The sequence below is a fragment of the Plecotus auritus genome, assembly GCF_963455305.1.
Source record: "Plecotus auritus genome assembly, chromosome: 12".
NCBI classification, from domain to species: Eukaryota; Metazoa; Chordata; class Mammalia; order Chiroptera; family Vespertilionidae; genus Plecotus; species Plecotus auritus.
In genome coordinates, this window is record NC_137778.1 from 1,462,435 (window position 1) to 1,532,723 (window position 70,289).

General features: G+C 54.3%; 1 protein-coding gene across 1 annotated transcript; it reads right to left on the bottom strand.

Annotated features, from left to right (window-relative positions):
• Nucleotides 1-14,618: 14,618 nt before the first annotated feature.
• RGS5 (regulator of G protein signaling 5) lies at nt 14,619-45,303 on the bottom strand. The gene is made up of 5 exons (XM_080649343.1): nt 45,150-45,303; nt 27,796-27,906; nt 22,089-22,150; nt 17,203-17,369; nt 14,619-15,479 (listed from the first exon to the last, which is right to left on the bottom strand). The coding sequence occupies exons 1-5, from the start codon at nt 45,191-45,193 to the stop codon at nt 15,318-15,320; spliced, it is 546 nt and encodes a 181-aa protein (XP_080505469.1). The 5' UTR covers nt 45,194-45,303; the 3' UTR covers nt 14,619-15,317.
• Between the last annotated feature and the right edge of the window lie 24,986 nt (nt 45,304-70,289).

Genomic DNA, 70,289 nt, shown 5'->3' on the forward strand with positions numbered 1-70,289 from the left:
GGCATACACTGATGCCAGCTGCTGCTTGTTTGAGAGATTTTAGAAAGGTCTAAAGTCTGATGTAGGACAGGTCATTCATATGGAAAAGCCACTGCAAACAGCTTGGGTGGGGCTGAAATTGGATGGGGCAGGATCTCAGGGAATCACCAGGGAAGAGTGAACAATGTGGGCCACGCTGATAGAGGCTCAGATACGGCTGCCAGTCAGCTCTGTGATGGGGGAGAGGTCCCAGCACAGGAACAATGACCCCTGCAAGCAGCCCCATCTGGAAGAACCCCTAAGTTCTTGCCCCAAAGCCAGATAACCCTGTTTCTCCCCATATGTCCCTGGGTCCCCCAAAGCTGCCACCCAGTGTTGGAGCCCAGAGGGAGCAAGTCCAAGTAAGTTCATGTCCCGGCCCTTTAAGAGGAATTGCCTGGGCTCCAGCAACCTCCATGTCACTCAACTACAATCTCTGCTGTTTTTTATAGCCCAAAGTTATGGAAACTTCTCTTCTCATCTCTGGAACCCTGAGCTGGGGCCTGGTGTGGGGTTGGGGTCCCTTGCTTCTCATGGGAGGCCTCCTCAGCCATGATATCCCTCCTGATTGAAAAAACCCATCACACACAGGTATTGGACCAGTCTGTTCCATGCCTCCACCTGTCCTACCAGTCTCTGTGTGCTTTCTTCTTTACTTCTCTAGTTGTAGGACTTCCATTCAGCCAGATTTCAGGCAGTTCTGGATGATGGTTGTTCTGAATTTTAGTTGTAATTTTGATGTGGTTGTGGGAGGCGGTGAGTACCAGTGTTCATCTACACCACCATCTTCCACTTGGCCATTCTTCACTTGAATGAACTTCTCCTGAAAATGGGACCATTCCAAATAATTTTCAGGCACATTGGGAAGTTACATCAATTTTTTTTCAGGTGACAGGTTTTCCCTTTATCAGCTCCTTTTCTCCCTCAAGTCTGCTGACTCTAAAGTGGGGGAAACTCACCCAGGAACATCGTCCTCATCAGCAAAAAAATGGCTGGTTTTTCAACCTCCCGTCAGCAGGTGACAATGATGACGCCAGTATCTCACCACAAAGACCTAGGTGTACAGATCGCCCGGATGGCTCTATTTAAGACTTTGAGGCTTTAAAATGTGCCTTCTTCCCACCATCAGCATCAAGATGTATTGAGAGAGAAACAGAATGGGAGTATGGGGAGAGAAAGGAGCTCATTTCCCTTACAAGCTGCAATTGGAACTATGCTCCAATATGTCTCTTTTATTGCTTACAGTTCATCAGTTCTGAGTCAGACTGGGGTGGGGCCCGAGATGGAATGAATATAAGCAGACCTTGTTTAATCACCAATGAGCTGTGTTTAGGAAAAATGCCTGCAACTGGTCACTTAGCCATGAGCAAATTATCATCATTCAGTTCCTTAAATAGGGACAGAAAGTTCTGGACATTTATATCCACAAAATTATAATTAAAGTGGAGACAATGTTCTAGAGGCCCCAGATGGAATGTTGATATCCTCATTCCAAAATAGAAAGAGCCCCTTGCCTGCAGCTTATAAAAAAAAGAAAAAATAATAGATAACAGGAGTCATATTTTTCAGAGACTGGTCACAATTAATTAAGAAAAATATACAGAAATGGGCAGGGAATAGAGTTTTAAAGAATTTTTCAACAATGGCTCTTCATACTGGAATGGAAGAAAGCAGTGAGCAGGGAGGAGGGATCAGTGGGGGGAAGGGGAATCTGTAATACTTTCAACAATAAGATAAATAAGAAAAAAAAGCAAGAACTGAGAGGGCACCCTGAGAATTAAGGTGTCTTTGGCTGTGAAACCCTAGAAGAGCATTGGTGACATACTTATGTAAGGGGCTATTGATGGGCCTGTAAGTGGTGGGTGCAGTGCTGGTGACTCAAGTAAAGACACTCTGGAGTCTAAGTACAAACCCAGGGGTGTTACTCCTAGAGTGGAGGCTAAAAGCATTCAGTTCCCAATAAACTTATGATGCCACAGGCCATCTTTCACTGCGATGAAGAAATAATTCCTAAAAGAAAACCAGGCACCTCCTGATGGATGCGATTTTGATGCAAGTTGAAACACAATGTCACGTTTTACTACTGAGATCCTTGGTAACCTGCCAATGGAAAATATAGAGAATCCTATATAATAAAAGCCTAATATGTGAAGTGTCCAGTCAACCAGTTGGCCATTCAACTAATCAAAGCATAATATGCTAATGATATGCTAAGGCATTCAACCACTCGCCATGATGTGCACAGACCACCAGGGGGCAGATGCTCCCACCGGTACGTTAGCTTGCACACTGGGACTGAGCGAGATGGGCTGGACATGCCCTGGAGCCCTCTGGTGGTCCCTCCCTGGCTGGCCAACTTCCCACGTTTCTCCCCGGCCCCTCTCGTGCACTGGTGGGGTCCCTCAGCCTGGACTGCATCCTCTCGCAATTTGGGACCCCTTGGGGGATACCGGAGAGCCAGTTTTGGCCTGATCCTGCAGGCCAGGCAGAGGGACACCACTGGTGCACGAATTTGTGCACTGGGCCTCTAGTAAGAGAATAAGAACTTATCCAGGCCTTTTGGGTGTGAGCAGACTGTCCATGATCCATTATCCTACCTTCATGTCATGTATTCCTGGTGGGACTGTCAGTCACAACAGTGTGGCCCTTCCCCCCTCCAAGCTATTTGACACAAGAAACAAGCAGTGCCAACCAGACTCTGGTCACCTGAATCCTGAGCCCAAAATGTTCATGAGCTTCTGCTGCTGAGCCCTCTGAATCGTCCACTGTCTGAGGTTGATTATCTAGCTCTCATTTCAATTCTAAAAGTGGAATTTTTGAAACATTCTCTTTGAGTCTCATTGGCTTTGCCAGCATTGATTTCTATCATTTAAAACTGGAGGCCACGACTGGAAGTCACATTGTCACTAGCAGGTGGAAATATCAGATCACTTTTTCAAACACTCTTTTTTTTTTTTAAATATATTTTATTGATTTTTTACAGAGAGGAAGGAAGAGGGATAGAGAGTTAGAAACATCGATGAGAGAGAAACATTGATCAGTTGCCTCTTGCACACCTCCTACTGGGGATGTGCCCGCAACCAAGTTACGTGCCCTTGACCGGAATCGAACCTGGGACCTTTCAGTCCGCAGGCTGATGCTCTATCCACTGAGCCAAACCGGTTTTGGCTTTCAAACACTCTTTATTTAAATTTCACGAATGTACTTCAGGCAGCCTTTTGAGAAGGAAGAGGGAGGGGAGGCCAGAGGGAATGTTGTTTATGTCCCTTGCTGTATGCCTTGCAAACATTTTTTTTTGAAAGACAGAAAGATAAAACTTTTAAGAAAAAATAAAACTGCTTAGAAAACTGTAAACGCAAGTGGGCATTTGGGTGCTGGCAACAAGCAGGATTCTTGTTGGAAACAGAAACTTCTGGATTGGAATCCCATTTCCTGGGAGAAGTCCTTGATTCTGGACAGTTCCCACATCCCCAGGCCCCGCTGCGGACGGAAAGGAGCGCGATGCCTGCTCTCTCTATGACAAGCAGAAGTCTTTACCGATCCTCCTTCAAATGAAACATTGATCTGCTTTTCCTGCTGAGATATCAGGTCCTGGTTCATCTAACTGTTTCCATCAGATGGAGTAGAAACAAGCTGTTTTGTCTGCTCTGAGCTGCACTTCAAGTAAATGAGCCAAGGGTCCCAGAGCCGGACAGTGCTGATCACAGCCCCGCCCACATTCCATGGCTCTGCCACCGACCTCCGACCTCTGACCTTGGGGCCAGGAATCCAGACCAAGGTCCTGCCAGTGCAGTGGCACCAACAGAGCAGGAGGAGCTTGGGGAGGGCGAGCTGGGGCTCGAAGGGCACCTCTCTTGTGTTTACGGGCTCAGCGAGGGCGATGGGTGCCTTCTCCTGTATTGATGGACTGCTGCGCCACGAGCTAAGTTGTTCAGTGCTTAGTCCTTCTGCTGTGCTCGTGGCCCTTTGCACACGCTGCCCAGCGCTACCTGGGTCTCTGCACCGGGCCCTCCTCTTCTGCTGCCGGGGGCCTCTGCACCGGGCCCTCCTCTTCTGCTGCCGGGGGTCTCTGCACCGGGCCCTCCTCTTCTGCTGCCGGAACCTTTTCGGTGCCTGGAAGCACACCCCGGACATGGTTTAGGTATCAAGAAACGTTAGGGTCTTAGACGACAGCTGGTGACCACACGTTCGATGACAACACTCCCTTCTGGAGGCTGATAGATGGGATAGTGTTATGGCATCTTTTTGTTGTTTAGAGACTCATTTGTCTGACTATGCAGCATAATTCTTCTAGAACAATGCACTTTGGCATTTAGGGGACATCGTCTTACACCTGAAATGTTCACTGGCTTGTATTTGTCAGCTGTATAGGGACCACCCTTCATTGTAAACCTGTGTTACTTTTAGCAACACCTTTGCCTGATTTCTAGGTACAGGGCAGGGCTGCAGCTGGAGGAGGAGCTTGGCTCAGGGTCGGCCTTAAGACAAAAGGTGGGTCAGAGTGAAGGGAAGGGAGGGGTGAGCGACCCACGGCATTGAAGGTAGAAGTGACTCAGGAGAGGAGGGAAGTTCCAACAATAGATGCTAACGATGTGGATGTTTGATGATATAAGACACCAGACATTTCCTAAGAAAGAGTGACTACCTTCCAGAACAGCTGTGGGCAAACTACGGCCCACGGGCCAGATCCGGCCCGTTAGGCTGTTCAATCCGGCCCTCGGAGCCGAAAGAGCGGAGGGTTCTCTTGCTCTCCCCTCGCTCCTTTACTTTGAATTTATATTAGTTCACACAAACACTCCATCCATGCTTTTGTTCCGGCCCTCCGGTCCGGTTTAAGAACCCATTGTGGCCCTCGAGTCAAAAAGTTTGCCCACCCCTGTTCCAGAAGGTTCCCTACAGTGGCTTTTCTCACAGCAAGTCCCAGAGTTTAAGAAGCTGAAACCCTGCAGCATGTTTGGAAACCAAGGCGCTGCTGCTGTGGAACGGGGCTCCCCTCCTCCTGTGCGCTCGGCGGGGTCCTGGCCTCCCCAGAGACGGGCAGTTGGCCAGGGCCCCGGAGCTACCTTGAGAGCCGCGCTCCGCTGGGAACTGGGGGTTATTAGACACCCCCTCCCCCACGTCAGGCCTGCATGGCACCAAGGGAAGTGAGGAGGGAGGGTGGGGGACCCTGGGGGCACAGGTCCCCCACTGGGTGCCAGGCCCGCGGAGTGCAGGGTGGCTCCACTCCGCTCCCCTCCTCAGCAGCAGCTTTCCTCAGAGACGTCCTCCGCGGTGGGGGGCGCGCCCTCCCCTGTGGCCCCTCAGGGTCTGGGAGGCTCGGGTTTGTCATTAAAGCTTGGAGTGACTGCTCCCACTGTGGCTGACCGCTTGTCATCCTGACGCTCTAAGGCACGGCCGTCGGGCTGGGCTGAACTACAGCCTGGCTGCAGAAAACCCGGTTCCTAAACCCCAGGCCAGAGTCTCGCCCGCCCCATGAGCTTTGGGGAAACACAGAACAGGACTGGCAGCCGCCTGGAGTACCCCTGGCCACCACGGGCATAGCGCCTAGTGCTTCAAGAGGCCCTGAGGCCGCGGGCCCTGGACAGTCCATGGGTGAAGACACAGAACGGGGGGAGGAGTCTGAGGGGGTTCTGCATAGATTTGGGACAAAGCGAAAATGGGGGGGCACTCTGCTTGCAGAATTACAGAAAAAATGGGAGAGAAAAAGACGAAGATAAGAAAAGGACAGGGAGGAATGAATCCCCAGAATAACTGACACCATCTCACCCCAAATGGGGCGGCGCACCCCCGAGACAGAGCCACCAGGACTCCCATGGCTGAGAGGCTGAACGCGGGAGCCACTGCAGTCCTCGTGGGAAGGATGAGAGCTTTGCAGGCAGGAGCAGGGGTGAGAAGCTGGTAAACACCAATGCAGATACTAGGGCAGAGTGGAGGTGGGCTGGGGCACCAGGACGTGGAAGCATAACCTCGATGTGAGTCGAGTTCTAGTTCCCAGGGAAACGTGACGGCGGCCCCGCTGGCTGCGCCCTGAGATCACACAGCCTTATCAGCAAAGTTGAATTTACTGGGCTGACACTGGTTAACAAAATTATATATGGTTCAGGTGTTCACATCACCTGTACACTGTGTTGTGTGTTCACCACCCCAAGTCAAGTCTCCTTCCCTCACCATCTATCCCCTTTACCCGCTCCTACCTCCCCCACCCCTCCCTCCGGTAATCACTGCAGTGTTGTCTTGTCTATGAGTTTTTTTGGTTTTTGCTTAATCCCTTCACCCAGCCCACCACCCCTCCCCTCTGACAGCTGTCAGTCAGTCTCTGTGTGGATGAGTCTGCTCCTGTTTTGTCCGGCACCTTTTTAGAGGGAAGAATCAGACGGAGGCTGTGTGAACAGGTCTGACCACAGGCTGGGTACCTCTGCCTGTCCACACCCTGCACCTCCTCTCACTCGCCCAGATAACCTGGAGCCAGCTCATCAGTGTGGGCTCCCGGTGGTGGGGGGGGGATGTTTAACAATAAAAGTTGTATTTTCTTATATACTCCCCCCCCACCACACACACACACATACTGTCATCCACGGATCTTCCATGAGGAGAGATCACCACTTCCTCACCAGCCCAGTGTTAGAGAGTAGAAATTTTTGAGCATGCTTCCTCCCAGTCGACTCAGCCTTGAATCCCAGCTGCACCTCACAAAACAGCCTTGCAAGATAGAACACTGTCAGCTTTCTGAAGAACAGGATGACCCTGTGAATAACATGGTCATCAATAACATGACCCTGACATTACTTAAGAAAAACTGTTTTGTCTTAAATTGCTTGCTCTACAAAAACAGGATGTGGTAAATGTGCTTAAAAGTGGTCCCGCACAAAGGGTTGGGGCTGCTCTCTGGACTCCCTGCGTGGAGAAAGGCAGAGCAGTCACCAGCTGGCTAATAAAGGCTCCCTAAATTTTAATTTGGTCTGGACTCCAGTGGTCGTTCATTCGCGTTCGCTTCACAACACCAGGAAAGAGGCTTTGCTGCTTAGTTTGTTCGCAACACCCTGCAGAGTCCAGTCCATAATCGGAGACAACCCTGGGCTCCTCCTTGACATGCACTGCACCACTCGCCACCTGGGCCTGTGAGCCTCAGGCTGGGTGCACATGAATCTCCTCCTCCTCCTCCCCCCCCCCCCCCCCAGCAGAGGAGAGCGCCAGGAGGGCGATGCAGGGGTGCTGTGGGCAGAGGCAGACAAGCAGCTGCTGGTATTAGCTCATGGAGTTGGAGGTCATTTGGTTTCTGGCTGACCAGTTAGCTGGCAAGGATTCAGTGTCAGTTGGTTAAATTCTGTTCTAGACTCAGGACACAAAGATTCCAAGGAATAAGACATAGTGTTTATCCAGCTCACAGTGAGGAACTGATGGGCGAAGGGGACAGTGGGATGGAAATAAAATAGATTCGTGCTCACTCCCTGGTGACACCTGAGGAAATGCTGACCTCCTCTGACCATACCCCTCTCAGCCAGACACAGCAGCAAGCAAGTGGGCCCGACGGGGCTGTGAGAAGCACGGCCGTATTTTGTAGGTTATGAAGTCCATCCGATCATCATCACTCTGCGTTTCGTAGAAACTCTATGTAGCCCTGCTTTTGCAGGCGGGCAAACAGAGGCCCAGGTGAGCTCAGGTAGGGAGCCAATGCGAGGGCAATGATGGTTGCAAGCAGAAAAGCCATTTCTCGGGCTCCGGAGCCCACTATTACCCACACGTGATTTTCCGAAGTCCGCACTAGCTCCTCAAACAGACAATGATTTGGTTTTTATCACAAAATGCCCTCATGTCTTTGAAGTCTCACGGCTCCTCTTGTCTGTGTGAAGAGCTAAGATCTGAATAACCCTTTCATCTGGATTTCAAAAGCCCTTATCCTCACAGTGCAGGCGCTCCATAGACAGCTGATAAATAAACAGAAGCTCCTTGTGCGAGCTAAAAGCACACACGCCTGCCGCTTCTCCTGCCTGTTCTCAATCATTCCCGAGGGGCAGGATGGGAGATCTGTCAAGATAAGACACCCCCAAATGCCATTAAGCCTTTTTAGAGGATGAAAGTGCAGTTTCAAAGGGGTGATTTGAGCCCCCCCCCCTCGCTCACCTTCTCCAGTGAAATACAGCGGTGTTGTCATGAGAAGTCACAGCAGCAAGGCGTGAAATCATCAGTAGTTCAGTTCTTTTCAGAGGTTAGCAAATTGTCCGGGGTGCGCAGGGATGAAGAGCCTGAGAGACGCCTGACCTACTTACAGGAAAGAGCAAAGGCACAGCCAGGGCTGTGGGGGCAGAGCTGCCTGGGCCGGGGAGCGGGCGTGCCTGGCGGTGACCGAGGCCCACCGGCTGCAGAGAGGGGCTGGGGGTCCTGGGCGCTCGCGAGCATCTGTGCTGCATGCATCCCCGCTCTGTTTCCTCTCGTGCCCCCTCTGCTCGTCGTCAGTCAGTACACCTGTCAGCACAGAAGCCGTGGTTGCGGTTGCTATTTAAAAAGCAGTCAGAAGAAATAAGGGAACACCAATCTAGTCAGCCTTGCTTATTAAAGGCTCCGGGCACCCATTCCTCTTCAAGTGTCTTTGATGTTTTCCTGGAATTCTGCTTGGAAGCCAGGAGGGTTAGGGCCTGCGAGGCAGGTGCCCCATGTCACAGCCAGCAGCCATCAGGCGCCCCGGAGCACCTGGACGGGGCCTGGTTTGGAAACGTGACTCATTAACACGCACAAGCCTGCCCTGCGGCCAGGGAGCCAAGGCTGCCCTTCACCAGCGTGGCTTCCTAATGACGCTCCCGCCCCTGCTTCGTCACGGGAACAGTTCAGTTACTGAGAAGGTAGGACTTGACCAAAAGGTAGAAAAGCCTGGGATGTGGTCCAGGAATCTGCCCGATGGGACTGAGTCAGGTGCAGCACGCACTGGAGGCTGTGGGGAGGTGTTCAGTTAAGGCATTGGAAAGAGACTTGTGGGTGCAGTAATCCCCGAGAGACTGCTCCCTTTGGACATGCAGTGTGGGAGCTCTGAACGGCCAGCTCGCGTGGCGCTGGCCTCGGGCCACGCTGCACTGAGCCCGTTTGACTGGGGTCCAAGCCAAGCATCCCCATCTGCTGCCTGGTGCACGGGGTCCCTTTGGGCTAGGGCAGTGGTCGGCAAACTCATTAGCCAACAGAGCCAAATATCAACAGTACAACGATTGAAATTTCTTTTGAGAGCCAAATTTTTTAAACTTAAACTTCTTCTAATGCTACTTCTTCAAAATAGACTCGCCCAGGCCATGGTATTTTGTGGAAGAGCCACACTCCAGGGGCCAAAGAGCCGCATGTGGCTTGTGAGCCGCAGTTTGCCGACCACTGGGCTAGTGGACTGAGCAGGAGGGTATTGGTTGGACCTCTATGCCTGCTGTGGATTCGCCCAGCGGCCTGAGAGCCTCGCTCCTCTGTGGGCGACACTTCCCGCTGGAAACTCTCAGAAACTCACCCATGATCATAGAAATGAAGAGGAAAAGAAGAATAAAAATGACTCAGGGACCCTACATCATGGCAACGGGATGAGAGACGGTCAGAGCCCAGTCAGACCCTCGGGTCTGTCCAGCCACCCGTGTCCACAGGGTCCTCATGGTCCTTCCCCCATAGATCTGCTCCCGTCCCAGCTTCTTTCTGCGTAAACTTGCTCCCCCCCATATGCTCTCAGCCCATCCCCTAGCCCCGTGGTTGGCAAACTGCAGCTCACGAGCCACATGCGGCTCTTTGGCCCCTTGAGTGTGGCTCTTCCACACAATACCACGGCCTGGGCGAGTCTATTTTGAAGAAGTGGCGTTAGAAGAAGTTTAAGTTTAAAAAATTTGGCTCTCAAAAGAAATTTCAATCGTTGTACTGTTGATATTTGGCTCTGTTGGCTAATGAGTTTGCCGACCACTGGGCTAGTCCATCAGGGCACCAGGCCCAGGGCCACAGAACTGAGCCCCGGCGCAGGAGAGGATGGCTGTGTTCAGTGTCAGCACTGGACCATGTGACCGGGGCTCCGGCCGTCCTGGCTGGGAACAGCAGGGCTCCCAGAATCCAAGGGAAAGCGGCCAACGCGTGGAGAGAATGGGGCACGCGGCACGCGACTGCTCCTGCTCTAGTCTGCCTGCTGGGCCCGGGAGGGTGGCGAGCGGGAGCTGTCCCAGCTGGTGTGGGGCTCGCCTGGCGGTAGAAGCGCAGGACCGGACACGCCATCCACCTGAAGGAATTTCCCATAAAGGATGGTCAGGTCTCAGAAAGAACTCGCACGAGGCTGTGACCTGGGTACATATTTAATTAACATATGTGATTGCAGTTACAAAGTCATGCGGTGCCTTATTTACCAAAAAGCAGGAGTCACATAGTACACAGCGTGTTAGACATAAAATCAGAAGATAAACACCATTCTTCCTAAATGAAATCTGACAAATGGGTGTCCAAAACCTTCATTTCCAGGCCTTGTTCCGCTGCGTCTCCTGATGGCAAGCCGCCAGGTGCAGCATCTTAAACACTTAGTTCCCTGAATCCCGATCCTGTGGCTTAAATGCTCCAAGTTCCTTCTGCCCAGTGACAAACCCCTCAGCGCCCCTAGCCGCACACGGCCCGGGCGGGTTGGCACTTTCAGGGTCCTGTTACCTGTAGCTGTGCTCAGACCCAACTCTGTGACCCATCTCCTCGGGGGGGCGGGGGGGCGGGCAGCCAGGGCAGGGCGGCCGCTCAGGAGAGAAAGCACCAGGCTTATTACACTGATATGATGCTAAGAGTTTGACTTGTAGCTTCTCTCCTGGAAATGTAGGTTAGTATGAAACGGTGAGGTCAGGATAATAGTACCGAGCAGATCTATGGGGGAAGGACCACGAGGACCCTGTGGACACGGGTGGCTGGACAGACCCGAAAATAGAAAAACGATTTTGCCTCATTCTCCACCCTGAGTTTCCATTCAAAGCCACGCTGTGTCCTCAGCCGGGAGAGGCTCCGGGTCCGGATGGACAGCTGCGCGGGGAAGCCTCTCCTGGGTGCCTGTCGCCTGCTCGGCCGCAGGACCCGCTGGGGTGCAGGCGCTGTGACACAAGGGCAGCTCCTAACCTGCCACGCAGGAGCCTTGCCGCAGGCACATGTCCAGCACAACCCGTGTCACGGGGCGTGGAGAGCGACGGCCAGAGACACGCGGACTCACGCCCAGGACCTGCGGGTGGCCTGGGCCTCGGGTGTGGACACCTGGGTGTCAGAGTCCGAGTTCACCCTTTGCTGTCCGGACAGACAAGCCAGACGGGGACAGTGGACTCCAGGTCGCTTTCTCTAAGCAAGACGCCCCAGGATTTCGGATGAGGCTCCTCCCCGGCTGAGCCGTGAGTCTTGCAATGCCTTCCGGCTGACCTGCACCTGCACCTGGACCTCGTGGGGGGAAGGCTGCCTTTCAGTCCCGAGGCCAGCGCTCCTACCTGTCTCCTAGTGATCGCCACCTCCATCGGCCCACACTCACTTCCTCACCACTCCTTCTCTCCGTCCCTCCTCTTCCCGACCCTCTCTCTCCCGAACCTGCTCCACCCCCAGAAACAGGGTCAAGGGCCTGCTGGAGGCAATGATCCCCCTGGAAAACGATTAGCCTGGTTGGTGAGGGCGGACAGCGTGGCGAAGCCCGGCGGGTGCGTGTTAGTGTACCCGACTGGCTGGGGGGCCGTCTTTCTGGAAGCTCCTGGAAGGCTGGTATTCACTCTCTGGGAAACGATTGTTGGTTCCCTGTTGAAAGGCAGCGTGTGTCCACCGCCCGAGCAGCGCAGGCGCCGGCTCTGCAGAGGCTCAGAGTAGGAGCGATGTCCTCGCCGAGCTCTTTCCCTTTGCACTAACACCTGGACCCGCCTTCAGCACACGCCATGCAGAGCGCCGGGCGCCCAGGGCTGCGGGGGACCTGCCTTCAGCACACGCCATACAGAGCGCCGGGCGCCCAGGGCTGCGGGGGACCTGCCTTCAGCACACGCCATACAGAGCGCCGGGCGCCCAGGGCTGCGGGGGACCCGCCTTCAGCACATGCCATACAGAGCGCCGGGCGCCCAGGGCTGCGGGGGACCTGCCTTCAGCACACGCCATGCAGAGCGCCGGGCGCCCAGGGCTGCGGGGAACCTGCCTTCAGCACACGCCATGCAGAGCGCCGGGCGCCCAGGGCTGCGGTGGGGCGGGCTCCTTCCAGACTTCTGAGTGTATTGGCCTGAAGGCAAAGTGATGGCACTGCCTTAGTGAGTTCCGGATTTCTGAAGGGGTCTGTCTGGGAGAAAGAACGTGTATAGCAATGTGATTGTGTGTGTGTAGGCGTGTGCACATACATGTATGGGTGTGTGTGTGCACATGTGCACCCTCACGGGTGCATGTGTGAGTGTATGTGTGCGCATGTGTGTGAGTGTGTGTGTGCTGTGTGAGTGTGTGTGACTGAGTGGCATGTGTGTGCGTGTGAGTGGTGTGTGTGAGTGGCATGTGCGTGTAAGTGGTGTGTGGGTGTGTGTGAGTAGGGTGTTCATATGAACCAGTACTGCTTTAATAGACAAACATGGAACACAGAATCCACAGTCTGAGTCTTGCTTCTGGTCCAATTTAAAGTGACCCCACCCAAGCAAGAAGACTCCGGACGGCATCCCTGGCCTAACTCTGTCCCCCCAAGAAGGAGACACAGATGCCCCCGCTCCCCTGACCACTGTCCGCACCCAGGCCCGCTGGCCGGCCCGCGCCTCCGACCGCTCTCCTTCCCCAGGGGGTGTCCTCGGGGAGGGGTGCGGAGGGCGGAGCCACCGAGAAACAGGTGGTGCAGTGCCTTTCCTGGGAAGGTCACCCCAGTTTTGCTAACTGCCCAGAATTAAAAGAATGTATTTTCTTTGTGTTACCATGGAGACTCCTAGTAACAGTTTTTCTTTTTTCTCTTTTTTCTCAGTTTAAAAATACTTCCAAAAGATTTCAAAGACATTTCCTAGGGCAACTTTGATGTGTTTGCAATTTTTATTGGGCGTGTGATATCTGAATTCCTCATTGTATTCATTCAGTGAAGAGCTTCGTATGTGTGTCTACGCCTTGAAATTTTAAATTGTGTGTACGTGTTTGTACGCATGTCACCGTGTGCCTGGAAGGCGTTCCTTTCTCTGTGGCCTCCACAGCGCCCCCGGTACTCCTCCCACCTCTGCCCCCAGGGTCAGCGTGTGCAAGGTGAACCAGCAAGTCCACACACGGTGAAGGGCAGGGTGTGCGTCCACTGGGGTTCCGCCGGCCCACGTCTGTAACTGGGAGGCTGTGGGCAAGCCCTATCATATCTAGTTAATCCTCGGGGCATTTTCAAACATGTGCATGAAATATCTGAATTCTTAATTACATTTAAAATGTTCTTAAAAATGTCTTGGCGTCCAAGGGAAAATGCCGGGCGTAGCCCCTTGGTTGCTGGCTTCGGCTGCATTAGAAGGTGAAGGGCTGGCAGTTTAACGGGAGGGGTGGACGCGGGGGAGGAGGTGCCCATGTCCCCGAGCAGCAGCCCTGCTGTGCGGTCGCCTTCATGACGGAGGTGTGGCCTGCCCCAATGGTCCAGGGCTGGGGACAGCGTGTCCTTGAAGGGGCTTTCTTGACAAATGTGACTACGAACCCCGCAGGACGGTGCTGGCAGTGGGCCTGCGCCCCGCCCGTGCAGCCAGGCAGCGGACAGAAGGCTCTGGCCGCGAGGCTGCCTTCCAAGTGACAGGAACGAAGGAGCCGCACAGCACCCTCCTGCAGGCGGACGCGGTGACAAAACTGCTTCACTCTCCGGTTCTGAGGGGATACCTGCTACAGGGGCTGCAAACGTGGGAACCAGGAATGTGTGAGCGACTCGGGGAGGACAGGAGGGGGCGCACCAGCACTAAGCAAGGGGCCCTCCGCGGAACCTTCCAGGATTTTATTAACCTTTCTAGCACCTTCTTGTTTAATCCACTCACTAGCCTCGCTTGGCCACCCTCTTACAGGGTTTGCTGTGATTGTCCTTCTCAAGCCATCAGGTAAACAGTGACTTCATCTATCACACCGACTAAAGCGAAGACAGCCCATGCAGGGCTCACAACGGCGAGATACAGAATGAAGCGTGACCTCAGCAAGCGCACAGGCGGGCGGGGCCGTGTAATTTTGCTACTGTTAATGAATCATAATGTAAATATTTGTGTTTCCCGATGGTCTTAGGCGACCCTGCTAGCGGTTCTCAACCCACAGGTTGAGAACCGCTGCTGTAGAGCATAAGACCATCGGAAAACACAGGTATTTATATTACGATCCATTAACAGTAGCAAAATTACAGTTATGAAGTAGCAACGAAAATAATTTCATGGTTGGGGTCACCACCACATGAGGACCTGTGTTAAAGGGCCGCGGCGTTAGGGAGGTTGAGAACCACTGGTCTAGGGGATGGCATTTCCCGATTTGGCACCCAGCCCGCTGGACGTTGAGTGAGAAACAGCAGCTGCTTTAGTTTGCATTCCGGTGTTAACATGTCAGACTTTGGCACGTGCACGGATTAGAAACAATGCGAAATGGAATGTTTGGGCCCACACGCTGGAGACAGAGCTGCAGTTATGACAGAGCCCGTTGCCGATCTCAGGTCATTGATCTCATACAGAATTTGATAACTTTATGGGGGCGTCTGGGCGGCATGAGGAAGAATCGGCATCGCACATAGATGATGTACTAACACAACCTGTTCCTGATTGTCTCTCTTGCAAATAATCACCAGCGACACGAAGATTCTCTAAGAGAAAGATCAACATTTTAAGTAACTTGCTTAAGCAATTGGATAGTGGCTGCCTCGTAAAACTCTTACCACCTTTTACTAACCAAGGTCAGAAATAATTTGGCGAGTGACGCCCCTGGACCAGAATTCAAACAACAAACAGGACCTGTGACTCTCCCTGAAGCCAGCCTCCCACACCTGTGCTTGCCAGACCAAGGCGGGGGCGGCCCCTGACCTTTCAGTGCAGGCGCCGCGCTCAGCGCTGCCCACGCTTGTCCACAGTTCCTTGCCTTGGGCAGAACACCCCCTGGTGCTGACGGGTTTGGCAGCAGCACGCTCTCAGGCATATGATCTGAGCGGAGCTTAGTGAAGAGTGGGGCAGGACGAGGAAACTGGGAAAGAAGCCTTTCAGACAATGATGGCCAGAGCAATGGGAGCCGCGTGAGTCAGCCGCCTGGGGTCCCCGGTGGGTGTCGGGGAGCAGAGCCTGGAGGGAGGAGAGTCGTCTGCTGGGAACGCGGGGGTTCGTGGAGGAGCAACTCACAGGACGACTCTCACGGCCGCTACACGGCTACTTCATGAATTCCTGATAGAACTCGGAGCGCACGAAGCGGGGCAGCGAATCCTTCTCCATCAGGGCGTGGACCCGCTTCTGGGCCACATCAAAGCTGCTCAGCGAGGGCTCCACCAGGTTCTTCATGGTGATGTCCTTGGTGAAGTGGTCAATGTTCACCTGCGGGCAGCAGACAGGCTCATCAGGGCGGGCGGATTTCCCCTAAAGAGTGAGGACGATGGCTTCTACTTTCTAGGTCGTGGCAAAGGCCACTCGGGTTAGGACGCGGCCAGTTAGACATGCACTGGGCGTCAGCCCCGCCGCTGTGCACCTGCCGCACTGAAGCCTCGGGCCCAGCACTCAGCCTTTCCTCTGTCGGGAGGGGAAGGATGTGCGTGTCTGTGTGAAGGTGAAGTGGCTTTTTAAGGTCACAGAGCTAAGGGGTGTGTTTGAATCCAGGTGTGCACCCGTCTCGCCTGGAGGCAGGCCATTTAATGAGCCCTCGGTCCTTAGACGGGGCCCCCTCTGCTTGTGCTGGTAACTTAGCCAGGGTCCTATTCATTCCCGGGCCTCTGTTTCCCTGACAACACCCATGTTTGAATAAGGGACGTGAGAACGTTTTCCTGGGGCTCCAGGCACGCGCTCTGGCCTGGATTCCATGAAGAGGAACGGAGTTGGTGGGAAGGCAGGTTAGAACTGGGGAATCCCGGGACGTAGGGAACTCATGTCTGTGATGACATCATGAAGAGAGACTCATGCTGCAGGGAGAGTGTGGCCAGCGCCCTGGCCTCCTTGTCACAGGGTGGGAGGCTGAGGGGCAGAGGGGGAGGTCTGCAGAGGAGCCTGAGCTAATTTCCACCGCAGCATGGAACCCCGTAATCTCCAGGACTCTTCCTTCTCCCCCTCGAGCCACAGGCCCCTACACACCATGCTCCTCCCTGCAGCTCCTGGAGGGGCTCACCTGTGGGTAGCGAGGTCTATGCTTGGTCCATACATTCAAACATCCACCTCTGAAAAGGATTAGCCATGACTAATTCATAACCAGAGTCTGGAGAATGTATGGAGGAAAGGGATATTGGGGGAGAGCCCCTCACTTCACCGAGAGAAGATGGCTGCCCACCTACAGGGCTCCTCGGACCGTGTGGGGCTGGCTGCCCATCCTGGGAGAGATTTAATCCCTGACTGGATGAAGGGGTGCAATGTGGTACTAGAGAGATCTGACCCAGCACCAAGCACAGCTTTGCTGTGGCGTCCTGAGCCCACAGAGAGCAGATACACGACCCCAAAGCTTCTCTGAAATCAACACACACCTGGTCGCTGGTGGCTGATTGATGGAAGCTGGTCTTCCAACTGTCTCATCTGGCAACAATCTGACCTCCTGGAGCAGGCACCCTGCTGCCCCCCGCCCACCCCGAGCATAAGTGCATAAACTGCCGATGGGGGTGGACAAAAGGGTGGAGGAGGGCAGAGCGGAAAGGAGTTCACATGGGAAGAAAGAGCAGGGAAGGGGAAGAGAGAAATGGTAGAGGTAGGGACACTCGCTAGGTGTTAATAGTTGGGATACTAATGTGTTTTCACATCCATTGTTTAATGCCATCCTTACAGCCCTGCCTGCTGTCTTCCTCATCCCTTTTCATGAAGGAGGACGCTAGGTTCAGGGGGAACCGCTGATTCATTCAAGATCACACTCGGGTGTCATTGCTGCTGAGTGAGATCACGCTGCTCGGTGCGGTCCTGGCTGCTTGGCCACACTGCTCTGCCTCTGTACCCAGCAGGTGCTCAAGAAAGGTGGCCGCTCCCAGTCAGAGTGGCCTTGGGCTGCAAACCGTTTCCTAGGCGTGGCCCTTCCGGGGGAGCTGCTGAGGGAGCCTCACAGACCACGCTCAACCCCCTCAGGACCCACCTCTTTTGGGGCCTCAGTCTGGATGAATTCTTCATAAATTTTCTTTGCCTTCTCAGCCATCTTGGCCGCGGACGTGGTCTTCTTGAAGTCCTCGCAGGCCATCCAGAACTCCAGGTTCTCCTCACTGAACTCGGACTTCAGGAAGCTTTTGAAGCTGGCGAGTCCATCTAGCAAGGAAGAAGGTCGTTGAGGAAACAGATAAATTTATCTATCGTCTACCTGTCATCTGGCTCTCACCCATTGTCATCTACCTGTCCGTCACCGTGTCCCGCGGTGTCGCCTAGGCTACCGATCTCTGTCACTTAAGAAGGAGCCTTACAAATGTGAACCCTGGGGCAGATGTAATTAATATCCTATTTCCCAGGTGAGGCCAGAGCGGCGCAGTAAGTGCCCTTAGTAACCAGCTGGCAGGTGGCGGAACTGGGGTGCCGGCCAGTTCCCGAGAGAGAGGCTGACCAGGACGCTGGGACCTGGTGCACTGGTACTCGCTCACTTAGGATTTCATGAAAATCTGCACTGGAAACTTGGATTGGCAGTGGAAGTGACAGGAACGTTGACTACAATCCCTTTTTCTCTTTCTACAGATGACGTTTGCGCAGGTCAGGCGCTACGATGAGTCAATGGGTAAGTAAACAGGCAGTTCTGCCAAAGGGAGTGGGTGGGATCCGGGGAAGTAGGAAAAGATGAAGAAACACAAAAAACATGTAACAATGAAGGGGACACCTGGAGGAAGAGGGACAGTGACAGAGGGGCCTCCCTGCCTCCGAAGGAGGGGCCTGCGGTTCCATCCCTGGTCAGGGTGCATGTGGGAGGCAACCGAGCCTGTGTCTGAAGGGCGGGTGGGAGGGGCGGGGAATGTACCGCCGAGCAGGGACCGGGCCAGCACTCACACATCGGGCTTTAAAACAAGGTGATAAAGGGACATCCACACACAAACATGGGCTCTGGGCATGCCTGGGCCTGATGCTTTCGTTTGCTGGTTTGTTGCTTGTGTCCTACCCTCCAGTGGTAACCGCCACACAGTGGGGCAGCAGCCATGGTGAGGGGAGGCGCCAGCGTCTTCGTGATCTCCCTCCTCTTTGAAGCTGACTGACTCTCTCTCTACAAATGCAGATCTAACACAAACATTCTAACAAATCTGCACGGAGAGCCCACGTCCACTTTTACCTAAGGAAGGCTCCCAAAGCGGGGAGAGAGGCGCTAGTTTGCACCGACTGTTCCCAATGGCAGACTCGGTGACACGCGGCCCTCCCCCGGGCGGAGCGGGAGTGACTGTCCCAGGACCTCGGGCCCGTTTTCCCCTCACTTGTTCCCATCAGCAGGCCTTCTGCAAGCTCGTAGCTCTAGCTGGAACGTTTTCCTACTGAATTCATTTCCTTTGACCTAATTTCATCCATTTCCCATTCCCTCGGTTGGTCTCCTCCTTTACTCTAACTGCCCCTGCATTAGTCACTGCTCAGCACGGGGATTTATACCACAGGCTGCAATTCTGTGATGGCTAAGCCAGGACAGGTGGGGTCCTTTTGTCAATGTATTGTCTGGATATGTTCCTGGTCTCCGTGTCCTGCGAAGTCCCTGAAACCACGTCCACCTCTAACGAGGCAGGATGGCTCCGTGATAGCGAGCGTGGGCCAGGGTACCAGTGACCTGGATTTCAACAGGACACTTGCATGCCACCCCTCCCTGTGCTGACCCTTAAAAACAGCTCCTACTGAACACCTGGGAATATACCTGGGTGAGGGCAGGTCTGATAAGAAATTTCCTCTAGAAGCCTCGCTGGAAAAATCACTTTAAAACCATCTCACACTGTGTGCCAGGGCAGTCAGACGGGCTCCCTTTCTCCCTGCCCATATTGCCTACGTGCTTGCTGTAGCCCAGGGACATGCTGTCACGTCTGTGCTGAGAGGAGCAAGGCCTGCTTCTCTCCTCACCGTTCAAGTTTTCACTGTCTCCTTTTGGTTTGTTCGTTTTTGTTAATCCTCACCTGAGGATATTTTTCCCAATGATTTTAGAGAGAGTAGAAGGGAGACAGAGAGAGAGGGAGAAAGATGCGAGAGACACATGATTGGTTGCCTCCCACATGCAACCTGACCAGAGATGGAACCTGCAACTCAGGTACATGCCCTTGACTGAGAATCGAACCCTCAACCCTTAGGTGCGGGGCTGACTCTCTAACCACTGAGCTACCACACAGGGCTCCTGTTTCTTAAACAAAGGTGTCAGGTAGTCCCTGTCGGAATGGGAACCTTCACAGGCACTTTCCAGCAGCCAGGAAGTGCAGGCGGGACAGCCTGCTGAGTTCTCACCCCATCGGCTCTGAGGCCGAGGACACAGCCTCAGTGAGTCTGCGGCCAATTTCCTGCTGAGGCTCCACGTCTCCATGGGGCACTCTGAGTTGTTCTGCCTCTTTGTAAAAGGGAGAGAGAGAATTCTGCCCCACACACTATTCATCCTGAGGACAGTGCCAGGACTCCCAGACGATGCTCAAAGGAATAAGCTGGAAATACCCGTGCAGGCCTGGGCGCTGAACCCCACGATATTGTCTCAAGGATTTTTGTCGATAGACGCACTTCAAGCCCAGACTCATGAAATGGCTCTGTGCTCTGTCGGTCTGGGGTGTTTAAAGCTGTTCTTTGCTCACCTGGCTTCTGAGGATTCTCTGGGGGCCCCTTACGAGGACCCTCTGACGCCCCCTCCTCCAGCCCCTCGTACCTTTCCCTCTTTAACCCCTGGCTCATTCCTCAGAGGTGCTCTCTGTTAGTCCTGGAAAGTCCTGGTGGGCTTGACTTTAGCAGACCCCAGACCACATGTCTCTATTCTGCAAGCAACACACGTGTCTTCTTTGCCCCTCCCAGCCCCTGCCCACTCCACACCCCAGTAGAATCCCCTTCCCACATTCCTGACAATTCGCAGACTGTTCTCTGCGGAGCCTGCACAGCCTCCGGACACCTCCTCACACCTGGTCAGGCATCACTGCCTAGGAAGCCCAAGACCCCGCTGGTCCCCCCTGTGAACCCTGGGCTGGGACATCCGCGACAATCCGAGTCGCCCTAATGAGTGGGCAGCTTTTGACATCCGTGTAAGTGCAGGCCTACCAAAGAACACACAAATGCATATCTATTTTCCCCTCCGAGAAGTAGAAAATATTACTGCAGAATTTCCGGCCTCAAGCTCACACTGGTTTGCAAACTGAAAGACTTCAGTCCCTCAGTGGATGCTGAGGTGTTAACACGAACTGCCTCACTCACCGTCCCCATCTTTCTCATCCCAGTAGCTTCTGTCCCCCAAAACTAAAACATGAACTACCGCCCTCAGCATCTGCATGGCTAAAAGGGACTATGCATATAATATACATCCTTCTCCTCAGTAGTTTTGAAAACACGGAAATAGTTCTGCTAATTCTCAGGTTTCTGGACATGAGTAATAAACACCAAGCCCCAGGGCACTTAGCTCACAATGCATCCCTCTGCCACTGCCAGCTGGCTACCGACCCAGAGCCCCTGCCGAAGACAAGGAGTAAGTCAACTGGTCAGCATAAGTGTTTTTCTCTTAGTTGACCTTGTGGAATTTTGGGTCCCAGAAGCAACAGAATTCATTTGTCACCCATTAGGTCACTGAGCATTTACTGGACACTTCACAAGTCAGGGCAGGGTACTCTGTTTAGCACAGAACGTAAAAAGAATCAACAAGGACTGAGGAAGTTCCGGATGGGACGAGTCGTGTTTTGCCTTGAGATACTGAGCAGGAAAGCAGAAACTTTCCCACCCAAACAAGACAAAATGTCCGTGTGCAGTTGAACACGCACTGCTTGTTATGTACTCTGTGCCCGTTGGTCATGAAGATCCTGTGAGAAATGTTTTTTTAATCCTTATTTTTGCAAAGCATCAAACTAAATGTCATATTCCATTCTTGTGGTGAAGATGGAGAAATATGGGTTTGATATCTTAGGCAGAATAATTATTAGAGTGAGCTATTCAACAAATATTTATTTTCCACATACTGTGCACTTCCTGTTGTAAAATAATGGGGGTCAGAAGGCCAAGTCCTGGCTGCCAATGAGTCTGTAATCTATAGGAGGAGGGGAAGGACTCTAAATGGAATAGAGTAGCAAATGTTGAGCAGAGTCGCCAGCATTAAGGGGCACAGAAAAGTACAGACAAGTGTCTCTGGAAGCTCAGAGGAAGGCGGGAAGGGCAGGCCCTACATGAGCTTTGACAGGAGAGGGAGGTTTCCACAGGGAAGAGGTGATGCACAGCAGTGCCCGCAAAGGGCTCGCCATGGAAAGCCGGCAGGCGGAGCAGCAGTGTGATGGCAGACCAGCCGCAGAGCACCATGGAGCGTCCTGAACATTGGAAATGGCACTGGATACCGTCAGCCTTGGGAATGCTCAGGATATGGGTCAGGGCAGTGTGCCATGTGGACTGGCATGGCCTGGGCAGGAGTTCTCGCTGACACCTTAGTCCTGCCTCGAATGAAGCTCTGGAAGGCATGCTGCCAGCGGGAAGCCGGGCTGGGCCATCACACCAGGTCAGAGGGTCACAGAAGCACTGGCAGCCCTGCAGCCCAGTGGTGCTTACACGGCTCTCTCAGTCCTTATCAGCCCACACGAGGCTCAGCGGGCAAGGGAGGGCTTCCACTCCTGATGAACGTACTAAGGGGCACCCGGCCAGGACACGTGCACACAGGACAGGGGACATGCCATGAGCCGTAAGCTGGCTCTCAGGACGCTCACCCTCCCGTTCTCACCACACCCCCTTGGCACCTTCCCTTGTTGAGGTTGCTTTGGAAATTTAAGAAATGACAACGTTAGGGGAAAGGACATGGCCATGGGCGGTGTCCCCTCCTCTGTCCCTCCACGGCTCTTGTCAAACCCAGTCGGGACTTACAGCTGCTCTGCAGGAGCTTGTCCAGGGAGCCGCACCACTGCAGGGCCTCCTCGGGCGACGGCCTGGGTCAGGGAGGAGATAGAACGAGGCGACAGCATTAATGGGTTACAGCAGACACCAGCAACCACGGACCATCCTCAGCACAAGGGGCCAGAGCTATTTTCCTGCCCACAATGGTTTGATGAGGGGTTGCTTTCAGCATCTATTTGTACACGTTCACCTCTTTTTGGACAAGTTGGTTAGGTCTGTCCTTTTTTGGAAGTGGAGTCTATTTGTCATGGAGCTGTGTGGTGGTTCTTGTACATTCACGAAAGTGTTTTTTCCTAAACGTAACAACGACAGCCTGGGTCCACGCAGGGATGAGCCCGCGTTCTTGTCTCACAGTGCCCGCCAGCCACCTGGCTTGGTCTGCAAAGGGCACGGCCGCCTCACGTCCGGCTGCCGCCACCTCCTCAGGGCCTCTGTAAGATGGAACGTCTCTGTGGCGAGTCCACATTGTAAAACTCCGGGTGCATTTTCCCTGTCCAGTTAGGACAGGCTGGGACTTGGGAAGGGCCCCTCTTTCTGAGGAACGTGTGGTACCACGAGAGCAGGAGCAGCACAGCCCTCCCGGCGGACTCCCTGGAGACCAGCCAGTGCTTGACTTCCCCACGGGTGGTCCCGGTCAGGCTGAGCTGGCTGTGACCTCCTGGCTGTGACCTCCTGGCTAGGGCCTCCTGGCTGGGGTCTCCTAGCTAAGGGCCTCCTGGCTGGGACCTCCTGGCTGTGACCTCCTTGCTGGGCCTCCTGGCTAGGGCCTCCTGGCTGGGACCTCCTGGCTGTGACCTCCTTGCTGGGGCCTCCTGGCTAGGGCCTCCTGGCTGGGACCTCCTGGCTGGGACCTCCTGGCTGTGACCTCCTTGCTGGGGCCTCCTGGCTAGGGCCTCCTGGCTGGGACCTCCTGGCTGGGACCTCCTGGCTGGGACCTCCTGGCTGGGGTCTCCTGGCTGGGACCTCCTGGCTGGGGTCTCCTGGCTGTGACCTCCTGGCTGGGATCTCCTGGCTGGGGTCTCCTTGCTGGGGTCTCCTGGGTGGGGTCTCCTCACTGTGACCTCCTGGCTGGGGTCTCCTGGCTGGGGTCTCCTGGCTGGGACCTCCTGGCTGGGGTCTCCTGGCTGGGGTCTCCTCGCTGTGACCTCCTCGCTGTGACCTCCTGGCTGGGTCTCCTGGCTGGGACCTCCTGGCTGGGACCTCCTGGCTGGGGTCTCCTGGACTCACCTGCTCTAAGGCTCAGGTTTACAATGTGACTGCCTCATCATCACATCACATCAGGGCAGACTAACCAGGCCTTCATTAGAATAGTAAAGCCATTTTTCCTAAATCGGAGTTTCCTTAGCTCTTGTGTACCTATTGTTCAGACAATCCAGGACAATTCCTGCTTCTGGTTTTTAAACACAGTATCTCAGGGCTTTAATTGTTCAGACTGGCAGCGGGGTTGACGAGAGGAGTGCTGCCACTCCTGTGCTGTCTGGGCTCACATCTGGCCTCCATTTTTGCTGGGAGTGAGGTGGCTGTGGAATTTGGAGCTAAAGTGCTAGAATAACTTGTTCACATCTTGCTGCCTCCCGGCAGAACACGTACAAATTTGGAGTCATCATTCTGTGACTTTTCATAGAGTTTTAACTTTTTAGTATTGAGTAGCAATCCTGGTGAAATACGGTCAGGGGTTTCATCTATTTCCCTGGCAAGAAACTTAAGTATCATAGATCGGAAATGCAGTGCTCACTCCTGGGAATTTAATTCTACAAGCAAACCCCTTCCCGCCCCGGGTGCCGGAGTGCAGGCGGGGACGGGGCAGGAAGCGAGGTTACCAGTGTGTCCCTTTATTTTTCTGCCTTGTTTTTTTCCTACCCAGAAAAGGACCTGGTTCCTAGTGGCCCTGAACCCTCCTGGCTCTCTGTGCGCCCCTGTAACCGCCCCCCAACACCACCCCCGCCGAGAGCCTGTTCTGTTCTGCTTGATTTCATGCCTACATTTCTGACCGAGGTTTCCCTCCCTCCACGGTGGGCGAGGTTTTGCATATTCTAGACGCCCCTGAGCCTCCGAGGATTGTGGGTAGATACAGCAGGACATGAAACCACTGGATGAAAGGAACAGGCCTGCTTCACACCCGGAACCTCCCTGATCATAAGAATATTCTCGTGAAGCAACATCACCTCCCCTGTCCTTGCAAGACACACGCCCGCAGCACGAAGCCCAGGCTGTGATGAGCAGTGGGAGGGAATGCAGGTTCGTCCTGCCCAGTTCTCAGAACCTGCGGCCTCGTTAAGTCTGACTTCTTCGGAAACAAGATGGATGCAGCTCTAATGACCACGGAGGGTGCTGGTTTGCAAGGCTGTGGCTGACCGCAGAGCTGGACATGTGCCTGCCTGCGGGTGTGGGGTGGGGAGCCGGAACCAGTGAAAGAAACAGGTGTGAGAGCCAAGTGGCCGGGCGAAGGCCACACTGTGCTCGCGGCTCTGACAGGCAGGTGCCGCTGCCCATCCTGAGAGGGCCCCCCCCCCGCCCCCCGCCCCCCGCCGGGTGCCTGCAGCACTAGCCTGCCCCCGGCCACTAGGACATAAATGAACCAGGGTTCCGTTTGCCCGCAGGAGTCTGGGCGAAGAAAGCCACAAATAACCCAGAACTCCGATAGGAAGAATTTTAGCCCAGAAGGTCCTACAGCTCTGCACTGACGAGGTGGGGCCCCGGCGAGTCCTTCCTCCTCTCTGAGCACCAGGGTTCCTCTCTGTTTTCATATCCACAGTCCCTACCTGCCTAAACCCTTCTGGCGGTGTGCCCACAGGCTCCTGCCCTCGACAAGGAAAGGACCTCAGGTCACTCGCCGGCACTGGGCAGTGCTCGCTCTGCTCTCACGTGTCCTCACAGAGCGGGCCACGCAGGACTAGCCCACAGTCGGTGAACAGTGACCGAGCCACCCCCGGGCCGGCAGTGACCGGCACCGAGGACGGGGCACAGGGAAAAGCACCTGCCACTGTTGGTGTCAGTCTGGCCGGCACAGTGTGCGGACGGACACACTCCAGACCTGCCCACGGCTGGGCGCCCTCCGTGCCTGGGCTCCGTCCAGAGCTACTGAGCGGGAAAACAACAGCCAGAGAAACGGAGTTCCCAGCTAGTGAGCCCGGCAGGGAGAAAAGGAGCCTGGAGAGCATAAGCGAACGGTAAGAATGCCCCACCCGAGCAGGCCCTGCTGGTGCTGTAAGCACGACGAGAGAGAGTGACTGCAGACTGCATTGATGGGCTTTCCGTCTGGGGGCTGTGCATGGTGAGGACCGCGGCCGACGCCGAGGGATGCTCCAGGAGACAGTGGGGGGAGTGGGGCCTCGGAGGAAGAGAAGTGGGGTCCCGGGGGAGCCAGTGAAGGAGTGATGCTAAGGTGGCCGACAGTGGGCAGAGTCAAATGCTGGGGCGGGGAGCAGAGGGTGAGGTCTTCGAGCTGCCAGTCTCAGTTGGTGACTTAACACCTGACGAGAAGGAGTTAGAGGAGAGGCTAGAACAGTGACTTTCCAGGCCCAGAGGTGCCCAACAGACGAGAGAAAGGGCCGGCGCGGAGGGCAGAGGGGCGGGAGGGCATTGTTCAGAGTGGATGGGCACCTGTCCCAGTGGGAGGTCCAGGGGGACAGAGCGATTGGCCATTCTGAACCAGGCAGGGGAGCCAGCTTGGGGGTCAGGACAAAGGCAACTTTTTTCTATTTTTTTTTCCATGATTCAATATTCTTTTTCCTAATGAGAAGAATAAAGATATATCCAAAAAATAGAAAATGCTTGTTTAAAAAAGGATTTTTTTTTTTTTAATAGATGAGGGGGTTAAAAATAGCTTCAGGTTTATTTTAGCCTCTCAGGTTTATTTCTTCTCTGGGAGAAGAACATGAGTGAAAACAATACAGAGAAATGTTAAAGTGGGGGCAGAGGTGGCGGGAGGACACAGAGCAGTCCTGTCCCGTTAGCTGGGAATGCGCCCCCTACGAGATGTGGGGGCTGGGGGGGCAGGAGCTCAGTGGGAACGGTCTCCGGGGACATGACAAAGTTTCCAAAGCAATTCCAACTACTGCAAAAAGAAGGGTGGGAAGACAGGAAAGCAACCCAGCAACAGCCTCAGGTTTTCTTCCAAAGCTGCTTCTGCCTGAGCCCAGTGCACCGAACGATTCAGTGTCTGCGGACGTTAAAGCAGAACATCGAGGCGGGACTGTGGTCCTGGGCTTACTTTAAAATGAATTCCAGAGATCAGTGAGCACCATGTCGCTTGCTTCAAAACAGACTCTCTGGCCCCAGCCGGTGTTGCTCAATGGATAGAGCGCCGGGCTGCGGACCAAAGGGCCCGGGTTTGATTTCAATCAAGGGCAGGTGCCTCAGTAGCAGGCTCCTCCCCGGCCCAGGACCTGGTTGGGGCGCATGCAGGAGGCAGCCAGTCGATGTGTCTCTCTTGCATCAATGTTTCTCTCTCTTTCCCTCTCTCTTTCCCTCTCTCTAAAAATCAATGGGAACATATCCTCGGGTGAGGATTAACAACAACAAACAAACCAGACTCCCTGACCAGTTGCTGCTATGGAACATGGGGCCTGCGCTGCACACGGGACCAGCGCCCCTTCCTATGAGCAGGAAACAGCCCCCCCCCTCCCCCCCCCCCCCCCGGGCTGGGAGCAGAGGTAATGAGCGCAGGAGAAGGGAAACACCACGCAGATGAGGGAGGATGGAAAGGAAGGACCTGTCTGCCTCCCCACCAGGCCAGCTGTGTTCAGTCCACGGTCATTTGAACAAAGAAAAGCTGGGACAATTGAGAAAGATAAAAAGAAAGGGTGATTAAAGGGAGTCCTTTACTTGTATACAGTCTGCGATGCCTCCAGTGTCCGGGTAGAGGAGTGATGGGCCTTGAGTCCATCTGGCTTACCTCCTCTGGGCTCACCTCCGGCACGCCTCCCTCTGGGCGCTCAGAGAAGGCGCTGGGTGTCCCGGCAGGACAGGCTGCGGCCGCGTGAGGCCAGTGCGTGAATGCTGTCCTGCTGAGCCATTGAGGAGCCAGTGCCAGGGAGCCAAGATGCCTGTGTCTTTAGACCGTTGTGCCCCCCTACCCCGAGGCGTGTGTGGGAGGTGGGGGCAGGAGGCCGCCTGCAGAAGCCCAGGCGGGGACACTGGGTCCGGCGGGGAGAGACTGTGCGCTGTGCGTTACATGGAGAGCTGGCCCAGTGCGCATGCCTCCTGGCTGGGACCTCCTGGCTGGGGTCTCCTCTCCAGCAGGGAGCAGTCTCTGTCCCTCCGCTGGGCCTGGCACTGTCTTGGAGAAGAAACTAAGAGGCTTCAGTTGTCTGCCTGGTCAGAGCCGCTTCCTCAGGGGGAGCCCCGGCGTCTCCCTGGGAGGACAGCACCAGGTGGGCGCCAGGGCCCAGTACTAACTGGGTCAGAGAGGTCACCTGCCCCTGGCGGCCGGAGAGCCGGTGACAAGGCGGCGGCACCTGCTCTATGTAGCGCGTGGTCTGTCTCCCCAGCAAGGTCCGAGGTGGGCCCGACCTTTGTTTATAACCATCCTGCCACACGCAGACTCACTCCCGGCTCAGGAGGCCCAGAGAGGCGCATCTGCAGGCAGCGCTGTGGCCGGCCTGCGGTGAGGCGGGGGGAGCACGCAGCCACCCTGCAGGGCCCCGGGGGTGGGGGGACCCACACCACGACTCACTTCTGGGTCTTGGCTGGCTTCTCCGGCTTCTCATTGTAGGGAATAACCAGGTCGGCAGCAGGGTCTGGCTTCTGCAGGAGAGTCCCCAACTTGATCTTAATCTCCTTGGCCCTGAGAGGAGAGACAGAGGCTGAGAACGGCCACGGACCGACAAGGACGCTGCTTTCTGTGTCAGAATCACAGTGAACAAAGCCCCCTCCTCTCCCCCCCCCCCCCCCCCGCGACTGCTGTGGCGGGAGGGACGCTGTGCCGACATTGGACCCAGGGCTCGTGGCCAACGTTCGAGCTTACACTGCCCTGCTTATGCGCTATCTCACCCTGATCTTGTTTGTGTGTGTATCTGTCATGCTACACATGGCGGATTCTGTAGCATTATTCCCATTTACAGGTGAAGAAACTGAATAAGACTTTATTTTTTTTTATTTTTATTTTTTTTTCAAATTTTTTATTAAGGTATTATATGTGTACATATCTTACCATTGCCCCCCCCACCCCACTCCCATACATGCCCTCACCCCCAATGTTTTGCATCCGTTGGTTACTCTTATATGCATGCATACAAGTCCTTCAGTTGATCTCTTATTTCCCCCACCTCTCCCTAACCTTCCCGCTGTAATTAGACAGTCTGTTTGATGCTTTACTGCCTCTGTAACTATCTTTTGGTTCATCAGTTTATAATGTTTTTCATTATCCTTAAATGAGTGAGATCATGTGGTATTTTTCTTTCATTGACTGGCTTATTTCACTTAGCATAATGTTCTCTAATTCCATCCAGGTGTCTACAAATGGTAGTAATTCCTTCTTTTTTATGGCAGCATAGTATTCCATTGTGTAGATGTACCATAGTTTTCTGATCCAGTCATCTGCTGACGGGCACCTAGGCTGTTTCCAAATCTTAGCTATTGTAAATTGTGCTGCTATGAACATAGGGGTGCATATATCCTTTCTGATTGGTGTTTCTGGTTTCTTAGGATATATTCCTAGGAGTGGGATTACTGGGTCAAATGGGAGTTCCATTTTCAGTTTTTTGAGGAAACTCCATACTGTTCTCCACAGTGGCTGCACCAGTCTGCATTCCCACCAGCAGTGCACGAGGGTTCCTTTTTCTCCGCATCCTCGCCAACACTTGTCGTTTGTTGATTTGTTGATGATAGCCATTCTGACAGGTGTGAGATGGTATCGCATTGTCGTTTTGATTTGCATCTCTCGGATAATAAGTGACTTTGAGCATGTTTTCATGTGTCTCTTGGCCTTCCTTCTGTCTTCTTTCGAAAAGATTCTATTTAGGTCCGTTGCCCATTTTTTTATTGGATCATTTATCTTCCTTTTATTAAGTTGTATAAGCTGCCTGTAGATGTTGGAAATTAAACCTTTATCAGTGATACCATTTGCAAATATGTTCTCCCATACAGTGGGGTTTCTTGTTGTTTTGTTGATGGTTTCTTTTGCTGTGCAAAAGCTTTTTATTTTGATGTAGTCCCATTTGTTTATTTTCTCTTTGGCTTCCTGAATAAGACTTTAAATAGCTCACTCCGAGGCCAGCCAGTGAGGGATGGAGGAGGCGCGCTGTCAGCCTCGGGCGCACAGACTCCCAGCGCTGAGGGGTCCTCCTAGCGCCGAGGGGTCCGCCCAGCCCTGACATTAATTAGAAGCGTAACTTTTGAAAAGATGATCACGTTTTTCGGCCTGAGCTCAGTTTTTTCCTCTGTAAGATGAGTCAGCACAGACGTGTTCTTCAGCCACTGCTGCTGCAGACAGGTGTACACGACCCGCCCGGCCGGGCGCCTGTCTGCCACAGGGACTGCTTACCTGGCCGGTTTCCCAGCCCCTCGCCGTGCTCCCCAAGGGCGTCGCAGTGTCCTCACACAGTGAGGCCCCACCGGGTGGCCCCTGCTGCCTCTGGGCGGCCCTCCGCGCATCCTGCCCCCGCCATGCCCAGGTGGGGGTGAGTCCTGTGGTTGGGGTTCTGGGCTCGGCTCCAACCGTGTTCATGCCCAGTCTCCAAACTGACCTGCTAAGTTGTCCGTTGTTTTATCACGAGTCTGAACTCAAAAAGGCACCCGGCTAATCTTGAACATTGAGCCGCGAGACAAGCATGTACTGGCGGAGCCCAAAGCCCCCTGTCCCACTGCTGGGCCCTTCAGCTGCCTGTGGGTGGAGTTTGTCATATTGCGGGCGGTTACTGATTTATGTATCTGTTTTCCAAGCTAAGGGGGAAACTGAGTCTTAAATACCTTTTACCTCCTCTGCATAGAGCAGTGCTTGGTAACATAATCAACAGACAAAAATATTTGCCAAAGCGAACTAAAAATATCTCACTTCTGTTGCTCACAACCCACTCACATTTATCTCCCGGTCGAGGCCCATCATAACCAAAGTCTTAAAGGGCCGGCCGGGCCCGTGCTGTGGCCTCAGAGGCTTAGTCATATAAACACTCCCTCACCCGTTCACATGGAGATGGCAGTGAGACCGTGTGAGTAAAATGCACGAGGTTAGCGGTTATGGATGTTCAGGAGAGAAAGATAAGGAAATCCAGTGTAATTTACAAAAACTCCATGACACTGAATCGCACCATCGTTGCCTTTAGGGTTGTAGACATGATTTCAAACTATGACTTGGGACCCGTCGCCTCCACACCGTCTTTTCCTTTCGGTTCTACCTGCTCTGTGCTGCCCCGGGACCTTCTCGTGGCCAAAGCCGAGGGGCCACACCACAGCTGCCAAGTCTCAGGGCTGAAGACAGACCACGGGCCACTTTGATCCCAGGCTCTGAGTGAGGCTTAAGTTAGCCGGTTCACATTTTTCTCTGCCTAGCAATTGGGACTGAAAAAAGAGCCTGTCCTCACAGAAGTCCCCAGTGCATGTGAGGCCCCGGGCCTCGGAGCCCACCCCACACAGCAGCTTCTTCAGTCGCTCCAGCTGCAGCCCCGGCTCCCAACCCAACTGAGCCAGGTGCTAACACCAAGTTAAAGCAACTGAAAAAGCCCCAGTCACTAAGGATGACACCCACCACTCCCACGTTGCTCCTCTGGAGAGGAGAGTCGCCACGTTTATATTTATCTAAGACAGGCAACACTTGTGCCACGCCGTGGGCCAGCACGCAGGGCAGCCCGACCACGGCGCCCGCCTCTGGGAGAACTCCCTCCACCCCCTCCCTGGGCTCCACCCCGTCCCCAGCACGGGGGCACCCGTCTTCCCTTCCAGCCTTGACCGGAGTTCACTCTCCAACGTTTCAAGAATGATCTGCTCGGAACACGTCTGGGAGGCTTGGCCTCAGTGGGCTGATCCTTCGGGTTTTCATTTAGCTTTTCCCCTCTGTTCTGTTTCCTCTCTCTCTCTCTCTCTCTCTCTCTCTCTCTCTCTCTCTCTCTGTCGTGCTCCCTTTGAGCCGATGGCTTTTGTAAGGGACAGAGGGATATGTGTGCCTCCTGCTGCGAAGGGAAGCTGGTGAGACTCTGAAACAGGGCTTGCTCGGTCGCTGGGCAGTCAATAAGGACAGGCACAGGGCTGTGTGCCTTCAAGGAGCTCAGCATCCACTGAGGTCTGCAGCTCACACCCCGGCTCATGCTTCCCACGGGGGAAGGTCCACAGGGCAGCGGAGCACCGAGGGGTCCTCAGGATCCCCAGCGCAAGTCAGGGGCTTCTCAGAGGAGGCAAAGCTGGAGAGCAGGTGGCTGGGGGGCAGGAGGGGTGGGCCCTCGGGCAGGAGAGGGGCCATGCCCGAGGTTGGGAGGGATGCAGGAGTGATTCTGTGTTGTCCTCTGCTGCTGAAGGGGAGGGACGGGGACCCGTGAGTACCAGTCTACAGAATGCTGGTTGGAAACAGGGAAGAGGAAGAACTGCCGACCGCTGCCTTCAACGTCTGCGTCCGCCAAGAGGCACCAACTCCACCTGCTCCAGGTTTTCCGGGGTCACCTTCGGGACGCCATGTCCCTCAGAACAGTGTCTGTGCATGGTGGTTACATGACAAGATGGCCCCAAACCTTTCCAAGCGGAAATGAGCCGCGCCTAGAGCAATTTCTCCTGTCACTGCTCAAGTGGGTTTTGGGGTGACCCGTACCCCCACTGGTACTTGGAGCATCACTGCCAGAAGCCAGAGCCCAGTTCCCCTAGTACAGACCCCAGAGCCCTGGCCTGCCCTCAGGCCTGCCCGGGGCTGGGCACTGGAAGGCGGTCCCGGGGAAACCTCTCTCAGGGTCACCTCCAGGCCCAGGTTCAAGGTCAGGCGTTAAGGGGGAGCATGTGGTGGGACGTTCATTAGGAGTTTGCGAGAATACAGAGTATTATTATTGCGTCACACACAACAGGAACACGTAAAGGCTGAGGAACTGACAGGCACTGAAGCACATGAAATATTTTGCTTTTTTTTTTTTAAACGAGGATTAAGTGTCACTGTCTTTGCTTTGCTCCTCTAGAGCCTCTGGAATGGATTTCATTCCTCTCCGCGCCCCCCCCCCCCCACAGCCTCCCCAACAACGCGGGGAAGGAGCGCACCAAGGAAGGTCAGCCCAGCAGAAGTTCACACCGAGCACTGTGTCCCCTTGAACGTGGCCTTGTGTGGGTCTGACAGAAGTTAGCGTTCAAACAACTCCATCGGAGCAGGGAGCCGCCCAAGGAGTGTGCAAGTCAGCTGGTCGGCAGGTCAGAAGCCACCTGGCGCTTCCCAAGGGACATTGATGCTTGTGAGCGACAGGCGGTTCCGTCCCCTCTCGTCTCAGCCCGTTCCCTCTGCTCACAAGGGAAAGCTTGTTTTGAAGTAAAATCAACTGCAAACGCCTGGGTGGGATTTTAATAAAATGTCAGAGGACGATGCTGCTTTCCCCTGATGACTCACAGGCGGGATTTCACACTGAACAGGGCTTGTGCAGTGTTAAATCCGCGCCTGCACGTGCCCTGGCTGGGAAATCAAATTTCAGGAAGTTCTGGGCCACCTCACTCCTCCTGCTAATGGCAGACCGAGTGCACGCGTGGAAAAGAGTCCGGATCGCTAAAAGCAGAAACATGGCTGAACTGTTAAGAATATTGTTATAGTCAAGCAACACTGCTCAACACCCAACTATTTATAAAGGCCTGTGCTCGGCGTGTCACAGGTACAAAGACACCCCTCGCCTTGGAGCGCTGGGAGCGGGCTGTTCCCTGTCATTGATGCGAGACCTGATGACACCGAACAAGGGCTGGAGCTCCAGGGGCTCAGACACACACTCTGGGATGACCTTTCAGCGGGACAGCCCCCACACTGTACCAGCCCCCCACTCCTCCACCCTCCCGCCCGGGCCCTCACGGGAGCATTGACCATCTCTCCCAGGAGAAGGTCCGTCCCCGAGAGCACAGTCAATATGGGTTCTGTGCTCCATTCCAGACGCAGCCCTGGGCCTGGCATGAACAGGCTCCATAAAGTCTGGCTCTGAAAATTGAACCAATAAATGAATGGATCGAACTGCCAGGTTACAGAAAAGCTGCGTCCTGGGGTGGGGCATGAGACATTGGGGGGTGCCGTCAAGGACGAGGTGTCTCTAATGGGCCAGGCTGGGGCAGAGTTTCAAACAGACAAGTGGGCTCCAACTGGGCATCTGCCTCGGTGCCTCCCCCAGCAGGACGGCTCTGCCGGGAAGAGGCCGGAGGGTCAACACAGTCCCCCGCCCCTGAGACCAGGGTCCTCTAGCGGAGTTCATATTTTAGTTGGGCAAGACAAACAAAACAAAGAAGGAGGGAAGGAGAGAAGGAAGGAGGGAAGAAAGGAAGGAGGAGGGAGGAGGAGGGAGGAAGGAGGAAGGAGGGGAGAGAGAAGAGGGAAGGGGGAGGGAGAAGGAAGGAGGGAGGGGGAGGGAGGAGGGAGGGTAGCACAGGAGTCCACACGCTCAGGTTTATATCCCAGCTCTTACTGACCAGTTGAGTGACTTCGGTGAGTGACTTCAATTCTAAGCTTCCATTTTCTATGCAAAATGGTGACATAGGTTTTCCCCTCGTGTGTGGTGTGTGTGTGTGTGTGTGTGTGTGTGAGGTATATGTGTGTGTGTGTGTGTGTGGTATATGTGGGTGGGTGTGGTATATGTCTGTGTGTGTGGTGTGTGTGTGTGGTGTGTGTGGTGTGTGTGTGGTGTGTGTGTGTGGTGTGTGTGTGTGGTATATGTGTGTGTGTGGTATATGTGTGTGGTATATGTGTGTGTGGTATATGTGTGTGTGTGTGTGTGTGTGGTATATGTGTGTGGTATATGTGTGTGTGTGGTGTGTGTGTGTGGTATATGTGTGTGTGTGGTATATGTGTGTGGTATATGTGTGTGTGTGTGTGGTATATGTGGGTGTGGTATATGTGTGTGGTATATGTGTGTGTGGTATATGTGTGTGTGTGGTATGTGTGTGCATGTGTGTGTATGTATGAGGAAGCTAAATGAGACCATGACTGGAGTGTAGAGTAGCACTTGGCACAGTCGACAGTCTATAGATGTTCCCTATGCATTATTCATGTACATTGGTCCTACTACCCCCAGCCCAGTGTCTTGTGCATGGGTGGTGGTGAATACATGCTTGTTGAACACATGGGTAAATATATAGAACGAAAGAGAACATGGATCTGTGTGACGGACACCGTCAGAGATTCTGAGTGCAGAGGACACGCACGTGGCTGAGAGCCTGCAGGGAGCGAGGAGCCCACACAGCGAGCTCCGTGTCCTCAGCCCGCCTGTGCTGCCAGTGAACATGAGGGGAAACCAAAATGAGGATTATTGTTTCTCAAGCACGGCCACGCCCCATGCAAGGATTCCCATGGAAATGCGCTGTTTCCCATGGTGCTCTGGCCTGTCCCTCACCGCCAGTCCCATGGTGCTCTGGCCTGTCCCTCACCGCCAGTCCCATGGTGCTCTGGCCTGTCCCTCACCCCATCAGTCAGGGTGGGTTATGGGGGTGATGAAGGGAGAGCCAGGAGACCAGGCAGATGGGGCAGAGGCCTTTGTCCCTTCGACCTTCAACTCCCTGTCTTAGTCCAGATATCATTGGCAGCGTTTCTGGGTTTTGGTAATTCAATTTGGAAGCTGGACAATGGCTAGTGGGAAAATGGTCCTCATGCTGTGGAAGACAGAACCTCGTGGTTTATTTTGAATTCCCGAGGTGGAGGGGTCAGGAGGCATTCCCACGGGAGCCCGGGAGCCCCGGAGCCTGGCGGACGCCCATGCGCTCAGTCCCAGAGGGCTCCGCTGCCCGCAGCCAGGGCCTGCGGCCCCTCATGTACCCTGCTTTCTGTTGTACAAAAACAGGGTAGGGGGAGTCAAGGGTGTCGGAGCAGGAGGGAGGAAAGGAGACCAGCTTCAGCTCACAGCATGGCTAAGCTACCCCTGGAGTCGTGCCCATGACAGCGATAGCTGCTGCCTTTTCATCAAATCAGTAACTACAAACTGTCCCGGAGGCGGGGAGGGGTTCAGCGTGACAGCATGGAAGAAGCCCTGAAGGAAGGTAGGCAGTGTTCACAGGAAGACGCTCATCTCCTCCTGAAAGGATTGCCCTCTGGGCCACCAGGTTCTGCCCACAGCCCCTTTGTCTTGTCCCCAGGCTCAGTGGACTCTCTGTGCCCCTCTCTCGGGCCCTTGTCCCCAGTGTCTCGTTTACTTTCTAATGTCGCTTGCAAAGGACTGAACTGTTTGAGTCCGTCTGGCTGCCAGGTCTCCCAATACCAAGGTAACAGGAAAACCACACACAGAGAGAAAGCACGCACTACCGCTTACTCAACACGCAGGATGCAAACCTTTATGTGCTCATGTCAATCCAATGAGGCGGTACACATGCTACCCGTCTTACATGTGGAAAAACTGAGTCACAGAGGAGTTAGGGGATTTTCCCCAACTCAGCCAGGAACTGACCGTGGAGGAGTGCCACCCAGCCCCGTCCAGCACCTGGCTCTCAGTTCCATCCACAATCCCCTCTCGGGCGTTTGTACATTCTAACTGCAGCTCATGCACCACCCAGTACACAGTGATGGGGAAAGTCCTTTCTTCTTAATGACTGCAGTTTGGTCATCAAAACATTTTGAAAGAGCCCTCGCTGGTGTGGCTCAGTGGATAGATCGTTGGCCTGCAGACTAAAGGGTCCTGGGTTCGATTCTGATCAAGGGCACATGCCCAAGTTGTGGGCTCCATCCCCAGTGTGGGGTGTGCAGGAGGCAGCCAATCAATGATTCTCTCTCATCATTGATGTTTCTCTCTCTCCCTTACCTTTCCTCTCTGAAATCAATAAAAATATTAAAAACAAAACAGGAAAAAACCTTTTGAAAGATAGAAGAATAAATATTTTAAAAGACACACAAAATTCATTAAAGTTCACCAGATAAAACACAATGAAGGTGGCATGTGAAGACCTGAACTAACTCCTCGCTCACTGGGTCTGGACCTGCTTTTCATCGCAGGAGAAGGAGCTGCTCTGCGACCTGTTCCTTAGCCTGTGACTCTGAGCTGCTCCTGGAGAGAAGAGGACACAGGCCTGCGGGCAGAGTCCCCCGGTTCCAGTGGTCAGACTTTTACTGTGTGCCCGTGTGGGAGGGGCCAAAACGGCGCAAGGTGCCCATTTGTAGATGGTCCCGATTTCCAATTGTCTCTGCTATTCTTGCTTCTATGAAGAATGGAGCCAGTGTTTGAGCCAGCAGCATTTGAATAAAATGGGTCCCTAAGTGGCTGACCAGAGCTGCACTCCGGCCACCCACCCTGCCATTTCGGCCTCGTTACAACGCCCTCGGTCTGGACCAGGAGGGACACAGAGCTTCGCTGCTCCCAGTGAACCTGGAGGGCAGGTGCCAGCTAAAGAGAAAATGCAGAATGCGACCGAGGATGCGGGAGAGAGCCCCGCGTTCGCCTGGGGAGAGGGATCCCTCCACCCGCTCCTGCCCCGCAGAAGGAAACTGCTTCCTGAGAGCAGCCTCACCTTCGTGCGCGTTCCATTTGTCTGCGTGGATTTTAATCCATCTTTTTTCCACGTCATAAAAAACAGCAGGGGCGTGTGTGTGCACGTGTGTGTGAGCACACACATGCATGTGAGTGTTCAAGGACGTCTGTGCTTGTGACTTGAGAGATGCAGAAGCAGAGTCAGACTGGAAAGCACCTGCCCAGACCTCAGAGACCAGCTCTTCTGAGGAAGGCCTCGGTGTGACCTGCACTGTGACCTTGCCCTGAGCACACGGGCCAGTGGCCCGCATGCCTGCTGACTCAGGTGTGTCTCATAAACAATTAAAATAAGTTGCCAAGAGACAGCCAACTACATCATTCATGAACATCCCGATTCTTCCCAAGCTTCCCGAGTCCCCCCCAGACGAGCGTCTCATCAGAAGACACATGTTCTGTACAAGCAAAGGTCGGGAGGAGCGCACGCCACAGCGGCCACACCTGCCTGCCACACGCAGGCCCAGGGCAGAGCACGCCCTTCGGCAGGTGTGTTCACCTCGTGCTGCAGCTCTGGCTGCGAGAGCTCTGGCACCTTTCTAGAATGTAGAGTCGTGGGACCTGAGTGAGTCTGTCCAGAGCGGCTGGGTGTTGCTCTGGGCGGCGTCTGGGGAGCTGTGGGGAAGGAGAGCGGACCCCTGTGGGAGGCGGGGTGACCTGCGCCCTGCGGTTTGGGAAGCCGCATGCTTACCAGGAACCTACTGTCCGAGGCGGTCATACTTCTTGGCTGAGTCCTTTCCACCCTGATCGGCTTCCTTTAGGAAGGGACACCATTTCAAGGCGAGCTATTTCTTCTGGACGTGGCGACTGAACAGGCCTTGCACAGAAACACCTGTTGGGACTTAGCGGGAGCGCTGTGGTCGGGGGAGTGAGGCCGAGACGCGTGCGCATTGGCTGTGTGGACAGCTGCCTCGTGCGGTGGGATGACCACCCTACAGATTTCCCTGAAGGACCTGCTTCCCAAGCCTGGTCTCAGGCAGGCCTGTGTCCTCCTCCAGGCAGAAGGAAGCTGCTGGGGTTACAGTGCCTCGTGTGCGCTCGTGCCGTCAGAGCCGGCTCCACGCACGTGGAGAACGCTCGGCACGCCAGGGTCTGCCCAGCTGCTGGGTGAAGCTGCTCACTGCGCACCTTCTGCTGCTCCTTCTGGCCTCAAGGACGGGGACTCTCACCCTGGAGGCAAAGACTGGGTCTCCTGGATGTGAGTGGGCCCCCTTCCCATGGGGTGAAAGCAGTCGGGGCACACCCCCAAGGTCAGGCTGTCCATGTCCTCACCTCACCTTTGTCTTCCTGCCCACGGGGAACTTACACTCTTAAGAGGGAACTAGAGTAACTGTGAGCAAAGCATAAGACTCTCGGACTATTAGGAGCCACGATGTCTGAGCAGATGGAGGGTGCGCACCCTGAGAGTTACAGGAATCCGAGGCGTCCCTTCCTTTCACAGAACCCACCAGAACAAAGACAGCCGCACCCACCGCACCCACACCTGCATTGTTCACCAACTGGGAGTTGATTCTGAATTGTCACAAGTATTTTTAAAAATATATATTTTCATTGATTTCAGAGAGGAAGGGAGAGAGAGAGATATACATCAATGATGAGAGAGAATCATTGATCGACTGCCTCCTGTAACCCCCCCACTGGGGATCGAGCCTGCAACCCAGGCATGTGCCCTTGACCGGGAATCAAACTGTGACCTCCTGGTTCATAGGTCCATGCTACAACCATGGAGCCGCGCTGGCCGGGCTGTCACAAGTATTTTAAAGAAATATGGGTTCCTGGTTTAGTTCATTGAGATCCAAAGAGCTGGAAAGAAAAGCACACGTTTTAATTGAATGGCGCTTTCAGCCCGCATGTCGAAGTCAGCTCCCTGGCCTCCCTGCAGGCTGGGGGTGAGTGCGGATTTGGAGGAGAAATGCACCTTTCCCGAAATGCTAGTCCCTGGGGTCCAAACTAGAAACAACAGAGCGGCAAGCTGCGAGCTCCGGAGGCCAGCGCTGACGCCTCTCTGCAGGGTGGGTAATGAGTCCGGGCAGGCCGACCAGCACCACGCCCCTGCAGTGAGCGGAGGCCTGGTTCCCGCCAGGGTCCCCGGGCCCCCCAGGACCTTTCCCTGTTTATGGAGCCAGTTATACTGAGAGGTCTGTTCTACAAATAAAGACAGAAGCCTTTTATTGGGGGAATTAAGGGACTCTCAACCCATCTCAGTGTGAGCCCCTGGGTTTGTGTGAGCCTATGCCTGAGGGGGCACCTGGGACGCCCTTCCAGTCTTGGGGTGAGGTGAGTGCATGGGTGCCAGCTCGGCAGGCCCTCGGGGCAGAGGGCTGGCTCCTCCCTGCTGCAAGGCAGGTGCGGGAGTTAAGTACACAGATTCCTGTAGAGAAGCCTGGGGGGGGGGGGGTTGGGGAGAGGCTCTGTGCAGTCAGTAAGGGGACTTGAAGGGTGGGGACAGGCACTGGCGACAAACCCCTCAGTCACACTGTTAGTGGAGTGGCACCTCCCACACCCGCTCTGCCACGTGCTCCCGTTAGGACGGGCCGTCCCGAGCAGAGAAGCGCGGTCTGGTCTCTGGCCCTTGGGTCTTGAGCGTGTTTGCATTTGCGTGACTGCAGCCAAGTTAACTGCAGAAGAACACTGGTCAGAGGCTGGTTTATCGACCTGATAATAACAAATCCCGTAACAGCAAAAGCACCCCGTTTGGATCCTGGTTCAAACTCTCCGAATGCCAAGACCACCGAGAGTTTTTGGATGCTGACGGGATGGTTACTGATATTAAAGAATTGTTAATGTTTAAGTATGAGCATGGCTTTTAACGTCTCCTCATGTTTCATAAAGAGCTGGTATGGTTTTTAAAAACAGATGCCTGCCAAGGGAATTATGGATGAAATGGTAAACATACTGTACTCTCTTACAAATTCACCTGTTATTTAAAAAATGAGGTTATGATGAGGAAACATAAAAACAGTCTTATCATCATTTAATTTATTTCTTAGGGCAGCTCTCCCAGCAAGACGCATCCCCTCACTTGCAGCCGGAAACGAAGCTGAAAGGTGGGGTGACCTCTCAGGCTCTCCCCGCAAGGAAGGAGCAGGGCAGCGTCCCGACCCCATGTCCCTCCTCTGCCGCACTGCTGCTCCCGGGTGGCCTTAGGGCAGCGGATGGACCGGACCCATATCCCTCCTCGCTCTGGGTTTCTTCAACATCCCTAACGCTGCCCTGTCCGGAGTCACCCTCTGAGGCAGCCCAACGTGAGCCGCGGCCCCGCTGTCTACCTCCGGCACCCAGTGGTGCAGGGCAGCCGCTATCTGAGCCGCGGGGAACTTCAAAGGCAGGAAGACAGGAACCGGGACGCTGGCCTCTGGTCCCTGTTACCCGTGATGGAGCCTGGTGGGACAAATTGAAGTTGAGGTCCTTTGCTTTCTGGCCAGCAAGACAGACAGAAGCCATCAGCACGGCCCCAAAGGCACCAGCCCGCCTAGCGTCATCCCTCCCCTAGCAGTGCGCAGTGCTTGCTAAGGAAAAGCAAATCGGATGGCCTTCCCGGTCCTGCTGGACCTAGGCTCTGGGATCAGGGTTCTGAGTGGGTATCTGGAGGTTCAGCCCAGCCCAGACCACAGGCCCCGCCTGGACCACAGGCCCCGCCTGGACCACAGGCCGAGAAGAAAGGTGAGGACACAGGGGCCATGTGTCAGGGGCCACATGATAGGAGCCGCATGATAGGGGCCACATGATAGGGGTCATGTGCCAGGGGCTGCATGTCCGGGGCTGCGTTTCCAGGGCTGCATGTCCGGGGCTGCGTGTCAGGGGCCGCGTGTCAGGAGTCACATGACAGGGGCTGCGTGTCCCGGGCTGCGTGTCAGGGGCCGTGTGTCAGAAGCCACATGACAGGGGCTGCGTGTCCGGGGCTGCGTGTCCGGGGCCATGTGTCAGGGGCCATGTGATAGGGGCCATGTGTCTGGGGCTGGTGAGAAACAGCAGTTCAGTTTGCTGACGTCCACCAACAGCTGCAGGCCTGCCATCCTGGATTATTCAGTGCCTACTGCATGCCAGGCCCAGGCTGGCTTCTGGGTAATTTCATTCTTTAGGCAATAAAACTCTTTCCCCTGAGCACCTCTCTTGACTCTTGAGCTGTGCCCGTGGTCTGGGCTGACAGGCGCCTAGGAGGGACCGTTGATGGGGAAGCCGGCGACGGGAGAGAGTGTGGATTGTGCAAAGATGCTGAGCAGCACCCCACGCTGGGCAGCCCCCTCCCCCCGACCCTGGCTGCACACGGCTGCCTCGCCGGATTCGCTCCCTCTTCGGGCTGGACCTGGCCGACTGCCTGGCCTTTTCAGGGCCGTCCTGAGCCTTAGGTTGGCATCACTCCTGTAACTTGGGCAGAGTTCTCCCTGAACCGAAAGCTCTCTGAGTCCCATGAGCCCCCCCACCCCCACTGCTTTCTTAGCACTGGGTGCCTTTACTCCTTCACAGGGATCCCAACACAGAGGGCGAATTTCTTCTTTTTCTCCCAAAACAGGCTGACATTTCCTCACAGGGTCTTTTGCCCTCAAGCTAAGACAAGTATGAAGGTGTGAAAGGCAAGCCAGGAAATAATCAATGTTGTTTCATCAGTAAGGATGGAAACAAAGGGTTTCTCAGTGACTGCCCCCCCCCACATTGTCCAACACGTCCGCAAGTTACGAAGCATCACTGAAATATTCCCAACTGCCCGCCGGGCAAGGGTCTCCCGCTGCCGCCAGCTTCAAACCCGCTGCTCCCGGGAAGTGTGACCAAACCCAGCTAGACTTGGCCACTCTCTCGGGCCTGCCTTTGGATGACTCGGGTCTGTCCTCATGAGGGTCCATTGGCCCAAGTTCATGGCCACAGCCTTTAACTCAGCTCACCTCCCTGCAGGACTAGCTCGTGCTGGAGACAAAGCAGTGTGTGTCCAGCCCCACAGACCCAGGAGCCGTGGTGCCCTCTGTGGCTTAACAGCCTTAAAAGAAGATTCCTTAGGAGTGGCCCTGCTTACAGGCTCCTTTCTACTCCAGGCTGTCCACGTGAGACCCGCACACGTCAGCGAGGGGGACGGAACGTTTAGTGAAACGAGAGAACCAACGCCCCCTGCCCTTCACTGTGTGCAGCTCCGGACACTCCCTGCGTCACTGCACGCGGCACAGCCAGAGGCCCGTGTGCACCGTGCACCAAACACATCCCACACCAGCAGCCTCTCTGGTGCCGCCTGCACAGGTGGAGGGTGTGGCCCTTCCTCAGCATCCCGGGGACATCCTTTGTCCGAAGCTGCGTCTTTGTTATCCTTCACCGCCCTCATCAGCTGAGACTGTGAACTTGGCATAGGACTTGTCAACACGCCTGGGCAAAGCAATCATAAGCACCCGGCCGCTGCATGCTATGGGGACGTTTTGGGGAGTGCTCTCACCTTTCCCCAAGAGCCATGTTCACTTTAAAAATTAGACTTATTCAGAGAAATTCAAGAGACTCTGGAAATAAAATGAATTTTCAAAAGAAGGCTAAACCTGAAGGTGAAAGACACTGGGGAAATGAAACTTCGGCTCCCCCACTCTGTCATTCCCAGCGCAGGTCCCAATGAGCCTTAGGAAGCAGCTGGGGTGGGCCCTGGTTGCTCACATGCCTGGACTCTTTAAATATTTACAAATATGTGAGTTCAACTTTGACTTTAAATAGGCAACAGTCTCAAAAATCTAAATGCAAAAAGAAAGGATCATTTCCATAAATACGTCAGGCTGACAGTGGGTTGGCGCTGCTTCTCACGCGCCGGGCCAGGAAGGTCCTGCAGGGCTACAGCTCCCCACGCAGCGAGCCCCGCCCCTGTCCATCAGCATCCGAGGTCCTGCGGCCACAGCCAAGGGCAGCACCAGGTGCTTCTTGGCCATTTCTCATTTATCGACTCTTTTCTGCTCCAAAACTTTTAGAGAGAAATTTAGGAAAATTTCCCTTTAATCACATCTCTTGCCAGTCAGTCACTGGGTGTTTCTCACTTTATTTAAATGAAGTTAGAATTGCCCGACCGGCGTGGCTCAGTGGTTGAGTGTCAACGTATGAACCAGGAGGTCACGCTCGATTCCCCGTCAGGGCACATGCCTGGGTTGCGGGCTTGATCTCTAGTCCGTGATTCTCTCTCATCTTTGATGTTTCTATCTCTCCCTCTCTCTTCCTCTCTGAAATCAATAAAAGTATTTAAAAAAATAAGCGAAGTGGGAATTGGAAAGGACATTAGTGAACAAGTAACCGAACTTGCCTTGTTGCATCAGGAACTGGAATCCTGGGAGAGAGAACTAACCGGCCCGTGGGTGCAAGTTCAGATCGAGCCAAACCGAGCCCGTCTGCTCCTCGCCAGCGCACCTTGCACGGTGGTGAGTGACCATGAGTTCATCGGGTTTTGTAAGCGAGTTCTATTTCCAGGCAATGGAGAACTTGCAATGGAACGCTTCGGTGGAGCTTGCCATTGGAAACAGGCTGTTGCGTAATGCATGAATGCTGTCCTGATTTGTCTCATGTGGATTTTAAATACCTTGAAGCACGGAGCCTCACCGTGTTCCCTTAGTACTTGGAGAGAAGGAATGAAAGGTGGGAGCAGTGGGGGTGTGGGGAGGGGAGGCGGAGAGCGGAGCCAGGAGAGGCAGGTTTGGTTGGGAAGCATGAATTCAAATGTCGCTTTCCCTTTAGGATACGCGGTCGTGGTTCTCTCCAGGAGTACCGTGTGCTAATGGCTCACCCACTCCATGTTTCCCAGCCCCTCTCAGGCAGCATTGCCATCAGAACAATGACTCCATTTACAATGGTACCAGGTGCTGAAAAGACATTCAAGGCATAGGACAGTGATGGCAGAGTCTACCACATGCCAGGAAATCGAAAGGCTCCGGAGACCAGTACCTCCACAGGGTCCTGGGCGTGAGCGGACTGTGCACTAAGAGGTACAAAAGCAGTACTGAATGTTGAGTGAATCAGACATGAGAGGTGGGCGGGTCAGCGGGAAGTGTTCCATCCGCACGCCTCGGGGAGCACGGTGCATGCTGACAAGAACATCGGGGTGGCAGCGGTATCAAGGCCAACCATCTGCAGGCAGCTGCTGGTGACAGACCAAACGCCAGGCGGGCGCCACGGCCCACACAACGCCCGGCACACCGATGTCCCAACACTCTCAGAGCCCACCGCTCCCCAAACAGTACGGGTTGCTCTAGCCCCTACAGGAAGTACAGGATTTCAAACAACCAGTGGGCCACAGGCACCTGTTTAAAGTTGTGAAAGGCAGGTTTCGATTCTCAGATTTGCAAAAATAGAAAAGGAACTAACGAGGCCTCATCTCATCTTCAGGGAACTCTGGGCGCCTCCCTCACCTGCCGTGTTCCCCTGTCCCCGCCTCTCTGGAGAGAGAGGGACAGGCAGGGCACCACAGCAGCCAGCAGACACCTGGCCAACACCAGCCTCCTTACAGCCTGTCTACCATGAGGTCGCTGCTGTCACGGGTATCTTTTTAAAAATAATCTGTGCTTCTCACAACAGGGAGCCAGAACAGGTTTCATTTCCGTCCCAGTGTTGTGGGGGACAAGTCTCTTTGCTACAATCTTCTCTTTACACAGCACTTGGAAGTTATTTTTAGGGTAAAAGGCATCAAAAAGAAGACCTGAGCTGAGAGACAAGAAGTCCCGTTGCCCCCTGGACGGCAGGGCCTTCCTAGCCAGCGCCTAGGGCGGCTCAGGACGCACAGGATCGCCTGGTACCACTCCTGGAGAAACATCCTCCTGGTCTGCATCGGCCGGGATTGTGGGTTAAGTTTTCCAACAAGTCAGACAGGTTTTTTCTACTGAGCCCAGACAGTAGGATCCCCCAGAATACTGTCCAGCTTAAGGGGAACCGGTGTGTGGGGGGGGCTCACAGGTGTCTCCATCTGCCTAAGAAGAATGGCAGCCAATAAATGACCTCCGTGGCCCGAGAGCTTTCTGTCCACATCCCGCTGCTTCCTTCTGTGGAGCAGCGAGGAGGCCTGGGCTGCTGCAAGCTCCTGCTCCCTGGCCCTAACCAGGCGAACGCGGACGGTTACGGGGCGCAGTCACCCACCCTCACACCCAGATGCAGGCAGGCAGCTTGGCTCCATTTCACCGCGAGGGGAGCCGAGACGCAGAGAGACCAAGGGAACTGCCCGGTTCACGCGGAGGGGAGAGGGAGCCAGGCTTGGAGCCGGCAGTGCGGTGGGAGTCGTGCTGGACCCCAACTCACAGCCTCGCAGGCGCCCCGGTGTCTCGGCAGATGTTCCAGGGCACAGGGTCCCCCAGGCGTCCTGTCCTGGCTCCCCCGCTCACAGCGCAGACAGCTGCCTCTGCCACCCGCACCTGTCTCACCTGCTCCCCCACCTCAGGGCCTCTGGGTGCCTCCCGAGCAGATTCCCTGTCCCCACCGCTTAAGCCAAGCCAGTGCTCACCTTTCCAGGCAGGAGTGGGGCAGGGCGGCCAGTCCTTTGCACATGTTGCCGGCTGGCTCTTCAGCTGTGAGCACAGGCTTAGCAGAGGCGTCTGCGAACCAACTTCGGGAGTGTCTGGTTGGGCCGGCTCCCTCTCGACTATAAGGGGCGCCGCCGCTGTGGGGGCTGGCAGCCAATCCAGAGCCGGCGGGGGCGGGGCGGGGCCGGGAGGGGCTGCGGGGCGGGGCGGGGCCGGCCTGCAGACCCAGGGCTGCTGATCCGCAGCAGGGTCCCCTGTTCCCACAGGGTCTGGAGCCCCCGCAGCTGCAGGCTCTGCGTGAAGCGGCGAGGAAGCGCCTCAGGTCCGTCCAGGTCACGCCCTGATAGGACTTCAAGGGCCCCGTGGACACAGATCCCAAGATTCCGGGGGTGAATGATAAAAACTTAGACTGATGTAGCAACACTTGGATACGGCCTTGCTATTTCCTTATAGCATCTTTCTAACCCAGGATTACTAAGAGATTGGGGGTCTTGTCTTTGTAGTTTTCTTTGGAGAAGCATAATTTTAAAAAGTAAGACTTTCCACTGTGAACCTGTGCTTAATTGCATTACAGTTGAGATAACGGGGTCTGGAAATTTTAAATTCGGTTGAAATTTGTTGTTTTTTTGGTAAATATCCCTCATGTGCGTGGAAGTGTATATTCTCTCTGTTGGGGACAGGCATGGCCCTGCGCATCTGTAGCTACTGTGACTATTTCGTTCAAGTCTCCACACTTTTTCTGTGTGTCAGTTACTGATGGAAATTCTTTAATATTCTCAATGTAAGACGATTTTTCAACATCTTCTAGTAACTGAAACAGTATTTGCTTCGTACATTTTGAAGCTTTATTTAGGTCCCTACAAGGTCATGGTCTTTGTACCTTTTAATTGAGTAAGCTAAGAATCTGTATCTAATACTTACGATTGTCTCTCTCAATGAATTTTGCTCTCAAATCCATCTTGTCTGATATGAATATTTCCACCTCACTTGTTTTGATTAGTAGTGGCCTACGTTAGTAAATTGGTGGTATTTTTTAAGTTAAAAAACATATCTCCATGTTTCAAATTCAATAGTCTATGTCCTTCATAGTTGGTAAGTGTGATTCCTTTTCCATTTGTTGATCAGGCATGTGGATACATTCTGTGTGAACATTTTTATCCTTTTCTAAACATATGGAGTTCACTTACTCCTTTCTATTAGGCTTGACTCATTTGATGGTTACACATTCTGTTATTTTAATGGCTACCCATACATTTTTAATATGCTTATTAAATTCATTTTAAGGCTAAACTTTACTTAGTAACCTCTCTTCTCCCTGATAAAACAGAAGCCTGAGCTCCCACACCCGGCCTCCTTCTCCTCCCGCTGAAGAAAAACACCCGCACCAGTAACTTGCTGCTTCCTTCCTAATTATCTCGGGGCTGGTCCTCGCGCCCTGAGGTTAACCTCTGGTGCTCTTTGTCTCCCACTGTACTGTCTCCGTTTATTTTCCTCTTGTTTTAGTGTTTCTGTCAGTGAGGACCTTGGGTGTGGACTTCACAAATCCTTGTACTTCTAAAAAAAAAATAAAAAAAAAATAGGCTGGTTGCAAAGTCTTAGTTGCAGAATCCAGTGCTGTTCACTGAGCGGTTTGATTTACCGCTTCTGGCCTCTGTGACTTGCTAACTGTCCCGTGCGGGGGTGAGGTCTCCCTGGGACCCCTTGGGGTTCCTCCATTGAGTAGAAAGGGCCTCGTGTGTCTTGGTGTCCAGCCCTGCCTGGGTCTTTCTTCAGTTGTAGAGATTTTCAGGTGAGGTTTTTGTACGAGGCTTCGTTTCTCAGGGTCTCTGTTCTCTCTCGGAGATTCCAGTGGGCAAGGCTGAGTCCCTGCCTGCACCGTTTCCTGCCTCATTGGATGTTTTTCACATCTTCACATTTCTGAGGATTTTCTCGATGTTATCTGCCAGGTCACTAATTCTGAATTCAGCTGTGGCAATTCTACCCTTTACCCTTCAAGTGAGGTGTTTACTTTCTTAAAATTTAGAGAGCTGTAAATTTAACTTCTTAGATTTCTACTGGACCTATTTGAATAACTATCCTGTCCCAGTTTTATGAATATAACATGCTGCTTTATTGCCTTAACATTTTTTTTTTTGCACTTGATACGTTATCTTCCCCCAATTACATTTGACATTCAGTATTATTTTGTGTTAGTTTCAGGTGCACAGCATCCTGTTAAGACAATCGTACACCTTACACAGTGCCCCCTGGTGTTCCTGCACCCACCTGGCACCACACATAGTTGCTACAATGTTTTTACTATGTTCCCTGTGGGTGCTTGACGGCCTGCAACTGTTCTGTAACCGCTGCTCTGTGCTTCTCACTCCCTTCACCCTTTCACCCAGTCTCCCTCTCCCCCCCAGCCCGCAACTATCAGTCTGTTCTCTGTATTTATGAGGCTTTTTCTCTTTTGTTTGTTTATTTATTTTGCTTTTTAGATTCCACATATAAGTGAAATCGTAGGGCATTTGTCTTGCCCTGTTGACTTATTTAGCATAATACCCTCTAGGGCCACCCGTGCTGTTCCAAATGTAAGATTCCATTCCTTCTTATGCCGAGGCATGTTCCGTGGCAGATCTGTACCATTTCTTTTCCCAGCTGTCTGTGGATGGGCACTTGAGGTGCTTCCATAGCTTGGCTATTGTTCACAGTGCTGCAGTGAACATAGGGGTGCGTGTATCTTTCTGAATTTGTGTTTTGGTTTCTTTGCCTAAATACCCAAGGAGTGGAATCGCTGTGCCTTCACATGTTTAAAACATGCACCTGTATTTTAAGGGTTCTCGCTAGCCGTCCAGGAGGGCAGTGTGACCGTGCTTGTGAGCAGAGGCCGGAGACGGAAAGGACCTCCTTGGAGCAATAGCGCTGCCACTGACTCCAAGCAGAGTCTTTAAAGCCTTGCAGCTGGCTGCCTCTTGCAAAGTGGAGCTTAGGAGATGACGGCCATTGCGAGCTTGTGCCGGGCAGGAACTTACTGCAGACTCCCCATCAGAACTACTCCCTTTGTCTTTTTAAAATGTGTCTTCCAGGAGCCTGAAGTGTTCCTGGTCTTTCATTCCTGTCTGGGATGTTATGTTTTGTGGAATTGCCTCCTGTGGTAGAGCTTTCTCCCAAGGGTGTCCTGCCCCAGGTTTCGGACTCTGCCCCAGGTTTGTGCTGTGTCGTGGCTGGAACCTGGAGGGCAGGGGAGGACCTAGCTGAAGCACCGGGGATCCTGAGCGAGGCAGGAGGCAGTGGAGGAAGAGGAGTGGACTTTAGGGGTTTATTCCCGCTCACTGACCGAGAGAATGACTTGAAGATGACAGTTTCTGCGACCTGTGGGTGAGAAATTGTCAGGAATTTGCTAGTGAGTGGAAGTGGAGGACGGTGAAGCAATATGTGAGGACCAGTCTTTCTGGAAGTTCGGGGTGACTGGGGGAGAGCAGTGATATGCTGACTTGAGCAGCTGTGCCGCTGAGGATTCTTTTAACAGAATGAACGAGAGGTGAGCGTGTCTGCGGGGTGGAGAGGGGCAGGCTGACGTTTGAAAGGAGGCAGCCCACCGGAGGCATGTGGAAGGTCAAGGACAGGCTGGTGGTTCTAAGGAAAGCTGTGGGGATGGGAGCTGGGGCGGGGGAGGGGGGCCGGTGTTCTCAGCTGAGGCGATGCAGCATGGACGCTGTAGAAACTCTCAGGCGCTCTTCCCATCTGGTTCAGGAAGAACTGGAACTGGAGACCCGTATTTTGTTAAATTGTTACGTGTTTTGACAGAGGGATGGCCTCCTGTATCCAGGCGCCACCAGGTGCAGGACAAGATGACCCAGGGCCGTTCCCAGAGCCCCTCGCCGTCTGAGAGGCGTCGGGCGGAACTGGTGCAGACTCCACGCTTGTTGCTTCTACCAGGAGCCCAGTCTCTGACGGACAGACAGCAGAGCCGGGAGGTCCGGTGCGACTCCCAGGCGCCATTCTCCTCCGGCGGCCGTGCTGCGGGAAGGCCTGCCCCGGAGAACACGGCCCCGGTGATTTCTGCCGGAGGAACCTTCTGTGAGTCCCTGTCCTCACTGCGCGCACCATCCCCCTGGCATGGGAGGGATTTTAAAAACAGAGCTTTTCTCGATCTTTCTGAGCCCAAATGCTTGGACCTCATTCCCTCCCGCAGAGTAAGCAGGCCTCGGGGACGGAGGCTGGTCTCCGACCCCGGCCCCGTCTAGGTGGCTTTGGCTCCCACCTGACGAGGGTGTGTGTGTGTGTGACCTCTTCCCTGCCGTGTCGACCAGTGGGCTCTTTGACTCAGGTGAAGTAAACCCACAGTGGAAGGTCAAGGACAGCTTAGCTTAAGCTTCTTGAGGCTCCATAGGGACCACGTTTTGCCTTTGGGTCCCCAAAGCGTGCAGAATGGAGGGCATGCGCCAGTAACTCTGCTACTGACATCATCGGTGAGATCATTCAATAATGGCAATGCATTCATACTGTCTACCCGAGGACCACCTCCCAGAGAATCTGCTCACCCGATGGAGCCCTGGCTGGGGCACGTGCTCATGTGTAGGGTACAACTTCCCATGAAACGTGAGAATCCGGCCCCCAGAGCCCCCAGTAGGTGCCTGGGCCCCGAGGGAACAGCTGTCCTGGGAACCACGCCTCCTCCCCGCCTCTGAGAGACCCTCGGGGCAGCCCCACCACCCACCAGGCCTCATGCTTCCTCAGGCCCTGGGCTGACCCCTCACCTCCCTCCTGCGTCACCTCCCTCCTGCGGGCACTGGCCTGGCTCGGGCTCCGCAGGGCAGCTCGCTCTCCCCGCCTTCCATGTGCCCTCCCCACCACCTCCCAGACCCCCCAGGCGGAACTGCTCCTCACATGAGAGGAGATTTCTCTATGTTTGTTTGCTTCCTCGTATATTGTATATCGTATCCCCAGATCAGGGGGTGTTGGGTTTTCCCTCAAGGTGCCTCTCACTTCACGAAGAATGAGCATCCTCACTCACACGTCGCCTTCCCCTCGGATTCTGCTGGTTGCCTGCATGTCATTCACTCTCTTTCTAAAATAGAAAACTGGTGTTGAATGGAGCAGCAATACATGCCCAGATTTTTATAAAATTAAAATTAAATTTCCCTTGGAGCTACAATCAGTCACATGGTTTTATCACGTGTGTAGGAGGCGGGAACCCCTGGGTAGGATGGTGGGAAGTCCGTCCCTCCTCTCCCTCTTGCCGGTGCAGGGACAGCCTCAGCATGGGAACTGGTCTGGGTAACCAGGAGGCGGGAGCGTGCAGGCCAGAGCCACAGGGAAGGCGGGTCTATAGGAGGGAGCCTGCTGGGAGCCAAGGGCGCATCCGATCCCGAGATGCGAGAGGACGTGGAACCCTCGAGTGCTTGGCCCGGCGGGGGCGAAGCCACCCTCTGACTTTTCCAGTTTCTCCTCCTGAATCTCCCAGGGTATCAGGGCATTGAGTTCGGGATCAGCCTTCCTCCAGCTCTGCTCCTGGGTCCTTGCCATCATCACGGTGATGTCAGTAGGGGGCGGGGAGGGGGTGTCACTGCTGACACAGAGAGGTGTTATCAGCTCATTACTAATTTGTGTGGTTTCTCTCCCTCCAGGACTCAGGATTTTGTCAAAACCAGAAACTGCACCTCCTCCAAAATCTCAAATCCACACCCTTTTAGGACACCAACTCCTGTCCTTCAAGATGAGTCGCTCAAGTAACCCATCAAAATCATCATCAGGCTCCAGACTCACGTCTCTCGGACTCTCCCATCACCTGGCAGCCTTTCCTCCAGGGACCGCCCAGGTGAGACCCTGGAACTGTCCACGTAAGAACATCCAAACACCACATACGTGACCTGGATTCAGAAACTGCTAACATGTCTTATTTTTCCAGATTCTTGCATGTGTTGTTGTTTGGACATCGTCACAGGGAAGTTGGGAGTCCCTTTCTTTGTTCCCGGACACATCTCTGTCCGTCCCAAGAAAACCATCAGGATGCCCCACATCACGGCTTATTCTTTATCGCATGTAAACGTCTTTTTATTTGATACATTTTACTATGTGTGTGCATCTCTAAAAACAAGATAACCTGGTTTTGCATATTTATTTTAGAATATACAGAGAATGGAATGAGCCTGTCTGAGGTCGTCCATGTCGGCTCATGTCTGTCTGCGTTGCTCACGGGAGATGCTGGGTGTGTTCTGTGCTGAGGGTTCGGGGTCCTTCACCTGAGAGGGCGCGTTGTGCGCGGATTAGCAACAGGGCCTGGAGCTTGGCTGCTGGGTTTAATCCAAGCCCTTGCCGCTCACCAGCAATGAGACCTTATTCAATCTCTGATGTCAGCCACTTTATCTAGGAATGTGGTTAATAAAGGGAGCTGCGTTTTTGGATTCCCTAGCGATGAAACCAGTTAAGCTGTGTGAAGCGCCCGGACGCCTCCCGGCCCGCAGGGAGCGGCATGCGAGGCCTCCCTGGGAGAGCAGTGCCGACGCGATGAGGAAACTCGGCAGAGGGCTTGCTCTAGCAGGCCAGTTACCGTCCTGTAGGCAGCGGGGAGGCCTCCTGCACAGCAGCCCAGGCCGAGGCTGGGACGGGCTGTGAGCGCCCTGGGCCGGGCCGAACCGGGCTGTCACAGGCACAGGCGTCAGCCGAGGGCCTCCGCCTGCCCCTCCCGCGGGCCACCCGCCTGCTCCACGGAGCATTGCCCGGTGTTGGTGTGAATGCGAACTAGACCTCAAAACCTTTGTGCACACAGTTTTCAACACGAATAAGTCAACATGCTTTCAGGGTGTTCATATTTTAAACCCACTCTCAATTGTTTTGTGAGAGATTATTTTTCAGCTAAAGAATTGGGGTGTCAGTGAACACAGATTTCTGGTGATGACATTGTAAGATACAATAAGAAAATGAGGTGGGGGTCCCTGCTTCATCACTGGTGGGATGTCAGGCAAATTCTTCAGTCACAACCTGGTGGTAAAAGCTTTCCCGGACCCTTGCCCTGGCCAGGAGCTGCTCAGTGGTCAGAGCATTGGCCCATGTACCAAAGGGTCTTGGGTTCAATTTCCAGTCAAGGGCATGTACCTGGGTTGCAGGTTTGATCATCTGCCCTGGTCGGGGCATGTGTGGGAGTCAACCAATTGATGTGTCTCTCTCACCTCCACGTTTCTCTCTCTCTCTCCCCCGTCCCTTTCAATCTCTCTAAAATCAATGGAAAAATATCCTCAGTGAGGACGAACAAAAATACATGTATAATTCTCTGAGCCCGACCCCACCTGTGGTCCTTCAGCCGGACCACGCCTCCTGCCCAGCCCGCTGCGCCTGGCACGTAGGACAGTTTGGAGGGAGCACATGGCTTACTCTGGTGCAGGAGCATTCCAGAGTCCAAACGACCTCGGAGTGCGGCCAAGCCTCCGTCCGGGTTAGCTGGGCAGGTCAGGGGGAGCCTGGCTCTTGGGCCGGATGTCCTGAGGTCACGCCAGGGAGGTCTCTGTCCAGGGACCTGGGCTGTGAACCAGTCTTTAGTGGTGACAGAGCTCAGATGGGGAGTGACAGACGGGTCAAGCTGGAAAGAAGTGTCACTCTCAGGAAGCAGGAAGCCCGGGTCTCGGGCAGCGTAGCTGCTGAAATGCAGGCCGGATGTCCCGGTGCAGAGGGCCGCCTCCGAATGTGACATCCGGGCAACAGCTGCTCCCACTGCACAGGGGCCTGGGGAGGCCTGCGCACCATCCTGCACGGAGCGGTCACGGCGCCTGCTGCACCAGCCGCTCCTCACATACATGTTCGCCGCTGTTCTAAGCTGTACGAAGCAGAAGTAACTGCAGGGCCTCCAAGGCCACCCCAGCACAGAAACACGTGACTCCTTTGGAAGTGTGGACACACGTGCTTGCGTTGTTTTTTTGAACTCACTTTTCCACTCCCAAATCTCTGAGTCAGAGAGAATTTAGTTCTCTCAATTTCCTGAGAAAATTTCCAAAAGATTTATAGCTATGCCTTGAATGTTTTAGAGAAATAACAGCGTCATAAGCCATGTCCGAGCCGATGAATGCCAGGACCGCCTGGGGGTGGATGGAAATGAGCGCTCACCACAGAAGAGGAGCCTGTGGAGGCCAGTGCTCTTCCTGGCTCAGTCCCAGGAGACTGAACGAGTCCCACTGCGGGCCTGCTCCCCACACTGAGTCCCCCTGCAGGCCTGCTCCCCACCTACACGCTGAGTCCCACTGCAGGCCTGCTCCCCACACTGAGTCCCCTGCAGGCCTGCCCCCACACTGAGTCCCCCTGCAGGCCCGCTCCCCACACTGAGTCCCCCTGCAGGCCCGCTCCCCACACTGAGTCCCCCTGCAGGCCTGCTCCCCAAACTGAGTGCCCCTGCAGGCCTGCTCCCCACACTGAGTCCCCTGCAGGCCTGCTCCCACACTGAGTCCCCCTGCAGGCCTGCCCCCCACACTGAGTCCCCCTGCAGGCCTGCTCCCCACACTGAGTGCCCCTGCAGGCCTGCTCCCCACACTGAGTCCCCCTGCAGGCCTGCTCCCCACACTGAGTCCCCCTGCAGGCCTGCCCCCCACACTGAGTGCCCCTGCAGGCCTGCCCCCACACAGAGTGCCCCTGCAGGCCCGCTCCCCACACTGAGTTCCCCTGCAGGCCTGCCCCCCACCCTGAGCCCCCCTGCAGGCCTGCCCCCCACACTGAGTCCCCCTGAAGGCCTGCCCCCCACCCTGAGCCCCCCTGCAGGCCCGCTCCCCACACTGAGTTCCCCTGCAGGCCTGCCCCCCACCCTGAGCCCCCCTGCAGGCCTGCCCCCCACACTGAGTCCCCCTGCAGGCCTGCTCCCCATGCTGCTTCACACAGAATCTAATGTCTACTCGCAACCTTGTGTCCCTGAAATGTGTTTGTCTTTTCAAAAAATACTTCTCATCAGCCCTGTTCACTGTCATAAAGAAATGTTTCGCAGGTTGTGTGACCCTCCTTAGGGACTCCGTCGGCATCTGTAACACCCATCCGTGCAGGGTTCCCTGAGAGGGGCCACACCAAAGACTTCAACTAAAATACGTCTAGTCCCTACCCCTGGGGAGCAGGCTCCCTGAAATCGCCCTTTAAAAAGGTCCCTGGCCCTTTAAGTCTTAAATACAAAGAACACCTTGCCCTGCTGGACCCTCTCTTGTCACTTCCATTGACCTCAGGGATGACCTGGGCACAGGTGACCTCAGGGATGACCTGGCACAGGTGACCTCAGGGATGACCCGGGCACAGGTGACCTCAGGGATGACCCGGGCACAGGTGACCTCAGGGATGACCTGGCACAGGTGACCTCAGGGATGACCTGGCACAGGTGAGGCCTGGGACCGCGGTGCCCAGCTCGCGGGCAGGTGGGCGGGTTAACCAGGCCTGATTATCTGTGTTTACACTGATTTTCAGATGTTCCTTCTACACGAGGACTTAACAAGGTCATGCATTCCAGTTATATTTCTAAAAGTACCATTGGATTTTCAACAATGTTTATGGCGTCTTTTCCTCCAAATCATTTCATGAGTCACGGATTTTAGCCTTTTTGGTTACATTTTCTGTTGTGGTGTAATGCTGTCTTTCTTTTAGCTCCTTATATGGTTCACTCCTTCAGACTTGTGTCTCAGTTCCTCTGGTATTATTAAAGTATTTTGCCAATTATCCTTGCAAAGTAAAAAGTAAATGATCAGATAAAGCAAAATCCACATTTTAGATTAATATTTGGACATACCTGTAGCTGCTCGTTGGCATCGTGAGGGTGTGAGATGAGAATGTTCTATGAGATGTTTCCTGAGTGATGTGTCCCTGGGGTTTTTCTCACATAGTTTTGCCGGCGCCTCCATCCTGGGAGCCATGCCGGCAGAGCTCACCTGGGGAAGTGGCGGTGGGAGCAGACAGCCTGGGCCCTGGCGGCGGCGCTGGGCTCCGTGGAGTACTAGCCATCCCCGCTGCCCGGGACCTCCTGCATGTGATCAAATGACTCTTCCTGTTCAAGACTGTTTGGACCGGGCTCTGCTATCCGTGATGCGAACCGCAAGACACAGAGATCGGCGGTGCCCTGGTGACAGACCCCGCCAGGCGGAGTCGGTGTGAAAGGCTGGTGTGCCATGCGGAGCTGACGGGTGCGGTGTTGGCAGGGGTGGCCCGTTTGTTGTGACCTCACACAAGATAGAGCCCGCACACGCTAAGGGTGGCCCATCTCACAGGAGAGGGGGTGAGCCAGGAGGCGGGCCGCTGCAGCCGCTGACCACGTGGATGGAGAGTCGCGGTTTGGAGCCATGCAGAGTCGACAGGAGAAACCTGACCCGCAGAGTCTGTCTGTTCTCCATGCACCTCGGTGCTTCGAGGCTCCGTTGATGAAATTCAGAGCATCTGGGCACCTGGACGGGGCATTTACATCTTTCTCTTCACTAAGCCCTACCTGACAGTCAGCATCTCCTGTCATTCTAAATGCAGCCCACGCCAGCCCCGCCCCTGCCGCTGGGCCTGTGACTGCCTGTCACAGCCGCGTTCACAGGTGTTTCACAGGTGATGACCTTGTGGTTACTACAGGCGCCTCGGATATCACTGGAATCCATACTGCTTTGGGCTCTCGGAGGCCCACTGCTAGGCACTGACTTAATTTCAACGTCTGCAGTATGAGTTCCACGCGTGCATAAGACCTGTGGCATCACACAGGCTTTAACATTTTCACACGGGCCTCCGCCTGCTCCCAACTGACCTTGAGTCCTACGCACTAGAAACGTTATTCTGGGTCTGAGCTTCACCAGGTCCCATGGGGTCTGAGCATGAAAAGGCTGAGAACAGTTACCTGGGCACCGAGAGTGGGTGCGTGAGGGGTGGGCGTGAGGAACAGGAGCGGGTCAAGGACAAACGCCGCCTGGGACTCCCCCCGTTCGTGTTCTCCGCCCACAAAAGGGACAAAGGTCTTCACTGCGGGAGCATCTGGGGAGGGCGGTGCGTCCACACCACAGCTGTTGTTTATAATCTCCCTCTGAGGTCCCTCACCTGAGCCCGGGGGTGGCCACGCCCACCTCCTGCTGGGGGGACCAGACCCCACACTCAGGGACACGTGCAGGCCGGACTGAGGGCTCAAGTGGAAGTGACAGGCGGAGGCGCACCAGGTGCTCATGTTTCGTTGTGTTTTACTCTTTACTGAAGAGTAACGTGTGTACGGAGGAGCATCACAGGCACAGGCTGCGTCTTCACAGACTGAACCGCCTGTCAGCCAGCACCCGCACCCCGGGGCAGCCCTCGGCCATGCTCCGGTCTGACTCCCAACAGCATAGCGTTGTGTGGCCTGTCCCTGAGCTTCCTAAACACAGGGGGCCCTTGGGAAGGACTCTGGGCGTCAGGCTTCCCCGTGAGGTCGGGGCAGGAGCCCATATTATTGTGCTGGGTTTGTTCAGTCCCATGGCCAGGGGAGCAAAGCAGGGATGCCTGGGCCCCAGCTTGTCCGGAGTGTCCACGAGGCGTCAGCATCGTCGTGGTAACACTAAGACGCCTTTGCCTTTTCAGGATCATTCTGTCCTGGGCGCAGTGGCGGTTCCCAGAGGCCCTGCGACGTGGAAGGCACTCGTGTTTGTGTTTGTAAAATTCCTGTTTTCATTTCGAATGCGGTAAATATTAACAACTATAACTCACGAACTCGCCTGGTCCACCTCCTAAATCCCCACCGCGTGGTGCCCCGGAGCACTCGTGGCTTGACTTTGCCCAGGATCCGAATGCCCACCGCGTGTACGAAGAACATGGAAAATGTTCCAGGTGACACGGGGACACGTGACGTGAGTCTGTGGCAAAGACAGCTGCCAGGCCTAGGGAAGGGGGCTCCACGCAGGCTTTCCGTCCCGAGCCGAGGACGCCCAGTCGCTGCTGGCTGCTCCAGCCGCCTTCCAGGCCGAGCGGCTTCCTTTCCACGTTCCCTGGTTTCCTTGGAAGTCTCCATTGTGAATGGTGGGCCTTTACCTCAGCAACGTGAGCGGCAGGAAGCGGGCCGGGCCTGCGCAGCGCTGGGTACCTGCTCTTACGCATCCGCCCGGCCCAGCCCGGCCCGCCGCCCACACCTCGCACTTGGCAGTGACTTGGAGTGTGAGGTCCCCAGGTCTGCACACCGCGCGTGCCCGCCGATGGCTCTAACTCCACCGCCAGACCAGAGGGCACTCACTCTCTGCTCAGAATGTCCCGGTGACTCTCCAAGTCGCTGAGAAAAGGGGAAGCCGGGTCACAGCTTCTCCCTCCATCCCGGCCCGCTCCCACCTGTCCCCTCCCCCTCACTCTGTCCTGCCACACGGACCCCTCCTCTGCTCACACTCAGGACACCTGGCCTTGCCAGTCTCTGTCCCAGAACTGCCCCAGACACCTGCATGGCCTTCGGAGCCTCACCCAGTATCACCTTCTCTCAGCGACTCAGTTCCCCACAGACGGGCCCGCCAGCCCTGCTCCAAGTGGTCACTCCACATTTAAAGGCTCATTACCGAGGACTAAGGGGCGGGCAGCCCCCTGGGCTCTGTCTCCTCGCCGGCTGCGGGAAGCCAGCGTCTGTCTCTTCATAACGAATTCGCGCCTGAACACTCCAGGCCATCGCTCCCCAGCTGCCGCATTCGCGTGGCACCACTAGCTGTGAATTCATGAGCACAAGACCTTTGGGTTCTGCATGAGAAGCACTGAAACCTGAGATGTTCCCATTTAGAGGAGAATTAAACACAGCGCCGCACAAGCCGCAGGGCCCCTGGCGAATTGGCCACGTCCCCTCCCCGTGGCGGCGCTGCAGGCGCACAGAGCGTGCAGTGGCAGGGATGCGACAAATGTTGGTTTCCTCCTTGCCCTCTGGTCGCTCAGGGAAAACCCCAGGTAACAGGTGCACTGTGAATGCTACACGTCTGCAGGAGCCATTATTACCTGTGTCTGAGCGGTTCCTTCTAGAACACTGCGGTCTGGTGGGTTTAGTCCCACGTGGCTGATTAATTTGACTCAGTTTGCCACACCTGACTCCCCACACCGGCCAGGCAGGACTGTCAGCGAGGGCCGTGCCTGCCGCCCCCCCTCACGCATGGCTCGGGCGGGGCGGTGCCTCCGGGGACGCAGTCTGCCAGGAACCTGCTGCTGCCATGACGATCGGTCAGGGCAGAGGGGCTCGCGAGCCCGGATCGCGGCCGCAGGAGCTCACGGCATCGGCATTTACATGGGAAGATCTGGTTATTTCCAGACAGTCTCTGTCACACGCAGTCACAGCAGGGCCTGGGGAAGGCCACAGCTCACGCTCAGGAATCAATCCGGGCCCATCCCTGTGCCCATCGTCGATCCTACAATGCAGCTCTGCCCGTCCTATGGACTTTGCAGCCGTGGCTGACATGGGCTTCGCTAACAAATCAAGTCGGAAACATCTTCTGGGTGAGCCAGGCAGAGAGAGGGAGAGAGCAGGCGGAGAGGGGGGAAGTGGGTGGAGGGAGGGGAAAGCGCAGGCGTGTTGGGGGTGTGACCGCCACAGGGACAGTCACGAGACATCCTCCCCACATCTCCTCTCTTCAGTATGAAGTCCTGGGAGACGTGTGCTCAGCCGGCAGCCACGCAGTCCTGTGCATCCTCGGGGGTTAATCACAGCCCAAGCCCCACGGGGCCAGAGGTGATGTCAGGAGGTCCCCATGGCGACAGAAAGGTGGCCGGGAGGAGAAGCGCTTGCTGGGGTCCCCGTGCTGATGGGCGATGAGCTGTCCCCTGAGGAGGGCCCGAGGGAAGGGCGTTCCCACGAGTGAACCCAGGAGACCCCGACTTTTGTGTTCCCCCAAGTCCCGTCTCGGGAAGCCTTTGCCTGGAGAACTGAACAACAGAAAAGCAAACAGCACTCGCCCAACAGGCTCTCTTTTCAGTCCGTGGGCTGCGCCCGGCGTCGGGGTGTCTGGAGTGGAGAACAGGAGCTGAACTTACTGGTGCTGTTTCCTTGCGCCCACGCTCATCCTGGGTCCCGGGTCCCCGGCCCGTGGGGCTCTGCTGTCTGTGCCCTGGGAGGAAGCAGACGGTAAAGTCAAACAAGTCTAAGGGGGGTTCTCCTCTCTTCAGGGGCTCCATGCCCTTGGGGAATATCACATTGACCTCTTTTTCTTTTCACACCTGCAGGCAGGGAGTCACCCACAGGTGGGCTCTTCATAGTTAGGGTGAAATTAGAGGGAAAATACTGAGAAAGTAAAAAACAACTAAGTCATGAGATGCAGGTTCCAGACCAGCCCTTGCTGCTGATGGTCTCCCTCGAGCAGCTGACTTCTGAGGCCTCTGCTTGTCTTGTTTTGTTGAGCTTTTCTGTAAAGTGGGGTTTGGGGGACAATGAGCTAAGTGGTCCCTCAGTTGGATTTCAGACGCACCAGGATCGTTCTTTGATGGGTTGTTCTGTGGAAAATGATGGATGGAGACTGGTCACTGTCCAACATTTAAAGTGGGAGCGAGTCCAAGCTGCCCATTTGCTGGGAGCAGAGAGCACGCTCTCCCTCCCGCAGCCTCAGCTGGGAGCGGTATCTGTCCAGCGCATGTCTGCACCGTCCTCTGCAAACTCCAAGGTCAGCGGGGGCGGCCCTGGGAGACCCTGTGTGTGTGCTGGGAGGCGGCGTGGTGGCCCTGTGGTTGGCTGGGCTGTGTGCGTAGTGTAGGGTGAGCCACGCCTCCTGAGAGGTTGGGGGTGGGCCAGCACGGTGGGGTCCATGTGAACAAAGGGCCCCTCGACGTGCCGGAGCTACCTGACTTGACCAACTTTATTTTTCTCCCATAATGCCTGGCTGTCTGTTAATCCACTTATTTCCTTTCTTCTCAGACTAGAATGTGAGTTTCAGGATGGCCAGGACTTTGTGTTTGATGGTTGCTACTCTCCCACAACCTAAAACAGTATCGGCAGAAGGCAGGCCCCGAGGGGACACCTGCGAATGGATGGATGGATGGATGCCTCTTGGCAGTACTTGGAAATATATCCCCTCTGGCCAGGACCTGCCCCCCCCGCCCCCTGCCCCATGCCCTCAGCACCTGTCCCGTGACAGGCAGCGCCCTCCCTGCCTGTAGCAATGGACGGCATTGTTTTCTTGGGATCAAGTTGTTCGGCAGCCCGGGCCTCACAGGAGAGCTGTGCTGGCTGTGAATGTCCACATATGCAACCTGAGACCCGGGCTCAGCTGTGGCGCTCCACTCCCATCACCGCTGTCGCTCCCATTCATCTGTTACGTGCAAGTGACGGCATGGCGCTGACCAGCCTCTGGGGGCCGCTCCGTGCTTCCGTGTTCCTTTCAAGGTAGAAACATCAACACAGACAGTCATATACCAACATGGGTTTAAAATATCTGAAGGAAAGAGGACCCGATACGGCACTGGAGGTGGAGGGCTGGCCGCGGCTGCGTGGACGGAGAGCTTTGGTTGACGCCCCCGGGGGTGCGATTTGTTGTCATTGGGAAACAATGGCGGAGAAGCACAGCCTGTGCTGTGGCCCTCACTCGAGACGGAACGGGAGGAATGGTCCGCAGTGTCCATCTCGAGGGCCCCTGGCTCTGGGACCACTGAGCGGACGTGGACGTGCGCCTCTTCCTTGTGTGGAAAGGTCCTCCTTGAAAATAATAACCTGTCCCTGGCATGTCTCCTCCTGCTGCACAGGTGAGTCCTGTAAAAGCAAGCATCTATTTGTGGCTCTAAAAAGCCAGACAGATAATGGACCCGATGGGGCACCGTGCTGGACTAGACCAGAAAAATACGTACTTCCTAGTCACTTCATGGCACCAGTCCATTCAGCGCCATTGAAGGAAAGGAGTTTGCGCAGCAGTCATGTGAGTGAACATGCCACTCACTGGCCCAAACACTCTCTGAGCATGTGCTGCATGTCAGGCAAGACACGGGAAATGCCAGGGCTGTCCCATGTCTGCGGGACGTGGGGGAGGGGCACTGCCCGGTGTCTGCGGGACACGGGGGAGGGGACGCACCATGGGACATGTACACACACATGAGCATCGATCGCACTTGAAATCAAACTTTCAAACCCAGTGTCTGCTGGAGCCCACGGCCGTCTGTCTCAGTGATTTCACCTGCGCCCAGATGTTGAGGACACAGGCAGGAAGGAGGTTGTCCTCACGCAGAGCTGCCCAGGCAGGAAATGCATGTGCAGGGCGGTGGGTGCAGTGTGACAGGAACTTGGAGTTGGTGGGAATTGTAACGTAACGGGATGCTGGACAGCGGAGTGGAGGTAACGCCGATGGAGGCTGAGGACCTCAGAGCCCTGCGTCCTCATAGGAACAAGGATGTTGTCCAAGGGCAGTGGTGACACTGTTAGAGAGAACTGGAATAATCAAACAATGCCGGAGAGTTTGGAGTCACACTTTATTCACCGGTGGGCTTAGAGAAAATGAATTCAAATTCTAAGCAAGGCTACAAGCAGAACTTCCCTTTTTATTAAAGAGCCAGCCCTATGTGCACTTAGTGGTTATCTCGCTGGTGGCCTTGAAAACAACACAGTTCTATCCAATTAAAAAATGCACCTGTCATGGCATGGAGAGTATGGGCATATCTAGTCTCTGGCCTACAAGGTCAGACAGCTAAGTTTATCTTCCTCATTATTCAAGCAGGCTAAAACAGGCTAAAAAGCAAAGTTATTTTTTTAGAGTAAGAATCCATCTAAAAAACAGCAGAGAATTCCAAATGGTAGTTTTACAAAATAGGGGTTAGCCTTCTCATCCCGCCCCCCTTGTCCCACAAGCTTTTCAGCCTTGTGTTACAATAACCCGGGATGTTACGGTGAACAGGGGTGATGAAACTCTTTTACTACTTCCTGCTGAAAGGGGACGACGTCCAAGGGGTTAACATTCCGTTTCTTCCTCTTGGAGAGGTTTGTAGGGAATTCTTCTGGCTTGTAGGACCATTTGAAGTTTAAAGGCATCTAGACGGGATGAGATGAAGTTAGTTAACAGATTTAGAAGACATGGTCCTAGGGTTATGGCTATGAGTAGCATTAACAGTGGTCCTGTCAATGGAAGGAGCCATTTCCAGACTCCCCCCCACCCCCCTCCGAAGCAGCCCAGGTCTCAGATAACTCTTGTCTTATTTTTGAAGCTTGATCAGCTAGTTTCTTGGCCCCATCCCTTACAATAACAGACTGGTTAGCATAAAAACAGCATTCTTCCTCAAGGAACAGGCACAGCCCCCCTTTCTCTGCTGTGAGAAGGTCTAGTCCTCTTGGATTCTGGAGAGTAACGGCTGCCAGTGAGTCAATCTGATCCTGTACTGCAACAATACTTTGAGCTATTTCTTCTAAGCTGTCAGCAAGGTCTTTGGATAGGCTCTGATAGTAGGAGAGGGAAGTTGCCAGTCCCCCTATTCCAGTGCTAACCCCCACTGAAATGCCAAGTGTTATAAGGAGAGGGATTAGCTGGACTGCTCTTTTGTATTGGATACGGTGTGTTACAGGGACAGGCAAGGACTGATTGTTGGGGGCTATGTCTATGTTGGGTGAGAGATAGATGAGAGTGTAAGTCCCTGTCCAGTTTGTGGGGAGATAGACATACATGTTTTGCCCACAGAGGAAGAAGATTCCCTGATTGTGGAGATAAGCTGAGAGATGTAGAGAAAAAAGGTGAGCTGTAGGGTATGGGGGTCTCTGTCCTGATTCTGTGCTCCATACTGAGAGGGTGGCTGCCATGGCACTTCCGATAAGGGGTGACAGGTGAGAGGTTGAGATTAAGCGTTCGGTAGAGATAGTGAGGACTCAGGAGGTTCTCAAGAGGCAGAGTGTAGACCTGAGAGTGGTCCAGATTAAGAGAGTTCAGTAACAGTAAAAGAATTAGCCTTAGCTTCACCTTGTTCCTTTGCTGCGTAGGAAGCAGTGCTTCTGTGTTCAGTAAGGGCAGAAGAGTACTCCTCCTGGGACTAGCCTCGGGTTCCGGCAGCACTCATAAAAAGACAAAATGAGAATTATTAGAAAGATAAAACCAATAATTATCCAGAAATAGCAGGGCATATTACCTTTAGGAGGAGATAAGAAAGATTAGTGTAAGGGAGAATTCAGCAGGGTGTTATCTGAATCCCTTGGAGCAGGTTGATCAGCCAGGTCCGTTGTTTTCTTGAGGGTGATCCGCAGGGGGTGTTTCTGGTCAGAGGTCACCTTCCACTCAGGCTGGGCTTCGCTCGGCTGGTGGGCTGCCTTCACCCGGGAGTGGTGGATCCAGTTGTTCAGTCCTGCAACCTTGAGAGCTCGGGGGTGGTTAGTATGACTGGATAGGGTCCCTTCCAAATTGGCTTAAGGGGCTCTTTTTTCCAGTCTTTTACCCAAACCTGGTCTCCAGGTTTATAAGGATGTACAGCTGTTCCTAGAGAGATGGGTAGTCGGTCAGTAACCCACCTGTGGACCTCAAAGACAGTTTTTCCAAGTCCTTGTAGTTGCTTCTGGATTTCTAAGTTTCCTATTTCCCCCAAATCTCCCTTTGGCCGAATTAAGGGTGGGGGGGGGGGTCTACCCTAAAGAATTTCAGAGGGAGAGAAACCTACCCTGGCCCTCGGGGCACAGCGTACCCACAGGAGTACAAGAGGCAAGATATCTGTCCAGGGTAGGGTTGTCTCTTGGCATAGCTTAGCCATAGCCCGCTTTAGAGTCCGGTTCATGCGCTCCACTTTCCCTGAACTCTGAGGCCTGTAAGCTGTATGTAGGCTCCATCTAATTCCTAAAGCCTTAGTTACCTGTTGTACTATTTCTGCTACAAAGGCTGGGCCATTATCAGACCCTATGGTCAGAGGCATTCCATACCGCGGAATTATGTCCTTTAGCAATGCCTTAGTGACTTCTCTCGCCTTTTCTGTGCGAGTGGGATATGCCTCGACCCAGCCTGAAAAGGTGCAAACAAAAACTAGCAGGTATTTATTTCCTCTGCTAGGCCCTACTTCTGTAAAGTCTACTTCTAAGTCCTCAAAGGGAGTTTGCCCGCAGCGCTGAACTCCTATCGGTCCCACAGGACCCTGTTTGGCATTGTTCTGAGCACAGAGGAGGCAACGCTGAGAGACTGAGGCACAGAAAGAGGGAAGGTGGGCAATTAGGTAGTATCTGCCTAACAAAGCTTCTAGGGCAGTCTTCCCTAAATGAGTGAGTTCATGCTGCTGGAGGACTACCTTACGGGCTAACTGTTCTGGGACATAGACCCTGTGGTCTGGGAGCATCCACCAGCCTTCCTTTGTTCTCTTGCCCCCTTCTCGCTGAGCCCATTCCTCCTCCTGCGGAGTGTACTTCGGAGGTTCAGGTAATTCGGGGGCCAACATGATCTGTGCCGGTGCTGCTTGTTCTTTGGCAGCCAGCTTGGCTGCGGCGACAGCACGCTGGTTCCCTTCTGACACTGAGTCTTTCCCTTTCTGGTGACCTTTGCAATGAATGGCAGCTATTTCTTTAGGCTCCCAAACTGCTTCTAGTAACTTTAAAATCTCATTTTGATTTTTGATTCCTTTTCCTCTCGCCCTCAAGAGCCCCCTTTCCTTGTGTATAGCCCCATGAATATGCAGGGTAGCGAAGGCATAGCGTGAATCAGTGTAGCTGTTGGCACGCTTATCCTTAATGAGTTCTAAGGCTCTGGTGAGGGCCCAAAGTTCTGCCCTCTGCGCTGACCATCCTTCAGGCAGGGTCTGTGCCTCGATTGTCTCAAAGTCTGATACCACTGCATACCCGGCTCGTCTTTTTCCTTCATCTAAGAAGCTGCTGCTGTCTGTGAACAATACCAAGTCCGGATTCTTTAGGGGCTTATCTGCTTCTTTGAACAGCCTCATTAACAGCCCATAAATCCTGTACCGGGTGGTAGTCATTAGTCCCAGACTTTTTGACAGGCAAGAGGGGAGTATTCCATGGTGACTGGCATCTTTAAGGAGTCTCCACTAGTAGCTGGTCTAAGTGGACCTGAATTCCTAGGTGTGCCTCCCGTGGAATTGGATATTGGCAAATTTTGACAGGCTGTGCCCCAGGCTTTAAGTCAATTAGTATCGGGGCATGGTCTTTGGCCAGGCCAGGGGGATTTCCTTCTGCCCAGACCAGCTGGAATTCTTCTCTGATTCAGGCTCTAAAGGTGAGGCCTTTGACTGAGGGGCATAAAGTCTCCATTCTTACTCCTGGGGCACTGCTAAGGACAGGATCATTGGAGAAGTCTCCTCACTTAGGCGAAGCTGTGCTGAGCCATTTGGAGCAAAAGTGATTTCTGCCTCCATTTTGGCTAAAAGGTCTCTACCCATCAGAGGTACTGGACAGTCTGGCAAGTACAGGAATTCATGAATTACTCGGTGGCTGCCAAGTTGGCATCGGCGAGGCCGGCAGAATGGTCTACGGGTCTGGTCTCCAGTAGCTCCAATAATGGTGACTTCCTTTCCAGAGAGAGGAGCTACTTTCTGTGTGACTACTGAGTGCTCCGCTCCCGTATCAACCATAAAGTCTACAGTCTGGCCCCCATTTTCATTCTGACCATGGGCTCGTGGGGGCCCAGCTGGAAAGAGCCCGGTCTGTCCTAGTCAGAGTCAGCTGCTGCCAGCCCAATAAGGTCTGCTTCAGGTGGTTCTGATTGATAGCGACTGGGTGGAAAAGGGGACCCTATCTTCTTGCTCTGCCGTTTGGGACATTCATTCTTCCAGTGCCCTGCTTCCTTACAATAGGCACACTGGTCCCGTCTCAGACTTGCTCTTCCTTTTCCCCCTGATCTGTCTTCTTGCTTCCCTTTTTGGGCTGTCTGGGGCCCGAACCTCTGAAAGCTGCTGCTATTACATTGGCCCTTCTTTGTATTCTCTTTTCTTCCTCTTTTTTTTTGCTGCCCTGCCTCGGTTGATGAAAACCTTGTTGGCTATCTCTAGCAGTTCACTAGCATTTTTTCCTGCAAACCCTTCCAGCTTCTGTAATTTTCTCCTGATATCAGGCTGGGCTTGGCCTACAAAGGCAGCATTTACCATGGTTTGAGTGTCCGGGGACTCAGGGTTAAAGGGAGTGTAGATCCGGTATGCCTCACACAGTCTCTCACAGAAAGCTGCTGGACTTTCGTCAGGCTTCTGGAAAACCTCAGAGGTTTTAGCCATATTGGTGGGCTTCTTGGCTCCAGCCCTGACCCCCTGGAGGAAAGCCAGCCGATATCTTTCTAGCCTGGTCTTTCCGTCTTCTGAGTTCGGGGACCAATTAGGTTCCTCATCGGGGAGGGCCTCCCTTGCCCATCTGTCCGTATCTAATGTCCCTGCCGGGGCCTGGGTCTGGAGCCACTTCCGAGCTTCTGTCATTACTCTCATGTGCTCCTCTGTGTTAAAGAATGCAAAAAGGAGCTGCTTGCTGACCACCCAGTTGGGCTTCTGGGTCTGGAAGATCATTTCTAGGAGATCTACCATGGCCTGAGGTTTTTCAGAATAAGCTGGGGTGTGTTGCTTCCAATTCAGAATGTCACTTGTGGTAAAGGGCTGATAATAATAGACCGGCCTTCCTTCCTGTAAGGTCCCATCTTCACCAAGCACTTGGGCACCCCGAGTCTCCCTGAGAGGCATCTGACGTGCCGGCTGTTGTTTGGGCCCTTGATCGGCTGAACACAAGCGCCGCCCAACTAGCTCTGGAGAGCCTGGTGAGGAGAGATGGAGGGATGTGGTGTTTCCAGACTTTCCGGACCTTCCAGGCTAGCGGGGGGTGGGGGTGGGGTGGGGAGGGGGCACTTGGTGCTGCCTGTGGCTCATATGGAGGTGGTAACACTGGTGGGACTTCCTCGGGGGGGTCCTGTGGAATAGGGGTTGAACTTCCTTCTGAGGACCTGCTCCTGCCCTGCCTGCCTCTCCTTAGCCTGCACCTGCCCTGCCTGCCTCTTCACTCCTGCTACTAAAACCTTACTCTGTTTCTTCTTACACACGCAGAACCGGACCCAAGGCGACAAGGTTTGAGCAAATTCTAACCAGCTGTCTATGTAGGGAAACTGATCTGGGTGTCCAGGGTCTCCTGTGACTACATTCCAGACCACCCTGACCAGTCCTTCATCTAAAGAGCCTTCCGAGGGCCAGCCAACCCTGAAGGCTGGCTATTCTACTTCACAGAATTTCCTCAGTGTTTCAGAATTCATTTTAATTCCATAATCCCCATTAAATCCCTTTTTAAAAATTTTCAACATGCAATTGAAAACAGTGGGTTTACTTTGTCCTGACCCCATGGTGATCGGTGGCGTGAGACAGATAAGGGAGGGGGTGACCTGTTTTCACAGATCCTCACTCAGATGCCCGCCTGGCCACGTCCCTTCGGAGCTTAGATTTGTCTTAGCTAAGGTGCACCCATATAAACCCTGGGCCTGGTCACCTCCACGTGGGGGTGAGTCACTGTTATGCCATATGACAAATCGCGGAACCGCAGGTTGGGGCCCACTCGGACTCTGCAACCGAAGTCATGAAGCCACACAAAGGAGAGGAGAGGGCAGGCCCCCTCCCTCCACACTCACACACTTCACCAGACATTCACTCAGAGTTTAAAAACAATCTACCCAATTCCTGATTCCTGATTAATTTGCCTGAGGAAGCGTATGGCTTCCGGGGAGGTGATCAAGCTCCCTCTTCCACTCACTTGGAGTGGGCTGAACTGACAGGGCCCCTACCTTACCGATTCTGTCGACAGGTCCAGAAGTGTCCATCCGCTCTCTCCAGATGCGGGCCGGGTCCTGGGCTGAGGTCCGGGAGTGCCCAGAATCCCCAGTTTAATTCTGCTAATTCAGCAGAGCAGCGCCTCCCGGAGGCCTGTCCAACACCCCGGGGCCCCAAACCCGGTCGACTCACCAGAGGCTAAAAAGCCAAGCATGGGTTGGTTTTCTCAGTCAGGGAACCAATAATGTTACAGAGAACCGGAATAATCAAACAATGCCGGAGAGTTTGGAGTCACACTTCATTCACCGGTGGGCTTAGAGAAAATGAATTCAAATTCTAAGCAAGGCTACAAGCAGAACTTCCCTTTTTATTAAGGAGCCAGCCCTATGTGCACTTAGTGGTTATCTCGCTGGTGGCCTTGAAAACAACACAGTTCTATCCAATTAAAAAATGCACCTGTCATGGCATGGAGAGTATGGGCATATCTAGTCTCTGGCCTACAAGGTCAGACAGCTAAGTTTATCTTCCTCATTATTCAAGCAGGCTAAAACAGGCTAAAAAGCAAAGTTATTTTTTTAGAGTAAGAATCCATCTAAAAAAGAGCAGAGAATTCCAAATGGTAGTTTTACAAAATAGGGATTAGCCTTCTCAACACAGTCAGACCCGTGTGATAAAAGCCACCTCCGTGACCGTGACCGTGCTGGGTGGATTGTGGGGACAACCAACTAGGGCAGCCTCCCTGTCAGCTACAGACCACTGTGGAGCAGACAGTTCTGCTCTGCGTCACCAAACGTCTTTACTCAAAAGATCAGATGCACTCGTATGGGTGTTGTTAACGTAAAAAAACCATTGACACCTGCAAAGAATTTTTGTGAGTTTATCTGAGCCAAACTGTCGACAATTGCCAGGAAGCAGAACCTCAATGAATTGAGATGATATTCTGGAGAATGGCGGGTTGCATCTGTGTTTATACATTGCAATCAAAAGAGGGACATAGGTGGGTTACATGAACTCCATTGGTGATAGACTAGAGAGGCGGGAGAAAGCAGAGCAGGGAAACCCCTGGGATTGGATAAAAAGTAAAATGATGGACACATACTTAGGTGGGTGCAGGAACAATTAACATGATAACAATGAATGAATTTGTGGTCTCTGTCCTGGTGCCCAGGCACTTTAGGTTGTGCCCCAAGGGGTCCAGAAAAAGGGAAGTTACAGGTTACCCAGACATTCCAAGGGTTTGTTATCATAGATGCAAAAAGACAGGTAGGCTCAGTTAATGTAAAGGTTGACCTTGTCAGTGAAGATACCCACCTAGGATGTAACTGCCCACCATCACTGCTTTTAGTTAAAGTTTAATTTCAGACCATCCTCTGTGGTGACTTTAGGTCTCTGTGTTTGCAAGACCACCATGCAGGCCTCCCCTGAGCTGGTCAGGTCAGCATGTGGCCCCTTTTGTCCACAGTGTCTTTTCCACAGGAGGGACTTTCACACACACACACACACATACAAACACACTACACACACGTGTGCGCACACACATGCACGCACATGTGCACACACACACAGCTTTGGCCTATTTTAAGTACAGTTGGGAGCTAACGTCACCACAGTTGCCATTCTCAGTTTTTGCTGGTCTGAGCCCACCCCAGGGGATGTGTACCTGGTTAGAGCGTTCACCAGAAGCAGCCGGGCATCTGCAGAAGTGGGAGCTAAAGCCCACACTCCCCAGGACAACGGTTTCGCAGTTTCAGCACAAGAAGGAGCATGCAGGGAGCAGACGCCGCCAGAGGCCGTTCCAGGTGCCGCTCCCAGCCTCTGCCCAGCGAGCAAACAGTCTCTCTCCCGGCGGCCCCGCCTGACCGCCGGTTCGTGGGGCGGCCCCGCCTGACCGCCGGTTCGTGGGGCGGCCCCGCCTGACCGCCGGTTCATTAGGCGGCTTGGGCTCAGGAACGCCCTCAGAGCACCTGACATAGCAGCTCATCAACAGGCTGCTCCCAACAACCGCTCACAGTTCCCCCAACAGCAGCTGCTCAGGCCCCTGGAGACAGCAAGCTGCAAAGACGACACGGCATTATTTTTGTGATTAAAAACAGAATTCAGAGAACAACTTTAGCAGAAACATTAACAGCAAGTGAAAAAGAAAGCACATTCAAGAACTCAGAGAGATGACAAGGCTCATTGTCTTCAGCTCCGGTTGTGACGCAAGGCACCCCTGGTGCCCAGCAGAGAAGAAAGGATCAAACATGCCACTGCAGACATCATTCAAGACCAAGACTGAGGGGCCTGAACCCCTCCACTGAGCCACCCAGGGAGCAGGACTGGGGGGCCCGGAACCCCTCCACGGAGCCACCCAGGGAGCAGGACTGGGGGGCCCGGAACCCCTCCACTCAGCCACCCAGGGAGCAGGACTGGGGGGCCTGGAACCCCTCCACTCAGCCACCCAGGGAGCAGGACTGGGGGGCCCGGAACCCCTCCACTCAGCCACCCAGGGAGCAGGACTGGGGGGCCCGGAACCCCTCCACTCAGCCACCCAGGGAGCAGGACTGGGGGGCCCGGAACCC

Excerpts from the sequence above, each read along its gene's own strand:
- RGS5 (XM_080649343.1), bottom strand. The coding sequence starts at position 45,193 with ATGTGCAAAGGACTGGCCGCCCTGCCCCACTCCTGCCTGGAAAG. Across the intron at positions 27,907-45,149 it reads CCCCACTCCTGCCTGGAAAG|GGCCAAGGAGATTAAGATCA; the intron begins GTGAGCACTGGC and ends CTCTCCTCTCAG. Across the intron at positions 22,151-27,795 it reads AAGCCAGCCAAGACCCAGAA|GCCGTCGCCCGAGGAGGCCC; the intron begins GTGAGTCGTGGT and ends TCCCTGACCCAG.